The following is a 72,089-nucleotide window of genomic DNA, read 5'->3' on the forward strand; positions in this document are numbered from 1 at the left end:
GGAAATCGTCGCAGCACTCCAAAATGCTTGGCGCTACATGCACGTTTGTAACAATTGTCCTCCCCTTAATTCCACACGTCTGGTGAGGACCGACTATAAGGTTGATCACGCCTTGTAGTCGTTCCGCCAGCACCTTCATCAAAATCTTATAGTCCACATTCGACAGAGTAATCGGGCGGTACGCTCCAACCGAGCGTAGCTTAACTCGATCCTCGCTCTTGGGGATTAGAACAGTATGTGTAGACAAAAAGGACGGGGGTAAGACATTAAGTCGGAACGCCTCGGAAAACACACGGTGCAAAAAAGGTGCTACTCGATCTTTAAACACTTTATAAAATTCCGCTCCTAAACCATCGGGCCCAGGCGATTTCCCACCCTTTAAATCGTCTATTGCCTTTTCAATTTCACCTAACGTGATAGGCTGTTCTAGCCTTTCCTTAAGCTCGTCTGCCAGCTTCGGCATTAACGGTAAAAAAAAAGTTTGAAAATCGTCTCTCTTGGGTGTGCAATAACTAAAAAGGCCTTTGTAATGCTCTACAAACGCGTTTTCTATGCTTTCCTTGTCACTCGACAATGTACCCCGATAGAGAATTTCGCTTGTCTCGTTCTTGGCGGCATATCTTCGTTCAATGCCAACTGCTCTTTTGGTGGGAATCTCCCCATCCGATATGCGTTTCAGACGTGCTCGTACAACAGCCCCCTGATACTGATCAGTATCTAGCGCTTCCAGACGTTTCTTTAGACTGATAATGTCATCAGTGAAAAGCCCAGGCGATAAACATTCTTCGTGTACTAACTCTTTCAGCAGGCCATCTAGTTCCTGCTTTACCTTTTCCTGCTCGTGTTTCAAAATACTTGAGCGTTCAAGCGCTGTCATTTTTACATCCTGTTTAAATAGTTCCCACTTTACACCAAAATCGTTCCCCTCGGCCCTTGCCAACTCGTCTAGAGTTTGGCGAACTGAATTCACGAAGTAATCATCGCTAAAGAGCTTAGTATTACATTTCCAAAGATTCCAATCAAACGTTTTTGGATTCCAATTAAACTTTTTTGGCTTCTCCTTTGATGAACATAGCATAAAAGAAACGAGACAGTGGTCACTAAATGACACATGATCAGCAGTATACTTTTTACACACTCTCAGCAATTCAATAGAAACATACACTCTGTCAAGGCGAGCGTGACTTGCTCCTTGGAAGTGTGTAAAAAGCAGAACCCTTCCACCAGACACGCAGTTGGCAACGTCTTCTAGGCCGTAGCGTTCGACCATCCCCCTAAAAGTAAAGCACTTTCATCATGAAATCTTCGGCTGTTCGCCCGATCACGAGGAGCGCACACACAATTAAAGTCCCCTAGCAAAATGACACGCCGATCCGTCCGAACATACTTCTCAAAACTCTCAAAAAAAAAAAAAAAACCCACTCTTTCATCGATTCTGTTCGGTGCGTAAATGCAAAGAACACGGAAAAGGTTACAAGAAAAAAAGTGAAAGCCGTTTACAACTTCCTGTAACGCCGAATTGAAGCGCAGCTCTTGAGGAGGAGGAGTGGAGGGTATATTCCTCCTCCTCCCTCGTGATCATGCCTGCTAGTCCTCCTCCCCTCCTGCTCCCCCTCCCTCTCCTTTACCCCTCCCCCCGAGGTCACGTGACCCCCCGGACCATATTAGACAATGAGGGGAGGAGGAGGAGGGGAGGGGGGAGGAGGATGAGGGGGAGGGGCGACGCCGACGCCAACGCCGACGCCGCACAGGCTGGAAACGGGTCATGTGACCCCCTCCCCCCGAAGTCACGTGACCCGCCCGGACCATACTACACAATGAGGGGAGGAGGAGGGGGAGGAGGAGGAGAAGGGAAGGAGGAGAGGGAGGGGCGCGGTTACGCCGACGGCGACGGCGACGCCAACGGCGACGCCAACGGCGACGCCGACGCCGCTCAGGCTGGAAACGGGCCCCTAAGAGCTGCGCTCTAAAAGAAAAATCACAGAGGACAAAGCGTCCCGACTCATCGCTAATAACCTGCTCTACAGTAAACAAACCCTTCCGCAAAAACAAAAGACACCCGCCAGAGGTTCCAACAGCGTGGCTTACTCAAACATCGTACCGCGACTCAAACACCCGCACCATGCTCTCCGTCTGTCTTTCGCCTTCCATCTTTGACTCTTGAACCGCCACAATATCGAGGTCGTACTCAACAAAGAGGCGGCTCAGTTGACACTGCCGGCGCCGGGAACAAAGTCCCCGTACGTTTAAAGTGCCTACGCGTAAAGACTTTTCTAGCATGCTTAAATTCTAGGTAGGGCCAACCGGAAGGTGCGGCCTTTAGAAAAAGAAAACAGTGCGAAGAATCCTTTTACAACAGTAGTGAAGGCCTTGACCACTCACCTCAATTGCTCCTCCCTGCGCTGGCGAAACCTCGACCGTTCACGGTTAAGTCCCCTGTTGCCAACCCACTCGCGCTCGAGGCGTCGCAGTTTCCTGTCGGCGACCTTCGAGCTTACGCCTTCGTGTCGTCGCCTCGTCGCTCCGGTCTCTGCGTCCCTGAGCCTGCCGTCAACGCCACCTTCGCCCTCCTCGGGCTTGCCGCCGTCGTCACCCTTGACCTTGACTTCGTCATGAACTTTCGTCCCGACGTCTTCGTCGACACGGCTCTTGCCGTCATCGTTCCCCGGCACGGCGGTTGCCGCTGGGACGTCTGGAGAGTCCGTCACCTTTTCGGACCCGAGTTCTTCGACTACCTCGGGGGCCGCCTTGTCTTTTGATGCCCCGAACGAAGGTCTTGGTTTCGCCTCATCACAGACTCCGCCGTTCTCTGCGGGCCCGCCCTGGGTTTGCTGGTCTGTCGGCGTCGTCGCTGTTGCTGCTCTTTCGGCCTCGAACACGTCCATGCACTCTGTGTCGTCCGACGCCACGGCGATGTTGTTGCCAGTGACGCGGGCGTACGTCTTCACGCACGACGAGGCCTCGTGTCCGAAGGCCTGGCACCGGTTACACCGGGGCACCCTGCACTCTCGGCGTATGTGCCCCGCTCGGTGGCACCGGAGGCAGATCGGCGCACGACCAGGGACGACGACCAGGACATTCCCCCCGCAAATCCGCAGCTGGTGTGGGAGGCTTTCCAGGGAAACGCCCTCCTTCAGCACCATGCGCACTACCAGCGTGGTGGACTCAGCGTCGACAAAGCCTGGCACTTTTCACTTTTCTCGGATAATTTCTTTGACCGAGCCGAAGGGTTCGAAAGCACGACGCACCGTGTCCGCTGGGACGTCGAACGTGACCCAGTGCAGCTTGATGCGCAGCTCCCTCCGACTCGGGTCTACGAGAAGGCAAAAGCGGCCTTTTACTTGCAAGTTGCCGGCTTCCAGAAGCTTGGTCTTTGCTTCCAGCGAGTGCAGTTTCAGCAGCCAGACGTGGCTCATCTGGAAGGCCCCCAGACCAGCCACGCGCGGCAAAACTCCCACCTTGTCCAACGGTTCACGGAAGTCTTCAATCCGGTAAGGTCTTCCTTGAAGATCAGCGTGAAGAATCACGCTGAGCTAGCAGCATCTCCGGTGGGCAGAGCAGGCAAAAGTACACGGTAATCGTTTGGCAGAAAAGAAACATTCGTTTCACCGCGGCCGATAACGGCCGCCGCCTCTTTCGGGGAGCGATTCATTGCGCCGTCCGCTCTGGCTGGAAGCCGGAAGTGGAATCCCACGCACGCGCTTGCTCGCCAGCGCGCGTGGCAATATGCTTCTTGTATTTCGTGGAAAGTGACTACATTGAGTTCCACGGTGTCAAAAATGGAATCCCATACCATTTAGTTCAGCGACGTATCGTGCACCACAATTGTTTTTTTTTGATTGTTTTTTTTTGTGATAATTGTAAAAAAAAAAAATGTAAATATAGCAAAATGCTTGAAAAAAAAGTGGTGCACCCACACCAGGGATAGAACCAGCGCCCGATGCGTGTGAAGCGGACGTCTTTCCACTGAGCTACTGAAGGACCTCTTTCATGCGTAATATTGCAGCCAGTCGACTGTATGTCGGAAGTTTGTTGCCGATTTCCATTCAATACATGCTCACCCGGCTTGAAGTCGGGCAGCACCATTCATAGGCCACATTCGCACCTCTTGAAGAAACCGTACGCGTGCGTATTCAACTCAAAGTACGCACTTCGTGCTTGACGTTTGAGCAAGCGATGTCTTCAGCCACGAGAAGGACGACGGCTCGGCGACGTCTTTGTACAATCGGCTTCCTGGCCGGGCGTGTCGTACGGGATGAATATCAGTTCTTTTGATCGTTCCAAGATTTCGCTTTGGAAGGACGACAGAATTCGCCGGTACTGTGAAGGAAAATTCTGAAGTAGAAATCCAACGCCTGTGGTCCGCTGCCATCCGCTAGTCCCACGATATGCGAAACGACGCCATGGTGAGAATTGTGCAGTGAACCAAGTGAACGCACAGAATGCTTCCGTTTTTTTGTGCTACCATTTTTTTCAATCAACGTATTTGCAGCTTTTTGGAAGCCTCAAAAATGGGTTTTATATCTTTTATATTTTTAATATTGACTGTGCGTCTTCAATGACCCAAGACTTTGATAAAATTTGGTGGTTGCGTCAAAACCTTAGAAAATGGTCCGTGACCACAGAAAAGAGAGTGAGCGTGACTCAAACCGGTCAGTTCTCGATCGGCGGTTTTCGGGCGTAAGGAAACCCAATTTCGAGCGGCCAATTCTGTTGTAGGTAGTTGGACTCTCATATGTCACGTAGAACTAAAAACCTCGGCGAGCATAAATACCCCGTCAGTGTCCCTTTAAAACGTCGTAAGAGGCTTGAAAATCGGTCTTCTATCTCTCCGTCCTACTCAGTCTCAAGTGTGTGAACGGCGCTAAAGAGTTCAGGAAAAAACGCCCCCCACCTCTTTTCACTTCAGCTGAGTGATGGCAAGGAGGTGACCATCCTCTCCAGCGTTCGCTGTGCTGAAGGAAAAAGAGTTGGGAGGAGCTTCTCCTGCACGCCGTTTGAAACTGCAACGCCGAACAATAGTTACGAACGCACAATAGAGGGGTAAAACCTGACGAGACATGAAAGCTCTTTAAAAGGACGGGTTAATGGTTTTACAAACAGGATACTTCAGAACTAGTAAAGCAACACTTCTTCGCCATATGAGGTGGTAGTTGAAGTCCGGCCATCCGTCTTCTGTTTTTACACGAACTCATCTCTGTTACGTCGCGCCGTGGTGGTGTTGCGTCGGGCGCACTTCCGGTCCAGGCTGTGGGCGGAAGTCACTATGGGGGACGTGCATTCCTGTGTTACTTTGGAAGAAACCGGACAAAACCCTGCCTTGTCGTCTAATTTCCGCCACTGGGGCTGTACCAAACGAGTCGGGAAATGTTTGAAGGTCAGTCTTCATGCGTTTTCTGCCTGCTCGGTTCGTCCGAGAACGTGAATGGGGGTCGTGAAGAAGGAAACACAGACGCCGTCGGACCACGATTGCTTGGGCGGGAAGCACTTTGGATTGAATTGAAGGATACTTGTGGTCGTCAGATATATTTGTTTTGTTCCAACATGAACGCGGGAAAAACGCCTGTTGCACGGACCACCTGCGGACTACGTTCAGTGCGTCATCAAGTTCACACGGCCCCCCCATTGTTCGAGTTGTTGTCTACTTCCTCAAACGTTTCTGCCTGTCGTCTGCTCGTTCAAACGACAGTGGCCCGTAGACCAAACGTTGACTCGGTAATTGCGATAAGAAGTGCAGACCTTAAAAGACGTTTAAGTTTGAAGGGTGTTTTGCGTAAGTAGGCTCGGTGTAAACAGTAGATTTAAGGAGATGTTTACAATTGTTACCAGTGGCCATCACCGGCTTGTTATGCCTGATCCACTGGGTCCGATTCCGCTTGCGATTTTCAGCATCGACGTCGACATCTGAGCTACAGTTCCGGCGTTTGCAGCCTGAGCGACGCCATGACTGCAAATAGCGAGCAGAACCTCACCATGTGAATCAGGTTTTAGCGTACATTCTGCGGCATCCGCGCGGAGTGAATCGTCGCATGTTACGCCAAGCTTTGCGGTGTAACGAGCCTGCTTAATTTCGCTGAGGCTGCTCAAGTAGTCAGACATTGCCAGGAAGACGTCGAATCAACAATTTCAACGCGAAAAAGAGGAAGGGGGCTCACACCGACGCTGACAACATCCCATTACAATGGTTTGTTTATGGGTGGCGGCGAGCTTCCTGCCCACACCCCCATCGCGCATGCGCGGCGTCGGTGGCGTCCGCTAGGGGCGCTCCGGTTTGTTTGTAAACATGAGCTGGTGAGTACATACACCAAGAAAACATCACGGCTTTCCTCCTCGCCTCAACTCATCCGCTTTTCTGTGACGTCGGCGCCTGTCCATCTGTTTCTGCTGCACCCTCGTATCCTTCCCTTTCCTGCTTTTGGGATAAGACTTAACAGCAGCGGAGGCCTTGGGCGATTGACCGACTGTCAAGAGAGCCTGCCCGTGAATGTTCGAACCCACATGATGAGCATGCACTATGCCTCCGTCAAGGAGACACGCGGACAGTAGCGAAAACGAACTTTCATCTCGGCAAAAAAAAAAAAAACAAGCAAAGAGACGGATGGCGGAGAGGTGTCGTTTCGCGCGTCCTGGAAGTTTCGTGTTTGGGCAGTATTTGATACGCAAAGCAAACCCAAAAGTCGCAAGCGAGAACTAACTAAATTTAACGCATGGTTAATAAAACTAAGAGATTAATCATTATAAACCCGTAAGTCAGGTAAATATTCCCCTCGCAGTGTTTCATTGTCTAGTTTATAAAAAAAACAAATAAATAAAAAGGCGCACGATTATCTTGTTATGAAGGAATAAAAAGTTTTTTTTTATTGTTTAGATGTAATTTTTGTAGAACCCAGCATAATAAGATAGAAGATATTTCCTCCTGCAGCAGCTGGCAATCAACATGTGATTGAATCCGTTTGAAAATCTTAATATCATCAGGGAACTGAAGCAACTTTCAATGTTTTACACAAAGAGAGTGATTAATGGTAAAAATGTTAACAAGTAAAGGTCCGAAAATAGAACCCCGAGGAGCGCCAGATGATATATATGATCTCGATAACCCTTAAATATATGACTGAAACCACAATCCTACCGGCCAACGCGACCTTCCGATAGCTTGTGCACTGATAAGTCATGGGGCACCAGGTCAAATGCATTACTCAAGTCAAAATAAATGGCGTCAACCAGGCCACGATAGGCCACAATGGGGCCAGAAATGCTTTTAGTTTCAACAGCTTTACGCTCAAGAAAAGCGTGTTGTGATTATTTTAATATTTATATGAAATAACTAGAAAGGTACACTTCTACCACGCTCTCAGTCCGTTTTGAGAATGCGGTCAGTATGCATTATATTTTGATTTTAATTCGAACAGACTTATGTAAACCAAAAAAAAAAAGCGTGAAAAGTGCACTAAGGCTGTCTGTGAGGATGAGTTCTAAAACTATGGGGCTCATATTATAGTGGGCTAAACGTCACAAAAAGTCAGATAATCAACTAAAACTTGTTAGGTAGCTTTTTAGTAAGTGATTATGAAAGTATGTTTCAAATTAGAAACCTGCAGAGCTTCATCGAAAACTACTAAATTATGAAAATTTAGATGGACGTATTGCATAATTAAAGTGCGGGGGTTCGCCTGTGCAACAGGTGTAAGGCTGGCGGTACGAAGCGTGGGTGATTACCATCCGCGAAGCCCAGCAACAAACTGTATTATCCATTCTTTCACCTTGGCTTGTCGCAGAGCGAAAACTACTGCACCTTCGAACCAATCAGAGTGATGGTTGTGAAGATTGACAGCCCTTAAAGGCCGAGGTATCGCCTTAGTTTTCTGCAAGGAAATGGATCCTCTCAGCGTCATACTCTCGAAAACTGCGAGGGCTGCCATGTCTGGCATGTTGCATAAGGTAGACTGGATACGGGAAAGGAGGTAGCGATAACAAGTGGAAAGCGCGAAGTGCACGTCGGCCTTTAACAAAAACACGGGGGCGAGAGCGTAACCCAAGCAGATGAAGAAGAGAGGAAAGAGGAACTGCCTTCTTAAGCCGAACCCTCTTGTGTGTCCCAGACGTCAGTGTTGTTCGCCCTGGGAGATTAGCCCGTTACTCAAAATTTGTTCAAAAGCGGCTCTTGTCTCTCTCCTGCTCATGGCCTTGACAGCACTGCGTGCAACTAAAGACTAAGAACTAGTAAAGTCACGTGTCTAGCTTCGACGCGCTGATTATTTCACTCGGACCTTAGCCTACACCGTTTGTCAACGTGTGGTAAGACGATGTATAGTTGCAGATTTTTCGATCGCAGGGAGGCTACGATGGCGGAAGGTGTTTCTTCATGGAATAAATCTCCATGTTATCGCCTACACGGGATTTTCAGTTTTAGGTGTTTATTGGCAGAGGCGATGCATAAAACATCCATTTTTCTGCACAAGTGCCTACCTGTCATTATCAATCAAATGTAAATCATTCGGAGAGGCCTTTTTTACTTACGAGTCTCCAACTTAGCATCAAATTACGTTCAAATTACGTAGCACTGAAATTCTTATTGTATTAAAAATGACACACGATACTAGCAGCGTAAGACGTTTCATTGCAGTCCTCTGAATTTACCTTTTTGTCCAGATTAAACAAATGTTGATTGTGCACGACACTGGGCACTGTTTGGAACACTCCTTTTTAGTTGGAACAAAACTTTGGTGCCAAGAGTGCCCCTGTTTTCGTGGACGTACCAATGGATATAAGCCTTCGAGGCACCGACGATTACCAGCGAATTGAGAGCACGACCTCAGTGAACTGAACATGCTACATAACTTATGGTTTATCTTACACATATAGTTCGTGTCTACTTTGCAATATAAATAAAAGCAACGCCAAATAAATCTGTCGAAATACGCCTCTTATGCAGCATGTTTTATTCTAGATTCCTGTGTTAGGCTACTTTGATTGATCTGTATCTTCTTCCGCCATAAAGCAAACTGTACTGCTTTTCTTACCACTTAAAGTAGCGGAAAACAAAACAATGTCAATTAACCTTGATGAATTTTTAATGTCCTTACCTCCCAGGGCTGCGGGACTCCTGAGAATGTAACATTGCGGCTCGTTGTATACCACATACATGTCTATATACTGAGGATCTTCCTGAGAACGGAAGAGGCTGTCGAGGATACTTTCACTTAAATCAGATTCTGTTGTACTCGGCTGAGGCTCCGCAGCAACACCTGCGTGGGAAAATCATTTTTGCAATGAAACTGGTAAATACCACAAAAACAAAAATGCTCCACGTTTGTCGAGCATGAAACCTTAACATACCCGTATCAGGAAAGGAAATACCGCTGGAATAGTAGGTGGCGTTATCATACTGCATGTACGTGTAGCTTCCTGGGGGATCTGGAGTAGCACTTGGGAGTGTTCCTGGTTTTCGGGTACAAAAAAATTGTATCGCACTTTCAAAATAGTTTAGACGATTACGCAGCTAAAATCTTCAAGACTGCACACTAATACTGACCTGGCAGTGAAGCAAAGCCGCAAAGTAACTAATTACAACTATGTAGGTTACGGTAATTAGTAACATCTTTCTAAACTAAATAAGCTAGAATGAATTGTTCGTAACTGTAACGATAACTTAGTTATAACTTGTAACTTGGCATAGTTACGTTTAATTTCCGAATTTTCACTTTTGAGCAACATCGCCGAACACTTTAAGTCTGGAGAATCACCTGTTGGTGAGAATGCTTGACTTATTACTAAATTCATTTAATTTGGCCCTCGAATTTTGTTAATATTTAGTGATAAAATAAAGCCTGACTTGACTGAAAATGACAATACAATATTATTGCGGAGCCTCCTGGTCAGTACTTTTAATATTCAAGCAAACGGTAGCCACTTTCAGAAATTTGACTCATGCGACGATTGTTTGAAACAGGCTAAGATATAACCACAGTCTAGTAAATACAGCAAGTACGAAGATGTTGAGCGAAACCCGCTAAACCTTCTTCGCTGCAGCTGTTTTCCAGTGCAGAACAAAATGACAGAACATATTTAGATTCAAATAGAGCGAATCTGAACAAGTTTTAATTCAAGGATGCCAGCGAGCTGCTTAAGAGCTGCCATGTTTAACCCTAGAGAGTTTGGAACCAGAAAAACAGGACAACACGAATCTCCAAACACAGCTGAAGTTTATTTTACGAAACACAACCTTCAATTCACAACAAAGAGACAGGAAACCAAGCAGACCAAAGGAAGACATGGAGGATAGCGATGACGTCAGGCGTAACTAACCGGAATACACGTATCCAAAGAGGGCACACATCAGCCTCCAAACCAGATTCCGCAAGAAAGAGACAATAGATTGCACCGTGCGAGGAACAGAAACTGAGGACATAGTCGAAGTGAATAGCCCAATGATCACGAAGCAAGAGAAGGAATGAGGACAACCAACTACCAATGGAACCAGAATGAAACGGCTGTAATTAAGAGACGCTTTCATGTAGTTGTCTAGAGAAACGAACATGTCGCTAAAACAACAAGCGTGCCCACGAACCATCAACGAATATTTCACTGAACGCTTGTAGCAGTCCCTTTCCCTCTGGAGCACTTCAGTAATTTTCCAAACAACCACACAATTGCTTCGGAAGAAAGGTGATTCGCTAATTCATAACCTTCGGTTTTGTTTTTTACCGTTCGTTTGTGTTAAATTAAGTTGTGAATAAAACACTTAACCTTCTGACCCACATAGCAAGAACCACACTTCACGGGAATATTTTACATTACACCCAGATCACAATCCACCGTAGGGTCTCTGATTTTTTTTTTACAACCTGACTTCTGTGACGAAAAAAGTGCAAGCCGGTCGAGCCGCAAATCTGGTTTAAAAACAGCTGTGGCACAAAACGTCCGCGCTGTTGCTTTAGGTTATGGGAGACATGCAAATAAGACAAGCAACCCTAATTTTCTCTGCTGGGACGCATTTCGGCAAGTTAGAATTTGTGAGCAAACGATGGATGACCGAGGACACGAACTCCCTGCTGTAGTCAGCGAAGAACAATATTGTCACGAATGACGAGGTGACGAAACAAAGGATAACTGAGGAAACTTAAATGTTTAATGGGGCGAACTTGTGCCCAAAACAAAAAGGAAACACAACATAACAACAGAGCGTCGCGGGCGTCGAAGTCGGCGTAACAGTACACCAGGATCGAACGCATGTGGCGTGACTGACCGAGGCTTGCCACGCGGAGTCCCTTTTGTACGCGCGTGGGCTTCTGGAACAATCGCCGTAGATGGTTCGGCGCGTAGAACATTCTAACCTCGAATCATCAACATGGCTTCCAAATTTACCAGAACACCGCATTACAGTGTCAACACAGATGTGTCCAAGCGGCCAGGCATCGAAACATGACTTTTTGCGTGGAAGGCAAGCCCGATAACCGCTAGGCCACGAGCGACTTTTTTTTATTGCCGGTCTGGATATGTAAATTACAAAAGGATTACACTGATAAGTTCACTTTATGAATATCACTTATACGCAATTGTAAATATATAAAATTCTTTCAAGGTCTCCAGCACGTCGAAATTGACACCCAATCAGGCGCACAAACCAAAGTGGCGTATACAGATTACAGTGTGCAGATATATTCTATGAAATGCATACGTACGGGTCGGGCACCCTAGGCCACGAGCGCGCTGCCTACTTGGTCAGCTACTCGCGCGGCAATGTACGAAGCTGCTTTTTCAAACCGGCGCCCAAACGGTGAGTACAAGGAAACCTGAATGGGTCTGTTAGCACCAGACTTGACAACTCCCCGCCTTACTGAATGACAACCTAATCTAAAGTGTAATGGCTCCCCCTCCGTTCCCCCACTCTCCAGAGTTATGGTCACCTCTGAGTAGACACGTTTTTTGAGTACTAAACGGCGCGTCGGCCATCACAGCACTTTTGGCCGTACGTCATGGGATTGCTTACAAGAAACCGCAATGTAAAAAGGAGCCTCCGGTAAGCCTAAGCAGAGCGGCAACCGACGTTCTATTAGGGGCCTAGATTGTTCAGGGTCTCTTGGTTTCACATATGGTACCTGAAACGAGTCTCCGACTGGTCTCTCTAGCGTCCTTTCTAGCCCATACATACGAAGTGGTGCCGAAGTGGACACAAATGACGTCACAGAAGCCGGAGTGTCTTGCTGTCAGATGTCGCGACCCTCGCGGTTGACCGTAGAAAAGCTGGCAAAAAGCACGAGCGAACGCGAGCGCCGCTGTCGTCGCAACGTCCCAACTTCTGGCTACCGAAGCTTCCATTGGCTTCCACATTGGAGGGCGATCTGCAGTAGAACAGGCGACTGTCCCATCCGCCACCGCTGCTGGGACATTTTCAGGATCGCGGCCGGCGAAAGCACGACACTTGTGTGAGGTTATCAGGCGGAAATCGAGGGACCACTTTTTTGTACGTGGTAAACAAACCATTCTGAGACGGGTTCCAGACACCGTTGTTCACTGGATCTCCGAGTAAAACGGTGACTGCCGCTCTGCTTAGGCTTACCGGAGGCTCCATTTAAATTTTGTGCTAGCTTCGGACAAAAGTGCACTTCGGGTGTAACTGCGATGTAATTTGGTTAACAATAGCGAATTTACGGGTAGTTGGTTGTTGACCGACATGATAAACGAGAAGCAGAAAAAAGGCGAGACACAGAAGAAGCAAAGCACAAGACGATGTGGCGTTTTCGAGGTGACGATCTCAGGTGCGAAAACAGGATTCGGGGATGTGGCTCACTGAACGCATAGCCCCGAAGTAACAGACCTGGAGTGGGATTTCTGAATTATAACTTTTATGTACAGACTAAATATACAGATGGCATGGTCGACTGGTTAATCGGCGTCTTCAGGCTTCCTGAGGCCATGTGATATAGTCCTCCGAGGGCGGGAAGGCCCGCTGAGCGAGAGGAGCCTTCCCCAGAGTTCAAGTGTTCACGTTGTGTTCGAATTGCGGGGGTGGCTAATGCAATTGCCCTGTGTTCTTTCAACGAGGTACAGACGAAACATGCCGTAGCCGCTCTTGCCATGCTTCGGTGTCTGATCCAAGGTGTGGACGCTTTTGCCGTTCGAACTAAAACACAACACCGACAGACCCACACATACACATACAGACAAACACACGCACACCGGCGTTTCTCCTTGCAAGGGCTGGCGTTCACGATCCTCTCGTGGCTTCCGGAAGACTTTCTTTTTGTGTTTAAAGCCCTCAGAGAGGGCCACCACCGGCCCGGTGTCTCAAGGGCTGGTTTCGGGGATCTGAGCGTGATTCTGCCTAGCGTCGTTGGCCCACGCCAAGCCGAACGCGGTAAGAAGCTTTGCTGCCGTTGACAAGTGAAGGCCAACTCCAGGACAGAGCCAGGAAGGTAGTCGCAACAACGAGCGCTAACTTGCAACTAAAAGGCTCACTGAAAAATTGCCCCGAGCAAACGTATGGCACGGATGTCACAGCTAGCTTGAAGAGAAAAAACTACCCAGCGTCCATGCAAAAACCGACATACTTTCGTAATTAAAGGCGGAAATAGAAATAATGTCATGATTAATGCACGTGCACTGCAGAATAAACAGCATCATGACATAACGGGAAGGGTGCATAAAGTTCATGAAAAATAACCCGCCATATAGAAACATTTTTGGTTACCCTACGCAACCAAAATACACAGAAGGCTAAACCCGACCGATAAAATTGTACTTTTTTTATCAAATGAAAAGATGCGATTTAATACACAAGCCTTGTTCACAATGGTGTATCAGAGCCGCTACTAGCATCTCCTTTTCTACACCCGGTCACATACACGTCGTTGAAAAGAGGTCAACATCCACAAACTTTGCCATGAATTTGCAGCTCTGAACCAAAACCATTGGTAAGTGAGGCCGCGTGTTCTCGCAATCTGTCATTAAGAAAGCATTCGATTTGAGCTATATACACCCTACCACACCTGAAATGGATTTTATAAACTGCTTCAGTCGCACAGGGAAATGTTACTGGTTGGGACCCAAAACAGGGCTTTCGATTGGTCCTGCCCAGTGACGTGGTATTGTGTTATTTCCAGCAGTGCCCTTTTGACAGAATCTTACACTTCAAATCAGGCTGGTACTCTGCTGCCCTCCTTTAGCGTCGTTTGCCCCTTAGTTCTCGGCAGTTTATCTGTCGTGACTTGCGTGGTAGCAGAGATAGTGTGCTCACAAAAAACGAAAGCTGGTATTTATTGCCAAAGAGATAATGAAGTCTCAAAGAGGGAGGTGTTACCTATGCTCCAGATGAATTTTGCAGGCTTGGCATTTATAGAAAATAGAAAAACCTAAGGTTGAAACATCATATGCATTTCTTCTCTAATTTCCTTTTTGGCACAAAATTTTGGGCGAGAAAATGTATTTTTTAACGCTGAAATGTTTTTTTGTTATTTTGATGTGTAATTGTATTGTCTATAGAATTGCCTTTTTTCGATATCTAGCTTAACTTGCCCTATGGGCATTCGACTTCACATTAATACACAACATTTGTGGAAGGCAATTATAATATTTCTTTAAAACATTTTTTAATGAAATCACTTTTTTTAGAAACTTAGGTAACGCAGGATACTATAGAATTGGTCTATAAGGCTGAGGCTTTGTATTTATTCATTTCTAATGGGGGGCTTAAATCGCCTTAAAAATTGGAATCACCTTGGATGAAGGATTAAAAAGTTTACACTCCCAAGCCGTATCCCCTCTCCCCTTCCGAGTGTTACGTACCTTTCAAGTTTGCCCGTATAACGTTTTCAAGCGGGTAGTCAGTTTGACTTAGAGCTCTCACTTGTATTGTGGTATTCTCGCTGAAATGTAAAGAAAAAATAATTACGAGAAAATTAAATTTCAAAATGTATGTAGGGTCAGCGCCTCGTTTGAACGCACAAATTTCGGTCCCAGCCGGACGAGAACATTGGTTCTCTCCCTGTTCTAACGTCCCTCTCTTTCTCAGCCAGTGTTTCTTTGCAATACGAGCCAGATGACAATGCCTGTATCTTTCCCGACATACGTCATCACCAGTGGCCCCACGCAATGCCGCTTGCCTCGAGTGAGCATCACCTCCAGCGCCGCTTGCAGTATCTCACAACGAGCGCAACCCTAGCACGCGATGACGGCCTAAGATGGATTCATCTGGCGCCCTGCGGCGACTCGCTCGAGCGCCAGCGTATTTCCCGCCTAGGGAGGCTCGGGGGTCCACAGTGGCGTAGTGCGCCGGCGTTGTCTTCTTGTTCCATGTGGTATGGCTCTTTCGGCACGTCGAGCAAGCGCATACATATACTCAGCGCATTGCCGCTTCTCTTCGGCTATCTCCTCCTCGTGCAGCCTGCTCCTTCCTCTTGAGAGGCGTTGTGAAGACTGCGGCGCACTGAGTGGGCGCCTCCTAGTGCAACCCGCGGATGTGTGCGATAAGGAGACGAAGACAAGACGTGTACCTCGCTCTCCTACTCATGTTCACGTCCTTCCATTTTTTCGCCGCGATTTAGTGATGGGTGAATGAAAAAAAATTAAAGCCGTTTACAGCTCCCTGTAACACCGGCAGCACTTGAGGAGGAGGATGGAAGAGTACTGAGGGCACGGTATACCCCTCCTCCCTACTCCTCACCCCGTCATCCTGCCTGCTACTCCGCCACAAGGGACACGTGGCCTCACGTGGCCCACGTGACCCCCGTGAGGTCACGTGACCCCCCTGAGGTTAAGTGACCCCCTGGAGGTCACGCGGCCCCCGCGAGGTTACGTGACCTCAGGGCGGTCACGTGATCTCAGGGAGGGGGGGGGTCACGCGACCTCACGGTTACGCCGACGCCGCTCAAGCCAGAAACGGGCGCCTAAGAGCTGCGCTCTAATATACCTCGCTGTAGACGTTTGCAAGTACGGCCACTGGGCGCCGCCATCTTGCTGCTGGTGTGGGCAGATCGACTGATGGTCAAGCACTGCTGAGGCGTTTCCACGGTTTCCAGGCTGGTTGCCCAACAAGGTGTATGGATGAATGCTAACGGCTGTTCCCTTCATTTTGGGCGGTACCTTGCGCCATGCGCCACCTAGCCGAGAAGTTAAGAACCAAAAGCATGATTTCTACCCTTCGCCAATTTGCTTTGTTTCTGCAATTTCGTAACTCTCACCAGACGATGTGGCATATCAACAAGGCGTTTTCCATCCACCGTGGCGAGACTAACTTTCGAAGCATGGCCGGTTGCAAACGTCTATATCACGCGCTACTTGTTCGGCCGAATGAATTATTTCTGACTGCCTGACAAAAATATCATGTTTTTTGCTCTTAGGCGCCCCTTTCCGGCTTGAGCAGCGTTGCCGTCGCCGTCGGCGTAGCCAAGGTCACCCCAAGGTCACGTGACCCCCCAGGTCATGTGACCCCCAAGGTCACGTGATCCCGCCAAAAATGACGTGACCCCTCCCAAGGTCCCGTGACTCCCCCCTCTCCGATGTCACGTCACCCCCCGAAGTCCCGTGACACCCCTGAAGTCACGTGAGCCCCGAGGTCACATGAACCCCCAAGGTCACGTGACCCCCCGCCGAGGTCACGTGAGCCCCCGATGTCGTCATCGTCACTGATGACGTCACCGGCATCCACATCGTCATCGTCATCTTCACTGATGACGTCATCGTCACTGGTGACGTTACCGGCATCCGCATTTTCATCGTCACTGATGACGTCACCGGCATCCGCATCGTCATCGTCATCATCACTGATGACGTCACCGACATCTGCATTGTCATCGTCATCATCACTAATGACGTCATCAGTGACGTCACTGATGTCGTCACCGGCGTCCGCATCGTCATCATCACTGGTGACGTCATCAGTGACTTCACTAATGACGTCAGCGGTATCCACATCGTCATCGTCACTGATGACGTGATCAGTGACGTCACTGATGACATCATCGGCATTGTCATCGTCACGTGACCCCCCAAGGTCACGTGACCCCCCCCCCCAGTACCCTTCCCTCCTCCTCCTCAAGAACTGCGCTCTAATTCGGCGTTGCAGGGAGTTGTAAACGGTTTTCACTTTTTTAATTGAATCGTAATGTTTTCTTCTTTCTGCTCTCTGTACCTTACTAATTGTGACTCTGTTCAAGGGTCTGACGCCGCCACCTTGCACCAAACAATCTTTGTGTCTGGTAGAGCAATTTGCTCGCAAAATATACGCTTTAGCAATCATTAAAAAAAATTTTTTTTTCAAGTTTTTGCCGTTTCAAAACGATTCGTCGCCTCTCGGCGCACACTGCGGCCGCAACCATACTCTATGAGGATGCCGCCGTTTGTTGGCGCCCTCAGCGAGGCTCTTTTTGCGAACATTGCGGGAAGACAGACCAGCCACCGAGGGGCGAGCCAAATGCGGTGACGGTCGTCGCCTATGAGCGCGCAGGCGGGCTTTCGAAAGGGTCGCATCGGCTGTCGTCGGCATCCGTGTGAAACTCGTTTGAACAGCTTCACAGTGCGCTCCACGCCGTCCCTCTATCAGTCGAAGGCCTGCCTTCACCGCACTGCGGCGTCCGAAAGCACAAGCTATAGCGCGGGAACGCTGGGGACCACCATGCGGACGCCCTCCAGATGCAGACACCGGGGCCGCAGAGCTGGCTAATGAGCAGTGTTGTATGCGGTACCAATAAAAGAAGCAACAAAATAGGTTACTTGCAATGAAAAGAACGCGTTGCCGACCTACGTTACGTCAAAATAAAAATAACGCGTAAACTTTGCCGTGAATAGGGAGCTTCGTAGATGGTTTCCGCTGTACCGCAATCTTCTCCGCAAGCCGATACGAGATCCGGGATTCTGCAGGCAAGGCTAGCGCCGCGCATGCGCAGTAGTGGCGTCTTCGTTGCGGAGAGCGGAGCGGAGGTGAGAAAACGGTCTACGAAAACTTCCTTTTTATAAGAAGTAACGCACGTTAGTTGACCGTAACTTTTTTAATTATGAATTAACGCGTCTTACTCTTTTCACCTTACGTATGCATATGCATATGCGTCCGCAAGAAAAATTAGGTCAATCCCGAAATTCAATATAGTGACCCTATCTTTTTACGGTTGCACCTAAATTCTCCCAAAAAGAAATGCAAAAAACAAACGCCAAAGAGCAAACAAAATAACTTAGATGCTTTGGCGCTTAGAAACAATAAAATAGTCGTGTATAATTTTCCTTAAGTTTTCGAAGATATCTAACGTGTAAGGTAACTGTTACCCATTAGTCGGAATAAGTAACCTAAGTAGTTACGCGTAACCGTTTTGAATAAGTAACGAATATGATACGACGTTACCGATAAAAGTAGCGCATTACCGGAAACACCGTTACAAATAACGAGTTACCGCCAACAATGCTTGCGAGCAACTTTCGAACTGCCGTCAAGTGCGGCCTCCAAGGAGTATCCCACTCCCATGTTTTCTGAACACTTGTTGCTGTCCGCGACTCTTTGAGCGAAAAAGCACTGCGCCACGTTTTAATAAAAATAAAATAAGAAAACGAGGATTTATTTGCGTTTCGTTAATTGAGGATATTTTAGCTACCATCGTTGATGAAGATAGGTCTTGGGTGCGTTGTACGCGAGTTGCTAAAAGCTTTACATAGCTCGGCAAGTTTTGTGCTGCGAGGAACAAGGCCAATACCCTCATACACTTCGCTAAACGACTTTATTTTAAAAAAATTATCAGAAAGTCATTTTGTTATTTCACAAACTTGACCATTTGCCAAAGGTCTCACAGGCGACCACGGCTAGCGCTCAATTCATGACGTCATGTACAAGAATTTTGCCGACAATAGTAAGAAAACTGAAAAAGCTTAACGTTTTTTTTGTTTTTTTCTTTCTACTTTGTCAGACAAATATCACAGTGGCGATGTTCAGGAAGTAACCTTGAAATGTGCCAATTACCCTTCTGCTATCTTTAGGATCGGGATGAAGGTTTCCAGTCGGCTCTGTTTAGTATAAAGTGGACTATATCAATTAAAGCCGGTGGAAGTACCGTTAGTTTTCTCGAAAGAAAATTTGCGTCTTTAAACCATGTTTTTTTTTTTTTTATGCTTAATGGCTTTATAAGGGCACGTGAGCATACGAAAGAGTTGAAAGTGACATATTTTAAGGGCGGTATACTAACTTTGATGGAGAATTACAGCCCCTTATAAATATCGCCTGTCTTGGGGCACCTTTTGAAGAAGCAACCTATTTTCAGTGATGAATAGATTTTTGTACAACCACCCCATGATATCCGAATGGCAACACGGTTCTGTACCTGAGAAGGGTACGCTGCTGTTCTTAGTTGACGTCGAAGATTATTGTTTTTGGGCGTGTCAAATGCCTTTGATCCCGTTAATCACTCTATTCCGCTGCTTAAATTATAAGTTTGAGTTTTGGGGACCCTTTCATTCACTATGGTCAGATATGTTATCTGGACTATCACCGTGTGTGCAAGTGCGTCGGGAAGTGAATAACCTTTGTTTTCTGCGAGGGGGGGTTCCACGGTGTTCTCCGCCATCGCCCCTTTTATTTATGCTTCGTTTCAGCTTAAGTTCGGGCGCAGCCCACGCTATTCGCTAATGGGACCAAAAGAAGCCGCGTGGAAAGCTCAAGTCACTGGGCCTTTTTTGTTTGTGATTGGTTCAGCAATGATAGAACACGTAAAGAAACACGACGAACATCTTGATGCTATCTTTATAACGATGTCTGGGTGGTACCATCAGCTCGTAGCGTCGGCCGTGTATGAACATAAGGTAAAACGAAGCATAACATTTATGTCGACAATCTTGTTTCTGTCATTTCTGGATGTATGCGCTATCAAAACGCTAACAACACTTTCTTTTTGGCATATTAATTTTGACAGCGCCCTTAATAATTTGGAAACTAATGTCAATGAGGTTGAGCATACGAGAGCTATGTTGACGCACTTCCGTAATCCTCTAAAATTCGGTTTCCTAGACACGCCCTTTTTCTTGCTCGGTGTAGAATAGGTCCTGTATTTGTGATCGTATTCAATCGGTCGGTAGCACAATGTACGCAGGACTTATGTTTGAACACATACACTGGAATAGGCACATGGCCCACAACTGTCGTGCCTTCCGGTACGTATCTTTTCTGTTATATAATATTAGAGTTTTTGTTTCCTTCGGCGTCCCAACAATTCTAGTTCATGCCTTGGCCTACAGTGTACTCAGGTACGGGGCGACTGTGTTTGCTCACGGTGCAGGGCTGCGGCATAACGAGGTGAACAATATTCTCAAATGCATTTTGAAAAGCGTGGCATATAACTCAGTATTCTCTAACTGCACGATTATTCTCAGCGATATCGAAATGTCCAATTTTTATTGCTTATTCCGGAAAGCAGTCGTACTCCAGTATTTTTGAACCCAGAACTGTAGCTTCATATAAAACGTCTTGCTCTTTAATACAGGCCGCCCGTTTTAAGCGTCCTCGCTGTTTCACGAAGTATGGGATGGGAACTGGAGCTTATTATGTTCCGGGTATTTTCAATCACGTCTCAGCGTCTGCCGTCCTTTTAGATTCGAGGACAAAACTAAAAGAATGGCTCTGCTGCTCTATTTTAGACACAGTGTTTCTCCTCGTTTGATTTTCGGTTCTCAATCAGCCTTGAATTCAATGTTTTTCTTCATGTTGAATTTGTTTTTGAATCAGCCTTGGACTCAGCGTTTCTATAAATCGCTATTTAACGTGTGGTATTTGATCTGTACTGTTTTTACTGATGGCTTGTTTTTTGGTGACTTCCCGGGTGAGACCTACAAGCCAATATAGGATTTGCTGTAGCCGTCAGCCCTCCTTAAACACGACGCTTGCAATTAATATTATTATCATTATATTTTTTGTAATTATATAATTTTAATTTTATGTTTGTAATAATACTAATTATAGAAATTATTATTATAATTATAAACGGCAAATTCTCTTTGAGATATGGTGTCTCGTCCGGGGCCCTCAGAGGTCGTTGCTGAAACCTCTGTTTTTTTTTCTCAATTTTTGTCAATGTCGTGTCTAAGATTATCGCTAAGTTTCGCAATATGCAGATTATATTAAGATATTTTGTAAAATTCGCAATGCCAGTGATTGTAAGATGCTTCAGGAAGATGCCTGTTCATTCTATAATTGGTGCATGACTAAGAACCTCATCTTAAATAAGGCTAAAACTAAAGTAATGTCCTACACGAGAAGAACGCAAAACACATGTGTTCCCTACGGTATTCACTCAGAGATTGTAAGTCGTATTAGCGAAATCAGAGACCTTGCTGTGATATTTGTTTCTTCTCTCCGCTTTGACGCACATATAGATCACATGAAAATATCCGCCTTGCCTACTCTGGGTGTTGCCGGTAGGATGTCTATAGAGTATTTTCGAACCCGAAAACGTTCTTTGTCCTCTATTTCGCGTTGCCTTGATCCCATCTGGAATACACCTCGGTAATGTGGAGCAGCATCTGACCCAGCACTTCCTTCAGGCTAGAGCGAGTGCCAAATACATTCCTGTCAATCTACAGACGAAGGTACAGATGGCGACACTGTCAGCGCGAACACGACATCGGCGCATTCCGTTGCATGACTCCAAATAATACTTTCGTGGAAGTTTGTTGTTGATGCTGTTCCTTAATTCCGCTGAATATGAAGGTGTCGCTGTCTTTTTAGGCAGATATCTCTTCACTTATTGTATTGCCAATGTGCAACTTTACCTCACTATAAAAGTGTTTATGTCTTGTCCTATTTTTTATTGGATTACGCATTTAGCTCTTCATCTGTATTAGGTATAGAAAGTGTTTGGATGTGCTAGTACTGAAACCGAAAGCTCGTTCTTAGGCACCAAATAAAGCCTATTCTTGATACATGATGATTAATATTGTTATTATGATTACTAATATTATTATTATTATTATTACTATTATTATTATTATTATTATTATTTTCATACTTTTCGGGTGACTGAATTTGTCAGATCTCAAACTCTTGTATGAGTCTCGCTGAACCTGTCGTGATTGTGATGTTAATAAGGTATCTTCGTTCTTGTGGTAGTCTTCCTACTCTGCGTTCGGACCCTGTGTTCCGTTATTTTCTTGTTGTGTATATCGTATCTTTATGTCACCATGCATTACATGTATCATATTTTTTACTCTATGTTTTGAGTTTTAGAGCGCAGCTCTTAGTCGCACGTTTCCGGCTAGAGCGGCGTCGGCGTCGCCGTCGGCGTCACCGTCGCCGTCGGCGTAACTGCGCGGTGCATTATGGGTAAATTGCCCCGCTAAATCCAGCGAAAAAATTTCCCCGCTAAATTTGGCGGAAAACTTTCCCCGCTAAATCTAGCGGAAACATTTCCCCGCTAAATCTAGCGGAAAAATTTTCCCGCTAACTTTGGCGGGAAAATTTCCCCGCTAAATCTATCGGAAAAAATTCCCCGCTAAATGTAGCGTAAAATTTCCTGCTAAATTTAGCGGAAAAATTTCCTCGCTAAATCTAGAGGAAAAATTTCCCCGCTATATTTAGGGGGAAAATTGCCCCGCTAAATCTAGCGGAAAAATTTCTCTGGGGGGTCACGTGACCCCCCGAGGTCACGTGAACCCGAAGGTCACGTGACCCCCACGTGACCTTGGGGAGCGGGTCATGTGACCCCCCGAAGGTCAAGTGACCTACCTTTTTGTTGTGTGTAAGCTTCGGTGTGCCAGTACCAAGACCGCATGGTCGTTCCTGGACACCTAATAAAAATTATTCTTGATTCTTGATTCTTGATTATTATTATTAAGATTAGTAATGTACTTACTATATTTTTTTTTTTAGATTGTACAATCCGATTTTGTAAGTGGCGGTCTTGTTGGTTTTGTCTGTTATATTTGCTCTTGCGTTTAAACATTTCTTATGAGCGGAACCGCCGGTGCGAAACATCAGGAAGTACGTATCTTTCGATGTTTCTTCCAGGACCTGCAAACGACAAAACAGACCATGTCATTATTTCTCCCATTATTACAATAAGACGCATGGTAGCGCAAAAAAAGGCACTCACTCAGTTTTAAGCATTCGTATAGTGTCGACAGTAAAAAACAGGCATTGCTCCACTTTATATTACAGCGAAGTAACGCTTATGCACGAAGTAAGGAGCGAATCGAACACCTGTTTCTCTTACATTGGTTTCAACATGATTACAACGTGAATGTGGACGGGTCATTGCTGTAATGACAAGCGCGTATTTGTGTGGCAATAGAACATAAATATATGCTATAAGAAAAAATTCTGCACAGACGCAGCGAATCTTAAACATCCCCAGGACTCACAAAAAGGTACGATTTTTCCGTAGTACTAAATGTATAACCCAAAATTTAATTTGCGTTCGGCCATCCCATGTTTCTAGGCAATGACAGTTAATGAGTGTCTAGCGCTCCCTTAATTATGCTTACTCCTAGTCTAGACTTTTGTTGTTTGTTCCTTCTTTTTGGGTAAGAAAGCAATATGGTAGTTCAGAACATGATCGCGCGATAATGGAAGCTTTTTTTTATTTCGTGTTCGTTATTTTGCGTCTATTATGGTTGTCTGTGTCAATAATATGGGCGATCCTGTGTACAAGAAATGGTTATCGGTCTTGCATAAAACGGGGGGGGGGGGGGGGGGGGGGGGAGTGCAGCTTCCTCCGGTGACTGCTAAGCTGGTATCACCTGCAGCAAAGAATCTTGTCACTGCGGCAACATGGAACAGCCTGCTGAACGAAGCACACTGCTCGCACGTCTCGCGCCTGGTCTGGTCCGCGCATCCGCGATGCGAAGAACCACCCGCTTTTTCTTTTTCCTGGGTCTTAATTTATCTTAATTGCTTGAGCCTATATTGACCTTATGCATGCGGCCGTCTTTGCTTTGGATGGACTGGTTTGGACCGGACTGGACTGGCTCTTGAGGCCGATGCGCGACTCCCTCCCGCCCCCCTCAGGGCCGGGGGTGGACGGTGCTCTTTGTATCCCTTGGGCGCCGCCGGCCAGTGTTTGCCGTACCCTTTGGCTGCTGTTTCAGAAAGGGGGGGGGGGGGGGGCGGGGGGCAAAACACGTGCCTTGCCGCCCCCTTTCTGAGAACTGGGGGTTAGGTGTTAACCCCCCCCGGATGGCGCGTCCATGCAAAAAGTCGTCCCGCAGATTTCCAATTAGCCGCCGCTGTTGGCATGCACTCATCTTACGATGGCACCGGGACGTCACATAGTTTCCTTTCCTCGGTATGCACTACCTACGCGACAACGTAAAAGCCAGGGGCAGCGACGACACCGGTTGATCTAAACTGCCTGCTCCCGGGAGGAAAGATTGGCTCTTCGAAGACATCAGCATGCGAACCGTAGGCGGCGATCGACAGAAGCTGTGGCGGCTGCATCCGAAACCGCCGACGCCCGGAAGAACAGACTGGCTCCCTGAACACAGTAGTATTCGGACTGTTGTGAGATTGAAAATCCCATCCTTCTCTAAGTCGAAACCCTTGAGCAAGATGCTAAATCATGTTGTCGAAAATCAGCAGCGATTTCGACGTCATTTATTTTTGTTCTTTTCGTAATGATTGTTTTTATTTTTACTTTCAATCGCTATACATTTTTGGCGTTTTAAAAGAGCGTGCGAGCAGCTCCCGGCTTTCAAAGGTAGCCCATAGCGCTTGCATGACGCCCCACGCAACTATATTAGTTACCGCGAATGCCGCCAGTATAGCAGTAGTGCGAGAAAACTACACCCTCCCGCGTTATATACAAGCCTGATTAACGCTATACGTGTAATACACTTCACAAAATTCAATGCGTGTACTCTCCCGCTAAGCACTTGGTAAAGCCAAGCGGTGCATTCTAGAGAGGCGCTCGGCAAATGACGAGGAAGATATGTCTGGGCGCACAAAAACCGTCTACTTCATGACACTAAAACTTAATCGCACGATGTATCTTTTCATCGCGCCACGGTTTAGAGAAAACCAAGATTTCGCAAAATCGCGCTTTTTCGCATCTAAAGTTTGACGAGCTAAACCTGTGACGTATTGAATCACGAGAATTTCGCCCAACCTCGTAATCTACACCAGAAATATCAGGCGTTTCGCATCAAAGTGATATGAAGTAGGCACAGAGTGAAGAGGCAGTCGTCGTCAGATTCAGTTCACTGGGTGTCCTATATATCCTGCCAGACCCGGGAAAGAACGCGAACGTCAAAGAACAAGCCGATGATCTCGAAGCATTTTAAACATTTTTGAACGCCTAAAAGAAAGCTATCTCCAGCCATCCTGTTTAGATGCGGTGCTTGCACTCGTCGCGGCTGTTAATGAATCTGTACCACGCCACCAACCCGTATTGCTAAGTTCTAGCACATATCGCCCGTATACGCTGGAACGCACCGATCCTCTGCGTGTCGCTTGCCGTCATATTTGCTTGTCTCTTTTCGGCTTTGGCCCGGTCACGGAATGGGCCAAAGCTCAGACTCCTTCAAAATCTCGCTCTGCCTCGAAGGTCAAACGTCAGAGCGAAGCCGCATGGCCATTGGCAGCGTCCGCGTTTCTTTTCGGGTGATTGACAGGCCTTGGTGAGGTTTGAGGAAAATATTGCTCCCGAAGCGAGGTGCACACGCAACCTTTCTCGGAGGCGCGCAACCTTTCGGTAGGGTTAACACGATTCATCTGTTTCCCGAAACCTAGTTTCGCGAGACATGATTCGCCAACGAGATGCATCGAATGAATAGACCTTAAAACGGAAGCTACAGTGCGGATTTTTTTTTGTCAAGAAGTTTTGTAAGTTTTGACATTTGACATTCTTTTTCCGCATATTGCATCGACTTTCTCCACCAAGGGCTTTGCAGGAAAGCAGATGCACCAAATTCACGTGTGATATGTTTTCTGAAACCAAGCATTAGCTTTGCCACTTCATTTATTTCCACATCGCATAGGGGATATCATTGCATTGGGGTTTCGTAATACAATACAGTTTTTCAAACAAAGACAAAAATATTTTTTCTGAAAGGGCAGTTTTTTTTCGAAAGTATATTATAAATACAGGAATGTTGTAAGCGAGATGTAGGTAACAGGACATATTATAACTCCGGAGAAGTTAGAAAGCTAACAAAAAGGTAGATAACGCTGATTTTAAAGTTCCTCTGACGATGTATTCTGGTGGACTATTTTAGTCATGAATCGATCTTAGAAAGAAGTAGCTTATGTATAACGTATTGTATGCTGTTGTAAGTTAGCAAGCTGTCCAATTTTATGTTCCTTTTTGACGTTAAAGTTTGAAAAATAGTGTCGTTTAAGTATGAATAATTGTATCAACGGAATGTTTGAACACGTTCGTTCTGCACAGCTACTCTTAAACCTTTTTTGAGCGGTCTGGACTGCCAGATGTAAAGTGGGACGCAGTATGTCATTGTTTTTGTCCCTATCATATGCAGTGTACATAGCTGCTATTAACAGACTGGAAAACCCGAGAAACCCAGCGGATAACTTTCTCTACAAAAGGCACTAAATCGCCTGTCAATCTTTCAACTAAGCGGGACGACGTGATTCCTATGCAGGACTCAGGACTGGTGCGGTCTGGCTGTACCAGGCGTTACCAATAAACTTCAGATTCGGGGACATATAGCAGACAACAACACTGGCATCATCCATTCACTTCTTCTCAGGAAAGATCACCAGATGGGTTGTTTCGTGTGCTCAGTGTACTGGAAACAAGCTTATGGAGAACTATATGCCCGATGGGGTGGTTGTGTTGGAACAATCATCAAAATTACAAACGCGCTTTTGTCAAGCGCTTACTTACGCCTTGAAAAGAAAGTAGTTTGTGGTGTGGATGAATGACGTGCACCAGGGAAAAAGGTCTCTTTTTATGTCGAAGATGGAGCGAAAAACCACTCTTCAATAACACTGCCACAACATCTTGTCCAAAGTAAATTCCCCTTTGAGTCCTACCCTTACTATTTCCTGTGGAACTTGGCCGTCGAATCAGTTTAGCCGAGTGCTCTGAAGCTTCATATCGTGAACCTGCTGGTTATGAACACAGCTACTGGATGCAGTACTAGAGTAGTGTCTGTAACCTTTATGATATATCTTAATGATCTGGGAGAAGGTTATTGTTTTGGTGTATTTATATTTCTTCTTTTAACCCTATCTCTTTAATATGAAAGGTGCTCATGATTCACACTTCATTACAAAAAAGAAACTGCAAGTATTTTAAGATTTTAATTGATAAAACACGGCAGAACGTTAGGAACTTTTGTTGTTTCTGTGACGCAACCTAAACCATAAGTGGTGCGTGTATCAGGTCTTATGTTATTGTCCAGTTTCAGCCAGACGTAACGAGTAATCTGGCAACCTCAATAAACCAGTTTCTTTATAAGAAGAACTCAATACATGGTGTCAGAAGTGACTCGTTCCGCGAAAAGAGCTAGCGATAAACTAAGAATCAAGCTGAACCATGGACGTGCTAAAGACTCCCGAGGGCCCGAAATCGGCAGGAAACGTACCAGAGAAACGGCAACGGTTCAGACAACGTGTCGAACTGTACCTAAGGGTGACAGAGACCATCAAGCGAAGCAACAAACAAAAGGCAGCCATCTTGCTTCATGTGGCGGGACCCGATGCCATCAAACGCTACAACACTTTTACCTTCGCACTTCAAGAAAAAGAGGACTACCAGAGAGTACTGCAGAAGTTTGAAAAGAACTGCAAGCCCCAGAACGATAAAACATACGAGCGATACGTTTTTCGTTCACGAAAGCAAGAACGCGGTGAGCCGTTTGAACGGTAAGTGCGAGAGCTACAACTGAAAGTGAAATCGTGCAACTTCTCGACTTTGTCGGACTCCATGGTACGATATCAAATCGTACGTGGGGCAACGGACAAAAACTTGAATAGCGTTTGTTGCGTGAGGAAGATCTGACGTTGGAAAAGGCCATACAGCTCGGAAAGGCCTATGAAATTTTCCAGGTACAAAATGAAACTCTCGGCGGTCCCCGACGTGTCAACACAGTAGACAAAAAGAGGAGAGCGGACATGCTTCAGCGGAACGTCCAGCCAACGGGAAAACAATTGTCCTATGTGCGAGCGCAAGCACGACCCACGGAAGTGTCCGGCATACAAGACAAACTTCAACAAGTGCCATGATGAATCACTTTGCTGTGTGTTGCAAAACGAAGGCGTTGGTAGGTGACATAAGAAAACAGGACGACAGCGACTGCGGCGTTCTTCAAATCAGCATATGCAATATTCCAAACAGAGATAATGAGTGGCTGGTCAAGGCCCTTTCAGAAAACAAAGAAGTGGAACTCAAAGGAAACAGCGCTTACATTGAGTACTTTATCGTGAAAAAAGGACGCCAGTCCATAATGGGATTAGCAGCTACTGAACTTTTGGGGCTGGCCCAGCGAGTGCCCACGGCGGAAGAAAGTATGGCCCGAGAAGTAGAACACGTGTTTCCTAAGCTGTTTAAGAGACTGGGGTGCGTGGGACGGGAGTGTAAGGTTTCCTTAAAGAAGGAGCAGAGCCAGTGGTTCAGCCGACGAGAAGAAAAGTTCCACAAACTCCGAAAGAACCGCTCAAGAGAGAACTCCAGAGAATGGAAGAGACTGGAGTCATCGCCCATGTCAATGTACCAACTGATTGGGTAAGCCTAATTGTGATACTCATGAAGAAAGTAGGTGCTCTTAAAATCTGCATAGATCTAACATCCAAGGCAAGTGAATGAATCCATCAAACGGCAGCTCTACCAAATGCCACGCCATGAAGACATTGAAGCATAACAAGTTCTACTCAAGGATAGATGCAAATCGTGGGTACCAACATATACCACTATATTAGAAGGCCTCTCTAGTGTGCACGTTTTGTACGCCATTTCGACGTTACCGATTTCGTAGACTAACATTTGTCATCCCATCTTCATTGGAAGTATCAGTTCAACAGATCAGGATTGAGGTTTTTGATAGACTTGAAGGGCTAAGAGTGGCGTTGATGATGTACTCGTATGGGGTTCCTCCGTGGAAAAGCACGACAAGGAACCATTCGACAGCCTAAAGAGAACGCTGACTAACAAGCCAGTTTGAGCATTTTTTTAACCCGAAAAGAGGGCAAAAGTGACAGGTGTTGCATCACAGTATGGATTAGGAGCGGCAGTCCTACAGTTCAATGTGACACTCCTATAGCTGAATGATAGAGAGTGGCGTACAGTAGCATATGCGTCAGGAGTGATGACCGACTGTGAAGTGCGACATGCATAAATTGAAAAATAGACGCTCTCCATCAAGTTTGCCTGTGGGAAGTTCTATGACTTTATTTACGGTCGTAAATTCGCACTGGAAACCCACCATCGACCATTGATCTGGATAGCAAAGAAAAGTATTAGAACCATGCCACATGCCACCTCGGCTGCAGCAATTTTGTATTCGTCGGATGAAGTTAGAGTATGACCTGCGTTATCCACCTGAAAAGAACGTTGTGCTAGCCGGCACATTGTTTCGGGCACCAGCGAAAGAGGCGAAAACAAAAGTGGTAGAATTGGATGATGATGAAGTATACGCTGTCAACATAGTGTCCACATCACTGAGTCAAACGACACTTCCGAAAGTGCAACAGGCCACGGAGAATGATGACGAACTTGAAGTTACCGCACGCATCTACCAGGGTCAAGAACAAAAGGGAGACCTCAAGGGCTGTACATCAAAGTTGACTCTGGTCAGCGGTGTCCTGTTAAGGAGCTCAAAAGTAGTTGTTCCTAAAGCTTGTCGTGCAGAGAGACTGAGAAGACTGCACGAAGGACACTTTGCCATGAGCGAATTCTGGCCAAGAATGAATGCCGACATTAAGTCATACATATCAAAACGTGCAGCTTGTCAAACATTTGAATATCAGCAACCTGCTGAACCACTAATCATGAGAGATGTCCCTAGTGAAGCGTGGGAGAGGTTATTGGAGCTGATCTGGTGCCAACATGCGGAATCGTCGTACCTCGTGATATACGACGTCTACGCCAATTAACCTGAAATTGTGCAGGTAACATAATAGTGCTGCTGCAGTAATATACCATATGACAAGCGTTTTCGCCAGGCATGGAATCCCCGAAGATGTCTGCGCCGTCAATGGTACAGAACTTGCAAGCAGAAAATTTGCAGCGTTTGCAAAATGGTACCATTTCGAACATATCAACCCAAGCCCAAGGTTTACAAGAGCAAATGGACTGGCAGAAAAACGGGTCCAAGTAGACAAAATGAGTCTAAAGAAAACTCAGTATGCCAAAGAAGATTTTTGGTTAGGGTTGCTAAACTACAGGTGCACACCACTCGGGAATGGACGGTCACCTTGCGAGTTATCCATGGGACGACGATTGCGATCTCGATCGCTAGACTTCTCAGCAGCACAAGGACAAAAGGGGGAAAAACAGAAACAAAAAGTCAGTGCTGGTAGGCATTTGGAGCCACTCGGCACCAAACAGATTGTGCGTCTGCGACATGAGGAAACTGGAAAAGTCCAAGCACAAGTCAAAGAGCAAGTGGCGCCAAGATTTTATGTGGCGCAAGTTGAGAATGGCGCTGTGTAACGACGAAACAGGCAACATTTACTTGTATGCAAGGAAGCATTTGAAGAAACCATCTCTGAAACGAAATGGACGTTCAGCCACAAGTGCCCAACATGGACAATGTGCAGCACCAGGAAACTCATGATCATGAAAGTGAAATATTAGATGCTCCTACAGACCATCCAGCGCCGGTGCCTATGCAGCCTAGCAATAGAGTGTCATCAAAACCAAAGAAGAAGAAAGTGAAGGTTACTTATAATGAACAATTCAACCAGGCACGTTAGTCAAGCTGTGTTCCAAGTTTGTTTATTAGAATGGAAGATACATCATATTTGATGTTAATTTTCAGTTTCAGCCAGCTGTAAAGATCAGTCTGGCAACCTGATTAAGCCAGTTTTGTTACAAGACAAAATGAAAAGAGTACGGTTTAATGGGGTACGCAAATTCACAAGATATGCTAAATGTTCCTAACAGATCATGCCATAAAAACTTCAATTTATTACAGCTTGGGTATTTCCGTAGACAAGACTAACAATAAAACTATTAGCCTGATAGAGGATCCAGGTATTTCCAGCGATCCCTGTCCTTCAGCGACAGTTACTGTTGACATGGTTTTATCAGAAGTGTCCAATTTTTGTGAGCGAGGAATACCAGACATGTTTGCGGACGAATGGCACCCTATGGATGCTTGTTCCTCCCATACCACCCAGCTTTCAATGGGACAGCCGAGTATGCGGAACGTATGGTAGAGTAGAAGTCAAAGGTGGCTGCAATGGGTAACTTTCATTTACAAATAGCCTGAATGCTGCTGTCGTACAAAACATGCCACATGAGGTGGTGGGCTGTAGGCCTGCTGAACTTTGATTGGTCCTGAAGCTCAAGATAGCGCTGGGCTTTCAGCAGCCAAATGTTTTAACCACAGCGAGTCTAAAGCAGCTTCATCACAGCGTGTAGAGCAACGGAACGTCGACTTTCCAAAGCAGGCATATACTGCGTTTACCGATAAGCCGGTAGTGTGGTGAAACCCGCACGCTCCTTGAACCAGTCGTGCGTCTCTCTTTCACCATGTAATCGCGCTTCGGTCCACACACTCACGCAGATAGCACGTTCACATGACGAAAAATATATTTATGAGATGTCAAATACTTCCACTGAACAGTCTGCCTTAGGGGTGAACTGTGTAATGGCGATTATCCTCAGGTGTTTTTTTATCATACATTCACGGTTTTGTGTTTAGACCGCCAGGGGCTGTGAATATATTATTCGCTTGAGAAGGCTGGCAAACAAACCTGCCACCACAGCTTTCTGTTCCAGCCGTTAGGTGCCATTGATTTTGCCGGAGTCGCCAATTGTGTCGACGTTCCTGCAATGGATACTATTGAAGTCGCTGTTGACACTAAAGCTGCTAGAACTGCGGTTCAACTGCAGTTCAACAGCAGCTCCTGGTGCAGGAAACGATTCTACCGCATTCTAACTGCAAATGTCATGGGTACTGACCTCGCAGCCTGTGCAAAGCCGTTGGTACAGCAACCGACTACAGACCACCGAAGTAGCTGAATACAGAAGCCAGCTGTGCACATCTGTGCCTTTTGTTATTTTCAGAATTCTTTGTTTTGTTTTTTAGTCTTTTATAACTGACAACTGTTTCTTGTTAGGCGGTAACGAGCGTTGTGACCTCGCTACTGCCGCAGAATCTCCAGGTAACATCATCGGCGACTTTTAAATAAACATGCCATAGCCGTGGATCGGCTGTGAGCAAGTTTTTTGGGACTCGCGTATTTCTTCAGTATTCATTTTAATCATGCAATCATGACATTCGACTTCAGTTAGAATGAAAAAAAAATACCGTATTTCCCGGGCTATGGTCCGGGGCCTATACATGATTAAAAGTTGAAACATTAGGGTGTGCAGAATATCTACGCGTGCAGACTGTGCAAGACTTTTGTTTTTCAAGATCGTTCATTATGACCAGACGTGACAGATCTTCTAAATGAGAGAGTATGTTAGCTATTATTTATTTGTAATACAAGCTGTTCTGTCAGAAACCTCTAAAGGTGTGCCGCCTATCAGAAGATTTTCGTGTCCACTAAGCACCAAATGCGGACTATGCACGGCGTACGAGCTACGCACGGTGAGCGCACTATCTAAGCAAAAGCTTTCATTTCTGACCCAAGGTTTGCCCCTGCGTTTGCAGACTATAGCCCGGAAAATACTCTGCAATGGGGATGATGGACAACTCTGGACATCCGCAGTATGTCTGATATGAGCATTTTTTACATTCATCTGAAGTGTATCACTTTCTTAGTTTCAGTCTAGCGTGTTTGATGCTGAAGACGGAAGATATATGGTGCGACCGACACCGCGTTTACATGTGCCCCGAGGACGTTTCAAGAGGTCGTGTTTGCTATACGTGGCGAACACGCACATAATACACCGCACACCCTTTCTCTCCTTCATTCATGACGGCCCTGAATTGCAGAAGGTACTTGTAAGCTCACTCATGTCGTTGCTACTCGAAAAGAAATGCTCGTCGCCCTTCGTCCCTAGTTTGTATTCTTTCTGAGTCAATAAATTTTACCAACACGCTCTTCAGTTAATGGGAGGTTTCTCAGATTGCCTAAATATGGTGATAACTCACTTTGCTGGCTCGAAGCATCCTAAGAATTCCCAGATCATGACGACACTTGGCCGATTTCCCGATTAAAAAAAAAATTGCATTAGGCAGTTTAAGCTTCGCCTTCAAGAGTGGAACGCGATTGCTAAACATATAAAGTCGCGCTCGTTCCCAAGATGTGCAGCGCGTCGGCGTGGCCTAGCCGGTATCTTGTCTGGCGTCTTGTGACACCAGGTGTGACGTTTGACGTCACGTCTCACGTGACTGTGACGTCATGACCTTGTCGACCATAAGGATTTTCCGTCCCAGCGACACCGACGCTGACGCCGGCACCGGATTTTCTGCTACACGAGTTCCTAAACGCTGTCGCGTTAAAAAGTAATCAAAGATCGCATCACACCGAATTCATCTCCGACAATGGGAGGAGCATGTTCAGAAACGAGGACCACTGTCAGCCAATAGCAAGCGAAGGATCTTCGCGCCTACGACCGGCGGGACCGCGGAGTGATATCTCGAATGCGCGCTGCTCGCTGCCCATACCGCCCGGACTACGATTCAATCCAGCGAGCGCCTGCTCGAGCGCTAACAAGCAGAATCATCACTCGCAAAAAAGAAAAAAAGAAGAAAAAACAAAACATAACGCGCTGTTTTTGGGTTGGTTATTGCAGTATTATGTTCCCTCTCCTCCCAAAAGGGAACAATTTTATCCAGTCTTTTTTGCTTTTATCGTCTACAAACGCACACATGTTTTGTAATAACAGCCTTTGCAACCTCAACAAAACGTCGTGTTTTCATTGGTCACATGTCATCCTGGCTGCCGGAACAATGCTCCTCCCGTCGCCGGAGATGATCTCGTTGTGTTCATTGTTTTTTTCATAGGAAAATCGGTCGCTCATCGATCTGATCTATGGATTTCTAGGACGCGCATATCCCGCAGAGTAGGTTGTCGCCATATTTAGGCGATCTCAGAAACCTCCTGAAGGCACCTTTAAGGCCCTCACATGCAGCGAAGCGCTGATGCAGCAATGCTCACGTGATGTCAGCTACTTATTGTCTGCCATGAGCAACGGTTTTGACGGTGGGACGCAAAGCTGGTGAACGCTCAGCACACGCTTAGCGCGAGGTCAGCGCTAAATGTCGCTGTAGCACAGTCAGCGCCACGAGCGCGCGCAGGGACACGCTCTTTTACGCGCTTGAGAACAAAAAATAAAAATATGCTTTCGAAAAAAAATGGCCAGATGTCATCACCCCGAGCAAAGCACACATGAAGGTTCCCTAGTGTGAACAGGTCTTTAAGTGAAAATATTCTGTTTATTCTGGAGCCGCGGAGCTCGTGCCGATGAGTAGCTCTGTCGCGTTCGTTGGTGCCGAGCACCGCTCTCTAATGTAGTAGGCGGGATCGCGGTTCGGGAGCCCGTCGGTGCCGCCACCGGCGGCCATTGCATGACACCAGGCAATACACGCCCGCCTAACGGAGAAACCCACAAAAGTAAGAATACTGAAGCATGTACGCTGTGCTCGGAGGCGAGTATTTTATGGTGCGCTGCGTTTCTTAATTATATCGGGTATTTGGAAATCAAATTGGTATTTGCCAAATGTTCGAATGCTGATTAAAAAAATAAACGTACCGGAGCACCTACGGCTGAGCTGGCAAGCTTGCTCTCCTAGTCGAGTAAACAAAGGAACTTTCCGTCATGGAGACCGTCCTCGGGGCAGCCTAGAAGTTGATGTATGACCAAGAAGTTCCATCTCGACAGCGACTTTCGGGGAGTGAGCGAATTCCGCGTAGCAAAGCCTTCGAGTTTGTCGACTGCTAAACCCAACACAACGAAACCGCCGCCGACTCCGCGGTAACTCTAGGTCTGTCACTATTGAAACTCTCGCCTCATTGAGCTGCACTACAGCGGAGCCACTCTCCACCACAAAATATTTATTGATATAAGAACTGCAAGGGGCTGTCAGTTTTAATGGTTTACGCAAGCTATTTGACGGGCTTATCGAAAAGCAGCCAAAAGTTTCACTGCCGACACAAACTTAGAAACTGGAGAAACGGCATTTTTTCTCGTTCTTCCCATAGAGTCCCACGGATTGGCTGGTGTCAATCAATGGCCGCCGGTAGCGGCACTCGGCCCCAGCTGCCAAGGCCGCGGTCCGCGATCCAGCCTATTGCAAGAGAGATCAGTGGTGCCGAGTCAACACGTCTACACTAATGGGCGCCCGAGCTCTGCGGTGGCCATCTGCTCGAGCATGTTGTTACCGAAATCGCAAATCTCCCTTTTTTTTGTGGTTTTTAGTATGCTTACTAGGTGGCGCAAGCAGTAGTTCAGTTTTATTTTAGCGTTTTTTATACGTCCACTTACTGTGTAAAAAAACCATAACCACTATGGCTAGTAGGAAAGTAACCGCTCACTAAAATGGCGCTGCTAACACAGCCACTCAGTTCTTTCGCTGCCTCTTTCAAAGACCGATTCCTACGAGGAAAGCCGCGTTGCTTCCGTACACACGAAGTACTAATGGATACGCCGAAACCGCGCGTTCTCGTGTCTAACGCTGCTTCTTGCGTGAAGGAGGTGAGAGTTACAGTCCGGAACGACGGCCGGGTCGGTGTCGGAGCGATTTGTAGTGGTTCGAATTTTTAAGCCCATGGGCGATGACATATTTCTTTATTTGAATACTATCCGGTCTTGGTGAAAATGCGCCCGGAATGAGGTCCCGGAGGTCGGGGGAACCGATACGCCGATTGGAACTTGTGTACAGAGAAAGACGTGGCTTGATGCAGTCTCTTCCAGTGTCGCGTAATCGCCGTACTGTATATGGTGTCGGTGCTTCGGGGCGGGTGCCTGCGGCGGTTTAGCGCGCATGGAAGACTAAGGATGGCCGTGTGCAACCTAGGCTTTCACGCTGGCGAAAAGACGTTTAATACGCTGGGCCTTACTCCTAGCTCCCGCCTCACATCAAGCGGCCGCCATTTTATAAGGACGTCGCAAGAAGCAGCCGTATAGATGTGCGACCACGGAAGGAAGTACGCGTTCAAAGGAGTTTATTTCACATAAGACCTCGCGCATAAAAAATACACCAAGCCATACGTGCCCGCCCTGTCAAAACCGTTTACGCGTCCAGAGGTGCCGATTTTTTCTAACCGTGCAGTCTTTCTGCACGCGCAACAACCGCGCTCATGGCGCATTCACACTGGAAGCGGATCCGCGTTCGCGAAGCGGTCGCGGATGCGGTTCGCGAGCGACCTCGTTAAAGGGGTACTCCGCCGATTTTTGAGCTACCTCAACTAACTATATTTTCTGACTCCCAGGCCTTTACCCTTTCTGGAATGCTATTTAATATCGTGGAATTCATAATAGTTATTGCGAAATCGGCAAATGAAAATGATGCAAAAACAGACATTCAAATATACCCGCCCTTTTCAGGGCCGTGACGTCAGTGGAAGTTCAGCTTGCCAGTCGGGCGAGCAGTCTAAAAAATAGAATATGCCAATGATTTGTTCCGTGCTGGAGCGCGGGGACTGGAGCGAGCTTCCAAGGCATTCATTTGACACCATGAAACTGCTTCAAATCAGTTGGGAAAAAATTCTACAGTCCAAAGAGTGAACCCCTGCACTTCCAATGACGTCACTTTTTCATTGTTGCCAGTAGAGACTTTCAGTTTGAAAAACACGGTGAGGACCAAAATTGTAAATTCAATAACTTCGTGAAAAAAAATTATTTTGACCTAATATTTGGGATACTATTTTGGCGATGTTGTTTGGCGAGTTTAGCAAAATTTCAAGCAAATCGGGGACCATGAAGAAATCGGCGGAGTACCCCTTTCAGACACACCGAGAGTCGGTTGGCGGTTTCTCGGCGATCAGGCGTGATCTTTTGAGACTTGCGTTTGGCAACCCTGTTGTACAATCCAAAATCCACTTTAATTCAAGATCCAAAGCCAAAGTTTTGCTATTTTGGCACTCGGAATATTTTTCTCCGGGATGTTCGCGCGCATCACGAGTTCAGGCAGCGAAAAAAGAAGCATGGACCCGACAAACTCGCCTCTGATTCCCTCGACTTCACCCACAAGCAAAGCCAAGCTAGGCGCGCCTTGCTGACTCAGAACAGGATGCCCCCGACTAGGGAGCCTTCATGTGCGCTTTGCTAGGGTGATGCCACCCTTTGTAATACCACTCGCCGACAAACCAGCAGCCATTTTGTTCCTCGGCGATAATCCGTGGGGCTTATAACCCTCCCGGAAACAAGCACCTTATCTCAGAAGTTCGGAGCAGCGTTGTGGAACCCACGGAGGGAGGATTAGCATTTTCCCCCTCGGATGGGATTACCGATGTACACAAAGGCCACTTTCCGGCGCACGGGGAAACAACGAGAGAAACAAAATGGCGGTGGAAGAGGGTGTGGGAAAGGGAAACAGGCAGTTGGCATCTCTCTATGCGAGGCGCACATGAAGGCACTCTACCCCCGACCTTTTCTTCGAAGTGGACACTTCCCGCATGAATAGCTGACCTTGTTTTCGGGATAGAGGGCCAGTTTTCCCCCCCTCGGCCCTCGTTGTTGTGAGCGGTGGGGTGAACCGTGGTGCGGGGGAATGTGTTCGGTGCTAGCCGGTCGTTGCTTCGTTGGTGGCGGAATCTCCTCTTGTCATTCGCTCGTCGATCGAGTCTACTGTTTGCTTGACATTAAGCTCAATTAAAACGCCGTATGGATTACCTCTGCATTGTCTGGTACGTACGCTTTATTCCTTGACTAGGTTCCCCTTATTTATTTTATTAGTAACCGTTACAGCTCGAGCTAGCGCAGGTACCCTGCCACCTCCGCGGTAATGCGTTGGCTACTCAATCAAGCTCACGACGTCTCTATCGGCCTTCGTGGTGGTCATGGACGGTGTCGAAGGCTTTCAATAGTTTACGCGAATGTCCTAGTGGGTAGAAAAGCTGACATTTCGGTCGACCAGGGGCGGGCTCCGACGTTCTACAGGCAGAGATTAACAAGGCAGCCAGCTTGGGCTGTGGCACCCGGAATAATAAACAAACTCTTACCCGAACCAAAACACCAGTGCGAAGCCCGTTAAAATTACGAGTCAATTCTTTTCGCGGCGGATTCAAGTGACAGACGTGAACATCAAGTTTCTCCGTTGATTTGTCGAAAGCTAAGAGTACAGCGCTAGGAGGTGAGCGCCTTGGACGCCTCACCAGCGACAGGTGCCATCTTGTTATGAAAGTCACTGACGTCACGTCGCATTGCAATTGGTTGCCGCTTTGCGGTTCGTAAAAGCGGTTGGGAGAAATCGGTCCCGAAGCGGTTGGCAAAAACGCGCTCCAACCGCTCGATCCTAGCCGCTTTGCGGTTGAGAACGCGAGGATCCGCTTCGCGAACGCGGATCCGCTTCCAGTGTGAACGCACCATAAGAGTCTGTGCGAGCAGAGCACGAGGTGGCACTAGATGTCTCGTGAACTGGCGTCTGCCCTCTGTGAACTAAAGTCATGGCGGATCATGGCACTGGAAGCGGATCGGCAGCCGCAAACCGTATCCGCGCGTTCTCAACCGCAAAGCGGCTGGGATTGAGCGGTTGGGACGCGCATTTGCAGACCGCTTCGGGACCGATTTCTCCCGACCGCTTTCCCAAAGTGCGAAGCGGCAACAAATCTCAACTCGACGCTTACGTGACTTCGGTGACTTCTGGGACAAGATGGCATCTGTCACTGGGGGGGGGGGGGGGGGGGGGGGGGGGCGTTCAAGGTGCTGTAGTCCTAGCGTTGAAGCAGATAAAGAGACAAAGAAACGTGATGTTGACGTCCGTCGCTCTAATCCGCCGCGAAAAGAATAGACTCGTAATCTTAACGGTCTTCGCTCCGGTTTTTAAGTTCGGGTAAGAGTTTTTCTTTCTTAATTTTTTTTTATTCGCGGTGTTAAAGCCCGTCGCCCTCTGCATTGTTAGTCTTAGCCCGTAGAAGATCGGAATCCACTCCCGATCGATCGAAATGGCAGCTTTTGTGACCACTAAGACAGTCGCGTGAACTACTTAAAGCCTTCGGCACAGTGCGTGACCACCACGAAGGCCAAGAGAGACGTCGTGAGCCCATTAGCGTAGCCAACGCATAACCACGGATCTGGCAAGGCACCTGCGCTAGCTCGACCTGTAACGTTTACTACAACCAAAAGGAGTAGGGGGACCCACTCAAGAAATAAAATGTACTTGTATGACGATGTATAAGAAATCCATACGGCATATATTTGAACTTAATATCAGACAAGTAGTCTCGTTCAGCGTACGAGTGACAAGAGGAGAGTCCGCCACCAACGAAGCCACGACCGGCAAGCACCGAACACATTCCCCCGCCCTGCGGTCCACCAGTGCCGCTCATAACTCCGGAAATAGTAAGAGCGAACAATGCGGTGGAAAAAGTTTCCTTTTATACCCCCCTCCCCCCCCCCCTCCCCCCTCCCCCCCTTAAAAAAAAAAAAAAAAAAAAAAAAACATAAAAACAAAGTCTGCTATTCATGCGGGAAGGGCAACTTCGAATAAAGGGTCGGGAGCATTCTCTTTTGCGTCAGCAAAGGGCACCTACGCCTGGCTGGGCTTTGCTTGAATACGAAGTCGGGGAAATCGCCGGAGGGGTTTGTGGGTACACGTCTCGTTTTTCGCTGCCCGAAACTCGTAATGCGAGCGAACAACGAAAACTCGGAGAAAAATCTCTAGAGTGCCGAAATAGCTCTCTGGGGTCTCCGACCAGTCTGCGACAGCGTTGCGAAAAAATGTCGGTCGTCTCTTCTCTCCTCCCCTCTTTCTCTCGCTCCTTCGGCGCTCTCCTCCCTTTCATTTACTTTTTTCCTCTCCGGCACCTTCGTCGCCACACCCACTGGCCAAACTCTCCTAATACACGGCTCTGCCGCCAACGACCGGGCATACGGCGCCGAGAGCCGGCGTCTTAGCAGACGATCTTTGTGACTCAAAAGCGGCGCGCGTTCCGTAGGCGGCGACAGTCGCAGAAACAAAAACAGGCGCGGTAACAACAAGGAACTACAGTGGCTTAAATTGGGTAGTGTGGTTATCGCGTAGTTTCCAGCATGCATCGGGAACGGCCGCTCCTTAGGAGACGGTGTAGGTGGCGCTTCGATCCGCAGCTCCGTTGGGTGCCTCAATCGGCCGGCAGATAGAGGCATCCTAACACGCTTCATAACTAATATAAATACCTCAAAAACAATTATTTGTTTCCAGCGAACTTCCAACGACATGATTTGTGTTTGAAGGAGAATAAAACTGTGAAACTAGCAAACGACAGTGTAGTCGACACCTGCGAATCGGCCGGAGCTGGCCGGAGCCAAGCTGACCAAGAGGCCAAGCCGGAGTCGTAGACGGAACGACGGTGCTGCAAGCGCCAGCGCCACCCGCGGCCGTCTTCCAACGCTGTTCCGCTTCTCCGGTTTCGTTCGTTACACTACCCTCTTTAAGCCACTGGAAAGGAGCTGCAGTTCTTTGTCTGCTAAAGACGCCGGCTCTCGGCGTCGTATGCTCGTTCGTTTGCGGCAGCTGGCGTCGCAACCGCTTGCGCCATCTCTTGTCTCCCGTGCGAAACGGTGCCGTGTTGTTTGCAGACCGGTGGAGTCGCGGCGTTTCCATACGAGCTAAGCCTTTTTCTTTCTTTACTCTTTCCTCAGGTAAGTTCGCTCTTAACAAATTTTACAAAAAAAAAAGCATCATCTGTGGGCAACGCCGCACAAAGTCGTAGCGCCATAGGTTAAGAGGGCATAGTACCTCCAAGCGCCATAGAGAATACATTAAGATTTTCGACGTTTTCAAAACATTCCTACATGAGAACCGCTCTTTGTATTTGCTTGAAACATCTACGATAAAGAGATTGATACTTAATTGTTGCCTTGGCGCAGATCATATTTCTCAGTATTTAGCACAAATATATATTTTTAAATCGTGAAATCGACTCAAAACGGCAGTTTTGACACTTTTGGGTTTAATAACGTTTTACATAATCTACCAATTTTTAGAAAACAGTTGTGTTCGCGCAAGTGCCTCTAAAATTTAATACGGAATCGATTGGTATCAAAATAATTAGTGTAGGTTAATCCGTTTAGGAACTACGACGGTATTTCCGAAAACGAGTTTTTTTTTCGGAAAAGAAAACAAAATAACTTTTCGTGTGTTTTGCATTTTGTTCTCCTCACGCTAGATGGCGGTCTCTGTCCGTAGTTTGAGTTCGGTGCACACATTTTTTGTTTGTATTCATACGCGATCTTCTTTCGTTCGAGCGACAGCGAACGCGGTTCAGTTCAACGCCGCGGCGCTTGGCGCTTGGTGCGTTCGAATATTTGCCGTTCGGAAGTGTTGCGTTCGCCTCTGGCGTCATGGGTCGAAAGCAGGCTTCCTACGGCAAGCGAAAGCTAAAGAAGTGCCTGATTGAGAATACTCGTAAGCGACAGCGTGTGGAAGCTTCGCACGTTGAGGTTCCTGGTGAGATCGAGCCATCGTGTTCCAGCCCGGATGGTTTTGTTAGCGAGAGGAGCGAAGGTGGTCCTCAAGCCGCGGCCGTGCGAGGCTCGCCGTTCTGCGGGCGTATTCCGCGCCCGTATCCTGTTTCATTGTGCACGCCGAGGCGTCAGCATGCGTGTCTCGCTTTCCTGGTTCTCGGTGGATAGGTCTCCGTGTTTTCCCACGTGGCAAGTTCACCTTGGAGCTATGGGTCGAAGACAACCGTCCTATGGCAAGCGGACCGCGAGGTGTTCCACAACCTCGTGATCCATGAATGCGTTTTGCTTGTTTGTACTTTTTTTTTCTGACGCAAAGTTTTATTTTATCGTTATCTTTCACACAAACGTCCTTCCGCCTTGGGGTCGTGGAAGTCGTGGATGAAACGCGCACAGAGTAGATCGTTCTTTTCCTCCTTTATATTTTTCACGGACGTTCTGTGAGCTCCGTACGGTTCGTGGTCACCGCAATCTGACGCGGGGAAAACCGGGTCGCCTGCTCTGTAGTCAGGGTATTCTTAGGGGAGGGTGATAACTCGCTGTTCTTCTGGAAATTCACAAATATCCCAAAATGGTGACATGGGTAATAATTAAAGTATGTTTTTTTTCGGTGTTTATTTTTGAGCAAAAAGTCGGTGCATGTTTTTCGGTGCTTATTTTTTTAAACACCAGTTTATTATGATTGAACGTCTAGTGATGATGCTAAAAAGCGTTGATGACAGAGGAAGACAAATGCGACTGGACAAGAACATTTTCAATTCTATTCACATATCTCATACGCTCTTCTCGTGGGAGCATCTATCCCGACCAAAAATGCCTGTGAACGTATAATCAGTGTACAATATTTTGGCCTAGAGAGCTATTGCACACGCTCGAACGCGCTTCACACCCCAGTAGACGAAGTTGGTGGCACCCAGAAGGCGAGTTTTTGAATGGTCTGTAGTAGGCAAAAGAAACAAATAACAATCAACGCATCTCAGTTCCCCAAGCGAAGAGGCGCGTTTCTAAGGTCAATGGTTCCGGACGACACTAATGTTGTTGACGTTGTCTTCCAAGAACCACACCGACCACTGAATAGGCACTGGAAGGATGGAGGATTGAGGAGATAAAATGTTTCACAAACTTCTACAGAGGAGGCGTTTCGAAGAAACTAGCCGTCGCTAGGGCGGGAACAGTCACCGACTGGAGTGTTTTGGTTTTACCCAGGCCGAATAGAATATTTCGAATCACCTAAGTTTTTCGGTTGTAACCAATTTAGTATTTTTGTCACCGGCGGATGTCTATTAACACAGAATAATAAAGTTTGTCCTAAAATTATGTGTTTTTTGTTTCTTGGTGAATAGAGGTGATTTGTTGAGTTCAAAACTTCGCATTATCAAAATAACAAACATCGAAACGCTGAACACCGGATAATGAAGTTGCTAAAAGGCCAAAGCGCCGGAAGGCAACCCTGAACTGCAACAATATTTATTTACTTCGACTTCGAAACGTATTTTTGCAAGGCGAACTGGATGAGGGCAAGAAAGAAGGGCAAATGAAAGAGCCGGGAAGAGAAAGGTAGTTCGGAAGAATAGAGTGAGGAGAATAAGGAGTTTCAGAAGATCGTTTCCGCAACCCGCTAAGCGCCAGTTTAGCTTTGCGTCATCCGCCACGATACCTTGAACAATGCAGAAAAGACTGGAGGCGTGCATGCTCAGTTGCGACGCGTTCTTTGAGGATACCGATACAGAGGAGAAAAACGGCCTGCTGAATCTCGCTATCTCCAAAGCTGACTGGTAACGCCACGCAGAGGAAACGGCGGCCAAACGTTCCGGGCGTTGAAAATCAACCTCTTTTCGAGATATGCTCATGAAGGTGGTGCATTTGTTATGTTTGCAGCGACGCATAGCAAACGCCTCAACAATCGCGATTCCTTTCAAACTCTGGCCCACGCAAATGATAATCTACAAGGCGGTCAAAAGCGATGTCTTGGGCACCCCGATAAGTCGTTTTTGTTCGCACTGCGGATTATCGGTTTCCCGAAGTTAGCACAAAGAAGTTCAAAGTGGGGAGTTTCTGTGTGCCTAACAGAAAATTAAGCACCCTCAACATTCCATAGCTTCGCTTAGTGAAGTGGCCTACTAATCCTTGGGGTCTTGTGCCTATACTTCGTTTCAGCTTCGGTCCGAGCGCGGCCGATGTTATGAGCCGAAGGGCCAATCAGAGAGCGCAAAAAGCGCAGCGTCATGGCGTGCTCTCTGCTCTTGATAGGACTATCCGGCGGAGGAGCGCGCACAGATACACGGCGAATACCGGCTGGTCCTATCAACTGCAGAGAGCACGCCATGACGTTTCGCTTTCTGCGCTGTTTGATTGGCCGTTCTGCTCGAAACATCGGCCGCGCTCGGACCGAAGCTGAAACGAAGTATAGTTGTTCTGAAAACAGAGAGAGAAAAAAAAAAGAAAGAAAGAGGGAACTCTCGAACGTTTTTGTTTAGACTTGAGTGACACACCCAACCTCTTTCGTAACAAGAGTCGTAAGAACATTTCAACCTCTCTCCAATATATGTGGCCTCGTAGGACCGCCGAGCTCGTCAAATAACCCCAGCGAAGCACAAGGAACCGCTCCCTTGCGGCATGCAACACAAAAATATTCTATAATATAATTTGTACACTCGTTACTTTCACAACACCATGGGACCTCGTATTTTATCCTTTCCTCGCTCATATTTCTTTCTGCGTGTTATGGTTGTTATGGCGACAGGTGCGACTTCACTCTCGATTTTGAACGTTAGCTGAAAGAAGGGACGCAAAAATTGGGGTGGGTAATGACTCAGGATATTGCAGTGCGTTCCGAGATTTATGTTTTTATATAGTAAATAGATTTGTTCTGTGGAGTTAGCAACCCACCGCGGTTCTCCAGCCGTGATGTATTTGGAAGGCTGCCATGCAGTGAGGGAAAAATGTGACTTCAGTTACCACGTCTAGCTTGAGGTCAGCGGGGCAGACAGCAGCGGAGAGAGGGGGGATTCAATGCGGACTCTGACATCGTCGGTCCCGAGATACAGAACGAGGCGAAGCGCGCTCGCTTTGCATCTACGCTTTGCCTTCGTTCAACTGTTCGTCAGCGTGATTTGTTTCTGATACAATGACTTTCGCCGGTAGTTTCTGCGGAAATAAAGCAAAAGGACACTAAATATTGTCATTGCAAATGTTGTTTTACCAGCTTTTGCGTTTATGACATCAAAGCATAAAAAAAGATGCTGGGCCTTTTCCTCGATATTATTATATGATCTCTACGTTCGATGTAGACCATCGCGATGCTCGTAAGAGCCATCAATGCAAAGCCTACTTTTCTCTCCCGCCCGGCTCTGTAAAACCACCGAGCTCGTCAAATACCACAAACAAAGTAGGAGCGGAGCACCAGTTCTTCTGAAAAAGCTCCTTCAATAGATGTAGAAGCCTTGTCTATGTTATACTATTTTCAACCGGATATAAACGCGACGTTCAACTTGTAAAACCTCCAATAAGTGAAAGTGTACGATAGCATCCGTCGTGTATTCATTACTTCCATAACATCGTGGCCCCTCGTATCCTAATCTTTCCTCGTTCAAATGTTTCTTTTTTTTTTTCTCGCATTACAGTTGTTACATCGTCAAATAAAAAAAGACGCAACAGTTATTTAATTACATGCACGAAGCAAGTAACCTAAAGACCGTACATTCTGTGGTTTCAGTCTACCTAAGCTTATGAGTCCACCATGTCATGTGTTGAAACAAGTAAAAGTCATTGCCAAAATGATTAGAATAGAAAGTGAGTCTAACGCGGGTATCTTCCAGCAAACGTTCGCGCGCCTTCAATACGATTTCTCAATAAATCGCCACTGTGTCCCTTGGACACACTTTGGGGACCAACGCATGTTTACGTCCTTGAGTCAGCGTGTAGTGCTGCACCGCAATAAAATGCAAAACGAACTCTATACACTCCGTGCGGGAACTATAGGGGGCGCTTTGAAAAACGCGCGCAGCGCCGCTAGCGGAGGAGCTGGCGTTCGACCGTGAGGCGCGTTCAGCAGCCCGCGGCGCCTTTTTGCATGCCAAGCTGTGGCGGCGGAAGCGCGCACGGACGAAACTTTTGCTTTTTGAGCCAATACGTTGAGGGTGACGTTGCATGAGTGCTGGGGCAGATTTAAGAAGGGCATTTAGCTGTTGTCCACTTCTTATATATTGAGTTTGAGTCGTTATTAGGGGTAATTTCTCTAGTTGCGGCCAAAAAAGGAGTTGGAGCGATTTTCCCAAAAGCAAGACGGCCGCCACGATAATTGGTCTGAGTGGGAAATTTATTTCGCCCGTCGCTGTAAACGTAGGACTGCTGGAACGAGGATATTGGAGGCGAGTGAGATGTTCACTAAGTTTGTGCACGAAGTGTGCCAAGTTTCATTTAGACAGCAGGTGTGAAAGTTATGTTTCTAACGAATAAAGAAATAAAGCTGTACGGTATATCCAATATTGGACCCAAAATGTTGTGTTATAGCGGGCTGTGCAAAGTGCAGATTTGGGCACACAGGTGCTTGGACTTGACAGTAACATGACACATGACACAGCACTTATTATACAAAAAAAAAGGTGCCATATGGAAACCAGGTGAAAATTTGGTTTGGGCGGCGTAACTCAATGGGAACCGGTTTTGACCATGAAAAGGCTGTCAAGAGAATACCACTGGTCGGGGGAGGTGGAGACTTTAGAGGTAGGAAGGGACTAGTAGGCTGTACATCCAGTTGAAACAACTTTACGAAAGGTGGTTCCAAAGCCGAGAAAACAAAGTTGTCGGCCAACACACGGTTTAGCCGCCAAGGGCTTTTGCGGTCAGCTGTTGTGTAATAACCTGTTGTGCGAGGTGCTGATTTTCGGCTCACAGGTACTTTGACATGACCGTCACGTGGCACAACACTTATTATAACAAAAATAGTTGGCATAGCGAAACCAGGTGGAAATTTAGTTTGGGCGGCGTAACTGAATGGGAACTGGCTTTGACCGTCAAAATCTGTCAGATAATACCACTCATCGTGGGAGGTGCACACTTTGCAGGTAGGAAGGGACCAGTGGACGGTATTTCCAGTTCGAACCCCTTTGCGATAGGTGGCTCTAAAGCCGAGAAAAAATAATGTCTACAGAACTCGGGGTTTCAGCGTTTCCACATCCAGAAGGAGGCTGATCAAGAAAGAAAGTACACCATATAAACTTCCATACTCAAACGCCGATTCTCCAGTGACTCCGAGTTTCACTGTTGTTTTCTTTAGATTTAGATTTATCACTTTTTTTACCGTTCCGATCTTTCTTCATGAAGTACAGATTGCGTGCCATACTTGTCCGCAAATATCATCGACACGTACGATGGGGACGAAACTGCTTTGGAGGGCATTCCTCCAACGAAATTGGCACTGCATAGCCGCGAGTTTCAGTTCGTCCCATCGGCGCTGACACATGTAGGCGTTACTGGTACGAAAACAAACGCAGAGCGCAAAGCGGCAGTGTAAGATATGTCAGCCGTGCCGACACAGTGGCAGACATGATCGGGACACCAAATTTCTCGCGTCGTACGGCATGGCTCCATCGTTGTCGCTGTCCCACAAAACATCGGCGAGGTGAAAAACTGTGAAACTTTGTCTCCACGAGATACGACGCATAAGTATTGAAGCACTTAATGACGCAGCACAGGCAGCACTTCATGCTGTGAACCCAGCGCAACTGCACCACTCCGACTTCAATGCGTACCAACGTACGCGGCGTGGTTTCGGTTTCGTTTTCTCTGGGGTTCTCACTGCCTACCTTCGGTACCGGCCGCACGGCGGCGCGCCAGTCGCGTCGCACGGAGTGTATAGGCTGGTTCACACTGTTTGTTTTCGCTAGCTTAGGAGGGGGTCATATACCCTATATTCTTATCTTCCTCCAGGACAGACGTACAGAGTCATACCGCAACACGCATATGTGGAACACACAGAGCTATCGCTCTCCTGTTGGCGGTACAGTAGCATACGACACGACATAGCTCCGTGGTCTATCAAGGGCATGGCTTTTTGCCCTCGCCCACGCACCTCCGTAGGCGAGGGCAGGGGCGTGGGCGTGCAGCCGCGGCCGTTGAAGACTAGGGAAATTGTCTCAAAGAACCGAGAAATGGTATCTTGGGGGGGGGTTTATAATAATCACGTGCCGTTAGTATACTCTAGTTGCTAAGCCAAATAAATATTTGCAGCTTGTGAGAATATGTTTGCGTGACGATTTACCGTTCGCACTACTGACGGATGTTAGCGAATCCTTCATGTTCGTGGCTCGCAGTTATCGGTACCCCTTCAGATGGACTTCACCATATATCTATATATATATATCTATATGTATATCTATATATATATTGCTTCCAGGGTGTTGTAACAATCACAAACACGCGAGAAAAAAAATCTTATTGAGTACGCGTGATTTTGGGCGTCGCAGCTCTAAAGATGCCCGATAAATGTCGTCCAGCTTGGGGAAAAACCAATCCTTTTTGTTGTAAGTTTGACTAGCGTATGCTCGCAGCTTGTTTCCTGTCTGTTTTGTCTATACTCCGTTTCACCGTAATTTGGCAAACCTCAGTTAGAGCTGCTGTGAGGGAATCACAGTCGCGGAGCAAAGCACGTGACAGCTACTTTTAGGAGCAGTTCTATGGCACCTGGAGCGCGTTTCCGACTGGTGTGTTTAACGTCCTATCCCGCCCACACATTAAAAGTGGTCCCGCCATGGTAAAAATGACGTCACAGAAGCCAGAGTGTCATGCTGTTGTCTGTCGCGGTCCTGGCGATTCATTGGAGAAATGCTGGCGAAAAGCACAAGCGAACGCAAGTGTCGCTGTCGCCATGGCGACAGCAACACTTGCGTTCGCCATGGCGAAAAACAATTATGCAATTTTGACGTTTTTGTAATTCGGTAATTTAAATAACCGTATGTATTTTTAAGGAAGTGAAGACATCATAATTAAATAGGAACTTACATGCTAACACATGCAGTGCGAAGGGAAGCCAACTACTTTTTTGATGTCCAAAAAAAGAGGCTATGCAGCATCGTTCGTACAGTTTTTTCTCGCACATTATGTGATGTTTTCTAACGCGAAAGTACCGACGTAGAAACGCTGTAAAGACGACATGAAAAAAAAAATTTGAAGTGAACCCAGTTTTGTAGTGAAACGAAAAAAACAACAACAAATATTTAACAATTTTTTTATGGTAAACGCTTCACCTCTAAGTAGAACTTCAACCAAGTGGCGGTTACGCCCTTTCATGCCCATTTCAACGAAGTTGGGAGAACGATGTATCGCGTCTTGTGAATACACATGTGGAGCAGCATGTTTATGTTAGAGGCATTGTGTGTAATCGCTGCGCAGTACCTACCAAAAGAAGATATTATTCGGGCACAGTCTCCGTTTCCGTCTACGTGTGCTACGAATACAGCAACTCTGTTCGCAGAAGAAGTGATGAGGAAATGGCGCCCTTGATGATACGATTGTGATTATAAAATACAATTTATAATGAACCAATAATTGCGACCTGTCCGGTCGCCTGTAACCCCGAAAACTACTATCGTTCTCTGGAAAGTTCATTAGCTAAACCTACACCAGTTCCCGAATCCAACACAACACTTTTGAATTTTAGCGCTGTAGATAGCTCTGCAAATAGTGTATACTCGTGTGCAAATATTCGTCTGACAGTTTTGCAACGTTGGAAAGCATCAGAATGATTCAGAATCACTGCGGAGTTGCTACTCGGGAAGATAAGACTGGTATTTGGGAGAAACGGACCGTGGGCATTTGAAAATTGAGACAGGGGAACTGCCGCGGGACAAACGTGCTACAATCGCACACCCTTCCAAGGTCGTCGCTTGGGCGACCGCGTGCGCCCAAGAAACCTTTCTTTTCTTCTCTTTAGGGGGGGGGGGAGTGGTGACGCGCTGATAATCTTCCTCCTTTGTGGCTTTTGACAGACGCACAACGGGACTGGCAGAACAAGCGCATAATTCATTTCTTTCGATGGAGGCGTTCTGTCTGTGTATGCGAACATGATTTTTTTTCCCTTTTAGCAGTTAGTGTTTCTTGCCTTGACTCGGGTCCCAGGGGGTGCGTGGTCATTGTATGCCCAATATTTTTTTTTTTTTTTTTTTAGTTTATGGTAGTTTTTGCGCTGATCAAGGTAGACGAAAAAAAAGAAAGAAATTGTGCCTTGACAAAAAGAAAAAAAAAGAAACAAAAAACGTTTTTGCGGTCAGGAGCGTTTTCAAAGCCCGGAGCCCCTCGCCTTCGTTACCGTGACCATGTCGCTCGCTTTCGCGTAGCACCCCTCAGTTCTGAAGGCCACGGTATTTTTTCAGGGAAGGAGGCGATTTTAGGTGCGCGCAGTGCTACCAAAGGTGCAGGAATGAAAGCGTAACCTAGAGTGCCTTCATGTGCGCTTCGCATAGAGTGATGCCAACTGCCTGCTTCCCTTTCTCACACCCTCTTCCACCGCCATTTTGTTTCCCTCATTGTTTCCCCGTGCGCCGGAAAGTGGCCTTTGTGTCCATCGGTAATCCCATCCGAGGGGGAAAATGCTAATCCTCCCTCCGTGGGTTCCACAACGCTGCTCCGAACTTCTGAGATAAGGTGCTTGTTTCCGGGAGGGTTATAAGCCCCACGGACTATCGCCGAGGAACAAAATGGCTGCTGGTTTGTCGGCGAGTGGTATTACAAAGGGTGGCATCACCCTAGCAAAACGCACATGAAGGCTCCCTAGCGTAACCCAAGCACTTGAAGAGAAGGGAAGACGGAGCTCTCTTTTTGTCGGGACTCTCTTTTGTGGGTCTCCACGTCGCATTGTCCTACAATATCAACTTTCATTTATTTCTCGCTCGTGGCTTCCAAGTACTGCGCGCAACTTTTGAGATTGGGTATAGTCATAGCTGATTAACACGGTGCATATTCTAACACACAATAGTTTTGCGAAATCAAGGTTTCGCTGAAATGGATAACTCGCACGTACAGTTCGACGCGCAATACCTTTCACGTATTGACTCGCGAGAGATGCTCCCAACACGGCTGAGTCTGGTGGTGTTCCAGACCTGACATCTACATTTTGTTGCCTTACCTGTTACTATTTCGTGCGAAATTTGCGCCATATCGAAATGAAAGCGCATGATGAAAGTGACGCTTGTTTTCCGAAATTTCACGCCAGCTCGTTGTCTTCGCTGGTACCTTGAGCGTTTCCCAGCGATGCAGACCGTTCAACAAGAAAAAAAGCGTACGATGGCATCATTCGATCGTACACTCATTACGTCTATAATACCGAGCCGTCTCGTATCCTTCTGTTTTTCTTTCATGGTACTAATATATTTCTGCGCATTACGGCTGTTTCGACGCTAAGTCTGGCTGCACCCTCGAATTTGAACTTAGCTTAGATCAGGGACAGACCAGTGTAAATCAGGAAAATATAATTAACACCGTAGCAAAGTAAATCCATCATATCGATCGGAAATACGATTTGACACATCCATTTGAACACATACTGTGCACAGCGAATGCAGTAGAGAGTCAGCGTGCAAAACGCCACCACACTAGGCTACCATAACATCTAAGCGATTTTTGCATAGCACCGAGCACGGAAAAGAGAAAACAGATATTCATTCACATAAACGAAGCAAATTTTTTTTAAAGCCCGGACACTCCGTACGTCCAACCTAGCTAAGGTTATTAATAGACTCGACCATGTCATTTGTCGAAACAGATAAAAGACGTTGGCAAAAATGATTAGACTGAATTAGTGAATCTAACGCACGTATTTTCCCAACCGACGGTCGCGCGCCTTCAATACTATTTCCAGTTGTCACTGCGCACCTTGGACACACTTTGGGAAGCAATACATAATTACATCGCCACCCGAGGTCTGCATTGAATGTGTAGTGCTGACCAAAATAAAATGCTAACCTGACTCTCAATCGCTCGCCGCAAAGGACGATTTTGAAGAGGCGGTACTCTAGGTCACTTGAGATTAAAAAAAAAACAAGAAAAAAAAAAAAAAAAAACCCAATTTTTAGAAACGAGCGTCGTAAAAAAGGGGACCGACATTTTTATTCCTACCTCCGAACAGAAACGAGCGCCACCCACTGCATCACACAGCGCAGAGGCCGGAGTCGGCCACCGCGCGTATTATCACTGACGTCCGATGCTATGCACTCTAAGCTGACTGACCACAGACATACCAAGCGCGCGCGAGGGAGGAGAAACTTCCTCCGCCGGGAGAACACCACACATTTTGGGGATCTATTTCACGTAGCGGATAACGCGGGCCTTTTCACACTTCGATACTGGCGCCATCTAGAAGTTGCTCGTTCAACCACGTTACGATCCGCGCGCCATCTGGTGGCTGAAACGGACGAATAAATAGAGGTACCGCTGCAGCCGTTTTGAAGAGCCTGGCGTCTTCTTGAATCACCCTGTAATATTTACTCATTTAGTGGTTTTCGTCGTTCGATGACATTCAGAGAGTGTCTTATTGGAATCATATATTTATCTTCAATCATAAAAAGGTCATCAACATATTTTTGTTAATTGACTGATTGATCCTGATAATTATCGACCTATAATATGTCCCCCCGGCCGTAAAACTCACATGTACAGTCCGCATTGGTGTAGCTTTCATGTCTTTTTTTAACATATGTGTAAGGCCTTAAAGAAACCAGCCTGTATTTCTTAATCACATACCTGCCATGCATCTTGCAGGGGCCCAAATTCTGCGTTGTTGAAAGTAGGGCGGTTATCTGGGTTTTTTATGGTCATATTTTTCGTCCAGTGAAAGCTTGGCGTCCAGTTCTCCATCGTAGGCCACACCATAGTTGCGATGACACACGCGAACAGCACAGCGTAATGCAAGCCCATTGCAGAGGAGGCTTTTCACATTCGCTACAGCTTCGAGATCGACTGAACAGTGCTTAAGTAATATAAGAAGTTCGTGTTGTTTTTTTTTAATTTTTTTTTTCATTTTAAAGTACAGCTGTATCGGATATAGCTGACATGTTTGACAAGACTCCGTCGAGAGCTAAGCATTCTTCAGAGAGCGCCGTTGGTTACGTCAGGAGCGACTTCACAAAATCGATGAAACAGGTGTTCGCCATAAACAGCAGAATACAAAAAAAAAAAAAAAAAATTCCAGAAGTAGTTTTGTAAAGCAATTATGAATTTCGTTTTTACCGACGCCGTCGTTGCTTTGGTGTCTGTGGTTGCGGCAGACACAAACGCCTGTAACAGCATTAAAGGGACATACACGACATTCACATTTCGCCGTACACGTGTGAATAAACCCAAAAATTAACTGACGCGATGAAGCAAAAAACTAATTGTGCGGCGGATGGGCGTATTCCAGATCAAGACAATCACCCAAAGTTTTTATCCCACCCCGGCTCGCACCGGCGTGGGACGTTTATGATCAGGAACAAGGAAACGAGATACGACGTGGCTAACTATGGACATGAAGTCCTATGCAACACAATGCTTGGCGGAACCCAATAGCCTTATTACCGCTCATGAAACCGATTACATTTCGGCATTTTCTGATATCAACGCCCACGAACAAATCACAACACGAGTACAGTGAGCGTAGTAAGTCGCACGCCTGGCATTTCTTAAGCCGTCAGTAACTACATATAGTGTGTCCCAAGTCACCAGGCTCGAGCTAAAATAGACCGTAAAAATCGACGCCTGCATGTAGCAATCTAATTTCCTTCTCTTCGAGTTCACAATGTTTCAGTGAATACTGAAATCTAGTTTGGTCTAAATGAAGAAGACCATGCCACACAAATTGTAGTATCAAAGTAACAGTAGTACCCAATTACTATGCTCCAAGTCATGAAAAATATTTAAAAATCGGATGATGTCGCATGTGATACACCGACAAAATTCAGACTTCACTCATAACACCATATATTTAAAAGAAATACTAAAGTAAAAATTGGAAGCCAAGGAAGGAAATTCATCCGAAAGTAATATTTAGCTTGTTACTTAGACCTGATATTTTAACTCGCAAATGACACCAGTAATAGACGAAGTCAAGGGAAGTTTATACTTCACACATGATTTGCTGATGTATGCGTATGGCCCGCCGTCTTGGAAGTAACCATCTTGATACCGCAGTCTACATCGTCTCTGACAAACACAAAACAACTCGGCGTTTGCGAATGCGCACGCTCGCGACCAAGTGCACATATTCAACATGGTCAACCCTGTGTTGGCTTTTTGCACCGAAGCTGCATTTAGGCCCAGGTTAGTATGTGTGAATCATGCATCCGCGGCCCGTCGAGGCCGTCACAAAACATGAATGTCACGGTCCTCTAACCAACGATGCTAGATTCGTTTCCAAAGAAGCTTAGCAAACATCCACGAGGTGCGACTTTCTAAGAATTTATTGGTTGGAAGATTAGTTTTCCAGCGCTTAACAAGAAAATAGCGATGCTTCTGGGGTGCTGATATAGCAGAGGCCACCTCTGAGCAATAAAGTTAGAGTTAATACTGTAGTAAATGTTGGTTCGTTCGTTGTTGGTACTTTGGTCCTGCCAAGTTTTGCAGGCCGATGGTCTTTGAAGTTCTCAGGAGGCGATGGAGACTTTGCGAGTTCTTTGGCGAACCAATTTATTTTACAAACTATGTACATCTGTACAAAGTAGGGGAAGTTGGCATACTCCGGATCGAACAGGTCTAACAGATCTCCAAATCAGTCCAAAATCGACCTCCCTCGCCCCGTCCAGGGCTTTTGAAGGCACTCACTCCCTCACCCCCAGGGGAGTCTTAACCAATGGTTTCAAACTTTTTCGAAGTCACGGGGCGTCAGCCCTCCAATGGTCAGCTGGGGGCCGACCCGGCCGTTCATCAAGTTTTCAACGGCCACGGCTGACAGCTCCGTAACATTGGCACAGCCTTGGGTTCCAGACAGAGTGGCGCCGCACCAGAGCTCCTGGCCCGAAACTCGATCGTCGACAGCGTACCCTGTGGGACGCTGGAGCACACAAGAAAACACGCGCACACACAAAACAAAACGTCCCCTTCGCGGAAGAGACAACGTCTTCGCCGCGGGGTGCCTGCTCGAGAGGACCGCGGTCACCCGTCGAAAGTAAAGAAAACAACGACAGCCAGGGTGCGTCCGCTTCCCCTCTTCCCCACACCCCCGCGCGGCCGTAATGAGGACCACCCGGTGAGGGGGTCCCTCGCCTCTCCTTTACAACTGTAAAACTTTTAAAGTTCGCGACTCCTTCATTTTCATGAATTTCGCGAATGAAAAAATCCTTGAAATTTAAGAGCACGCAAAAATTTCGGTCCTAAAGAGTTTTACGGCAGGCGTCTGGAATTCGCGAAATTTAGTTGCGCGATTATGTCCTCTGTGACACCTCTAAGGACGCCTCCAACGATCTTTCGACTGGTTAAAAACTTGAATTGAGACTGACCTCAGACAAAATATTAAAACAGAGAAACAGTCACGTTGGCCAAATTCGCATGATTTTGTAAGTTATACGCAAATTGTAACCACGAAACCCACGATGTGCATGGCACCACCGTTGGCAGGCGCGAAGCGAACTGCGCTCTCTCCGAAGACCCACCATATTGTCTCTATACAATAGTGACTCTAACTTTGACAGGCCTTCCTCATATTGAAGAAGGTGTGGGAGATGATAGCCGAACTCGTTTTGGAAAGGTCACCGCAGTAAATGGAACTCGGCTCCGCTGGGTGGTGGGCTTAATGAGGTGTTGTTTATTTTGTTTCCACATATTTCGAACTCAATTTTTTTAAGTTAATAACTCTCAAAGATCTATATGAACTACTTTTATAAAGAATTAAGATGGTTAACACAATTATACTTATTATTTTACTTTCAGAAGGAGGTACGATAATGCCATCAGCCGCGCGCGTTTAACACCACACAGCGCCACCATAAATCTAAGTGTTATGTACCCCATCGTATTAAAATGTGATACACTACTATTTCGTGTTTGGTCTTTGTTCCCTCAGTCTCCCAAGCCACTAAGAAGGCGAATAAAAAAAAAGGCTAAGAAATCACTGCAGGTGATTTCTTAGCCTCTGAATTAAAATCTGGAAATAGAGTTGCGTTTTTAACTACTTTCTTTTGAAAATGCTCCAAATTGTTACTGATTAATATTTTTTACCTCATTAGGACAGAAACGCCACAACACCATGCTTCACTGCTTTCTGTTTACCCGGGCAGTGTTTTTTCTGGTTTCAAAATATCTTAAATAGCCACGAATAAGGGCAGCCATTTTAGCCTAGAGTGTAGAAGCTTATATAAGAGACTCTGGTATTTATCACGGCATTTTCAGCGCGGCCATTTGACGGCTGAGAAAGGCCTCGTGGTTGCAACAGGGATGCTTTATTCGGTGTAAAAATGGTCGTATTCTTCGTTTGTTTTTGTCTGCTTGGTTGTGAGGAAGAATGCGAGAGCGGCAGAAGCTTGTATTCAAAGCGCAAAAAGCCGTTTGTGAGAGGTCAGTTACTTGCATAGTCTCGCATTTTGCTTTCGCTTTTCACTTTTTTGGTAGAGAACAATAATTGTCTGTCGCAACTTAGATGCCAGCATTAAAGCTGTCCCGAAGAGGTTTCTGAGATCCTCCAAATATGGCAATAACTCACTCTGCTGGCTCTAAGCATCCTAGAAAGCCTCTAAATCATGACGATACGCGCCCGATTTCCCTGTTTCAAAAGCGATCAAAGCTCGCAACACACCGAGGTCATTTCCGACGATGGGAGGAGCATGTTCCGAAACCAGAACCACTGTCAGTCACAAGGCGTGTTTCACTTACACTCGTCCCCAGCCACCTGGTAGGAATACCCGGAAAGGGCGACAAAAAATTGTGAAACATTTGAACCTGCAAATGGTAAAAAATAGAAGGCAGACGAAACTCGGATGAGTGATGGCTATGCTTCTATCCTAAATCCATCATATTGGCGTGGCGACGGCAAAACAAAGTTTTCGCCAATACTACAAGTGACGATATTTGAAGATGACGGCGCCTTTGTGATATAGGCCTGTAGCAAGCGAAGGATGTTCGCGCCCCCAACCGGTGGAACCTCAAAGTATATCTCGAATGCGCGCGGCTCGTTGCTGATACAGCCCGGACTACGATTCAACCCAGGGAGCGCGCGCTCGAGAGCTGGCGAACGGACACATCACTCCCGCGGAAGACAAAAAAAACAAAAAAAAAAAAAAAAACAGAGTTCATTGTTTTTGAGACGATTGTTGCAGTATCATGTTCGCTCTCCTTGAAAAATGAAATGTTTCGACTGCGCTTATTTCCTTTTATCATCTACAAAATCATACGTGTTTTGTAATAACAACGTTTGCAATCTCAACGAAATGTCCTGTTTTGATTGGTCACATACCGTCCTGGCTGCCGGAACAATGATCCTCTCATCGCCAGAAATGACCTCGGTGTGTTCGATTTTTGACTGCTAATTTTTTAAAAAATCGGCCACGCATCGCTATGATTTAAAGATTTCTAGGATGCTTAGTGCCCGCAGAGCAGACTCGTGCCAATCTCAAATACTCTACTCAAGATACTGTATTTCAAACACACTTTCAAGCATCTTGGTATCCCAAATTACCTTTGTTGGAGAGTATTTGATACTCTATTTTAATTAATATTCCAAGTATCTAGTACTAATTTTCTCAAATACATTTTTCACATTCCGCCATTTTCCGAGTTTTTCCGCATCAAGTGGCATGGGCGTGGCGAGCAAAAGTAAACATTCTTTTGAGCAACCAAATCCTCTTGCTAGCTCCGATAAGCTACGATGACTTAAAATGAGCTCGTGCAAACATCGCTATTGTTCCAATTGTTACTCATACTTCACAGCAAAGTTCGTACAATGAAGGTTTCCCCCTCACCTTCCCAAAGGCGGGTTTCGTTTCCATAGAGTTTCCCCCCAAAAAATCCTCAAAGTAAACGTGTGGTTTTACGGAAGTAAATATTCCACCCTGAGTCGCATCGCAGACCGGGAATCGACCTACGACAACCATGCAGACCTGAGTTTCAAGAAAATAACGAATAAGAAAAAAGAGAAGTGAACAACAAAAAATAATTTTTGTTTTGTTTTTGTATATTTAACCCGCTAGGGGCAAACGGTAAGGTTTTCTTTAGTTTCTTTTCTTTTTCTCTTCACTCTGTCAACTACTGCTCTCGCGAACACTGTCGGTAAGCAAACACTGATAAGTAGAGAACAACACAGGAAACGCATTAAAAGCTGGATGACCTCTCAAAATGAAAACAAACCGTCTCGCAACGCTCAGTGCCTTTCTGAACTCAACCTAATAGAAAAAGGTGCGACCACTGCTGTGGCTACTATGTGGCTTTTCTTTGTTATCCATTCACTCATATCTGTTTCCCAAGTTCGTTGATAGTGAACTCCCCATAAAAGCAATATAGATTGTAGTTAAAGGATGCGTCTAAGGTGCGCCCATTACGTGATATTAAGGGATGTCACTATTGGCGAGGCGCTCTGACCCGTTTGTCACCCTCACACATCGATTTCTATCCAACACAAGGACTGTGCACAAGCCCGCAGGCCTTGTGGGCACGTTCATGTCATTTTTTTTTTTTAAATAGAGCGCGGGGCACAGAGTAATGTAAAAATACCAACAATTAGAGAAGTGCAAAAATACTCCAACAGCCGGGAGACGTCATAATTAAAATAACAGCACCACCTTGACATAAAAATTTAATAACAACATTTTTTTTTCTGTTATGTCAAATCGGTGCTTTTATTTTAATTATAATTAGTGAAGTGATGTTAAGTGCCGGATCTCTGCCGAAAGCAGTCGTCAGAGGATGCGAGCTTGTCCCAAATGGGCTTTTGTGCTGAGCTGGGCACCGTGCATGTTGCATTGTTCATGTAGGCTGGAGTGGCAACCAAAAAAAATGACCACATCTCCACGCGGTAAATGATGCTGATTGGGGGGAAGCTCTGGTGGTGCTGATGATACTGATTTTATTGTTCGCAGGTAGTGCTAATGGTGCTGATTTTTTTATTGCTCATAGGCAGTGCTGAGTTCCGGGTTGCGTTTCGACTTCATTATTACGCCTTTATGGACGGTGAAATCCAGAGACAGTGGTTCTAGCGGATCAACTCGGATCCGCTAGAAGCCGTGGGAACGCATCTCCACTCCTTAAGTCAGCGGTCCATGTCAGAAAGAGATTGTGTGGTATGAAACCTGGTTATATACGCATTTGAGCATTTGACCGCAGCGCCCTCTTGTCTATAAACGTTGAGCCAATGCATGCAAAGTTTAACGCGATTATATACGCATTTGACCGCAGCGCCCTCTACTGTATAGACGTTGAGCGGCTCCATGCAACGTGTCATCTATGACAGAAACCCCAGCTCTTCAGTTACTATCACATCTACTCGTCGCGCAGTCGTGGCCGAGTGGTTAAGGCGATGGACTAGAAATCCATTGGGGTCTCCCAGCAAAGGTTTCAATCCTGTCGACTGCGCAGACATTTTTTTCTTTTTATGTAAGCACGGACGCCGGCCGGACGGATGGACTGACGGACGGACAAGGCTAGACCCTAAAAAGCTTCGCCCCTAAAAAGCCCCTCCTCTCCCTCACAGGGGAACACAAACTCCAGCCGAACGCTGACACCGCGTTTGATGAAGTCAGCCGAGCCCTGAGTCATTGTATTTGTTGTCCCCATCCACGTAACTCTAAAGTTAACCGCTTGAGGCGCCATGGTCTGATTTCGTCCCCAGTAGCTAGAGCAACCTCATTCTTTTTGTCCCAGAAATGTTTTGTAACGTCTCTCAGTGATATTGCCACGCGCGTTGCCTAGCGAGCGCGTGGCCGAATGATCACTGCGCTTGGCTGTCGCGCGGAGGTTCTCGGGCGGAGGCTCCGGTTAGGATACCAGAGAGCGGACTCCTCTTTTACTAATTCTTTCAAGTTGACATTCTCGTAAGTTCGAGAACCTTGACGTGTGATCGAGTTACGAATGTTCTATGCGCGGAAATTTCTACACCGAATGTTTCAGAAACACACACGGTAAGGATGGTCGCCGTCAAAATGGTCCCGGCCAAAATGGTCCCGGACAAAATAGTCCCGGACAAAATGGTCCCGAACAAAATGGTCCCAAGTGCCAACCCGAACAAAATGGTCCCAGGCGAATTTATCAATACTTCGAGAGCTCTGAATAGGACAAAATAGTTTGGTACTTTGAAATTGATTTCGTCACACCTTCAAGGATAATATCAACGGTTGCATTATAATCATTTGAAACAAATTTTTAAACTCTTCTATCTATACCATGTAGCTCCATTTCTCAAAGGTTCTTGATTTCTACCGATACATTCCACGTGTGTAATAAATATTTTTCTATCGCCAGAACCTGTTCTTTCAAACGGGCCTTGAGGGGGAGGGTGTGAGAGCCGAGGGTGATATACGAGACAGAGGGCACGTGACAGGCGGTCGGCGGAGAAGTCACGAGCTGGCGCGAGAGAGTGCGTGCTGAGCGAGGCTGGACCTGGGCAGGAACGACGGGGCCGGGCTGCCTGGCCTGGCCCATGGCGAACCCCGGAGCGGTCCACCAGCGAGGTTCCAAGTCCGGACCGGTGGAAACGGCGAGCCCTGGCCATACCGACCTGAGCTATGACGATCCAGGGGTGGTTCCGCAGTGATACTCGCGCTGTGATATCCCTGGACAGTTAACCTATGCAGCGCTGGAGTGGGAAGGACGATCCGCAGGCCTGGACACGGACTCCGACTGCGAGCTTTGAACGACGGGCGACAACAAGGGTCGCCGTGTCTGGACTGCCTGCTCTCGACGACGAGCAACCGGGAGGTACAGTAAACCCATTCGCTGTCTTCTCATTGAGTTATGTCACTCCCTGGGTGAAGAGTGAAACGCATACCGATTGGGCGGCGAATATTAGGAGAGGGACTTCCAAAAAGAACCCCCCAACCTTTATGAGAGAGAATTTTGACCAGGATATGATATACAATATTTTCCTCTCCACTTTAGTTTCAAAGCTATCTTAAGATTTTTTCGGCACCTGTACATATTGCAGATCTTTAAGTACCCAGTTTTTTTCTTTTGGCAACACATCTTTTTTTCTGTATCATAATTTAATGAAACCGAGCATTTTTTGTGTTCTGCATGCTCAGTCAAAGCTTAGAAACCACTAAATTGTTAGGATGGAAATTGTTACGATGCCCGACACTCCTCAAAAAATGTCTGAACTAATTTCATGTAGTGAGCACAGATCACATGAAAATAAACACCATGACTGGTGAGGTAAATGGAGTAACCGCAACTGCTGTCTTCATTGAAGAGCAATCGCACTTGCCGAAATTTGTTTTCTCAGGCATGTCAAATAAGTCCCACATTCTTCTTAGGCTTTTAATATATTTTTTGTAATCAGTTTTCCTTTTTCCCGACAGAAAAATATGCAATCCTGTGATGCATTACAATTATTTTTAACCAGACAATCCCATTTTGCAAACAGAGGCGTCGCTCGGCGTCTAGAACACAGAGTTTTTCTCTTTGCATGATTTGTAATAGACGTTGCACTCTGGTCCAAATCACCACCACTCTGTATTTTTCTTCACAGAATTTGACACCGAAGAGAGTCCCTTGACTCTTCGCCACAGCTAGCATCCACAGAATGATGCCTCGCTTCACACTCAACAAAATCAAGCAGAAATAGTCACACCACCACTCCCAAGTCAGCCTCTCTAAACTCCACCCAACCGGCCTTCTGGCCCTGCTGTGCCTGGCAGCACCACCTCAGGCCCCTGCGGCAGAATTGGGTTGCACAAAACCCAGCTCCTTTGGAGAGGCCAACCCGGTCGGCCCACCTTCCAGTTCTAGTACACCTTACCAGGGATCATGGGTGAAATCTCCACTACTGCGCGTTTCACTCCGGATCAGTTTCGTATCAAGGTGCGGTCCTGTATCACTACAGCTTCATGCAAGTTAAAAACTCTAGGCTAGAAGTCGTACTGCGCTGCCTACATTTATCACCTACATTGGCTACCAATGTCGCCATATTGTTTCAAATTTAAACACATGCTCTCTAAACGATTAATTCGCTTTAATGTTTTTCCGCATTTAAATGTATTCACATGCTGCAGCTGTATTATTTAACTATTCATTTATTTATTTTTATTTAGAGTGCTGACTCTTGTACAAGACTGTTGTCTAGGTGGTTTCAAAAATAACAATGCACAGCAAGTCTAACATATCATTAAGGTGTAACAAAACATATAGAAAATATTAAAAAAAAATGTTTAATTTCAGTGAACCTTAAAAGTCCGTGTTTTTTTTATAAGAATACCACACACAAACCAAGAAAAAAAGGACGACGACGAACAAGAGAAAAGATTTTAACTGGCGACAAACTTGTAACGAAGGGGCGCGCCAGAAATGCGCAATAGACATTTAAATGCCTGCGGGTTCTAAATCTGTATTTTTTCCGTCATTGCCTTTTCTTTATGTCTGCACTAATTAAAATGACGAATTGGTGACGTAGCCTACACTGGCGACACAATAAAATCTGCATATTTTTTGTTTTACTTTAGGCTCTGCAACATTTGATTATTTCTTCCAGCTGACCTGAATGAAGAGCTTATTTTGCGCCACGTTCTGCCGAAATGTCATTTATGCTGGAAGCATGTTACGCCTGAAAAAACTACTGGGCAGAAGCATTCAAAGAGGTCATTATTTAACTTTTGAGAAGATTGGAGCTTCAATTTTCGATCAAGTAACTGCCAGCATTGAAACATTGATGGCCTATAGGTCAGAAACTGAGAAGATGGCAATATATAAACAAGGTACTCAGTGCACAAACACGTTGTTTTTTTTCTTCTCCGCTGTCGTCATTTATAACTCTCGTTTTCCTCTTGCCTTTAATTTTTCCGCATTCAAATTTGCATACGTACGATAGAGGCATTGCCAACCCCTTCGGGTGCTTACAAATGTTTCGTTGGATGTCGCTATCTTTTCAACATTTGTTGACTCATAAGGAATCTGTAAACACAATGGCTTTCACGAAATCCGTCTCGTTTCTTGGAACCTCTGGGTGCTGTCAATTCTGGTATGCAACTAACTTCTCAACGTTCTGAAAACAAAGCGAGCAAAAATACCAGAGGCACGTCGCACCTTCCTGGAATTCGAGGGTGGGGAAGCGAAACGCTAGGCTTCAGATAAATTAACCGCACGATCGTGCAACAATGGCAGTACATCTGTACCCACGCATCATTTCGTTTTTGTTACGAATTTTGTTGAAAACGTATTAAGTAGAAAAACGACAACATTGTGTTGGATTGTCGCTGCTCAATATTATCTTACGCGCGCACATGTGCTGCCTTTTAAGAAAAGTGTATTGAGTGTGTTTGTTTGTTTTTTCTATTTTTTGCGCGCATTATTGAACAATGATACTTCTTTTAGTGCACAGCGCTTGTTTGCGAATTATATTCCAGAAACCACAGTATTGGATAATTGCTGTCTATTAAAAGTGAATTCAAGAATTAAAAAAAAAACGAGAACAAATATTAAGAACTCTATGTTAATTTCGCACTTTTTTATTCTTTTTAGGCCGCCTGACTTTGAAAACAAATAGGCGGTATTCTCCTCGCGTCGTATAGCATGCTGAAAAATGGCGTCATCTACTGGGCTGCATGACAGCGCACGACACGAGAGCGCCGACATTAGAGCGCCCACAGTAGACTGCCACGACGTCAGCGAGCGCGACTCGAGAGCGCTGCGGCGTTAGCACGCTTGTCATTGGAGCCTTCACAAGAACGCACAACCAGCCCGGCGCGAGTGGCCCGATCTGACCTACCACTTCTTCGGACATCCCGTGATTTATGTGAAATTGGCAGGAATTTACGCCGTGGCATTCAGAAAAAAAAAAAAGCTGATTTACGAATTCTACAATCAATTCTTTAAATTTACTACCCGGGACAGTATCCTCAGGTAGGTTTTCGGTGTCTATTTCTGTCTCAAAGTTTTACCTTCGAACTTTTATTCGTGTTTGTGCTGCGGTTTTCTCTTGGTTGGTATTAATATATATCTGAATCGAAGCACCCTCGTTTGACCCCAGAAGATTGAACTACTTTCTAAAAACAAAGGTGGAGAAGCTATACGGTTCTGTAGAATGCAAAGAACGGACAAAGTGATGGACAAGTTGTTTTTTTTTTCCTTTGCAGACTCCTTTCTTAGACATGCAGAACGGGTATCGCCTTGATGTTGCGTTCTATCATCAAGAGAAGGTGACGTCGTTACCGTACCCGACGCGTGAACGAATTAAGATTTTGGAAAACAAACCTCAAATATATTTCCCAAATTTACAGGTGAAGTTTTCCTCTATCGACAAATGGTGAAGCTCTGCATCCGATAAAATTGGGCTGAGCTTTCCTTCGATGAGTTTTTACTGAAAGTTTTATACTTAGCGGTGAGCCTTCCTCGTTACGGTCGTGGACGTCACAAAAATTGAGGAACGTCTAAATAGCCAGCAAATATTTCGGAGCCCAAATGCCTGTCAAGAATAGACCCAATATAGCAGGAAGTAACACATTGATAGTATATCCGAGAGGCGCACGGGGGAATCGGTGGCCGACAATAAAGCAAAAAAAAAAAAAAAAGGATCGGTGGCCGAGTGGTTTAGCGCACACCAGCTCGGAGCACGTGGAGCGAAAGCTCGCGCTGCACAACCCAGGATCCTGGGTTCAATCACGCCCCTGCCCATTTTGATCTGGATGAGCATCGTACCGGCGTGCGGTCGTGTTCCACTACTGCCTGATGCACGTTAAAGACCCCAGGTTTGCGGTGGTACCGCACTGGCTAAATTGGTCATCTACACCTGAGACACCAGACGCCCACTAAGGCAGACTAACTTCCGGTTGTATATACATGCGCACAACAATTTGACTTGAGAGGCGCACCGCAGCACCGTGAAGAAATCTTATGGCGAATTCCACTGGTCGTTTTGGAGCGCGCCGGGATCGACTTTTCTGGAGCGAGCCTATTTCACTGGGCGATCGGGATTGAGACCGACATGTTTCACTGGTCGTTTTGGATTAGCTTCCGCTCCAGATCTCGATCTGGATCCGATGGCGAATTCCACTGGGTGTTTTGGAGCGCGCCGGGATCAGTTGACAGATCCGGAATGGAGCTCACAATCCGAACGAGGTCGCGCCGGCGATGGATCCCCATGGAACATGACCACTGCTCCGGGATCGGCATTTGCCTTCATGTCATTCAACTGCCAGGGAATCCCCTTTCCGCGGCCGCCGCGGTCGTTTCGAAGACGTTTTCGCAATCGCGGTGCTAAGACGTGTTCGACGCACGAGCGGCAGGAATGGCTCAGGAGCTTCTACCAAAGATTGCGGGAATGCCCGTAGCGCGGCCCCCAAAACCTTCTATTTTCCTTCCTGGAAAACGAACCGGCTGTCGAGCCAAGGGGTAAAGGCCCTGTCACACTGAGGGGACAGTTGGACAACTCTATCCGGCAACACGGGGAAGTCGTGTTGCCGGCGACCCTGTCACATCGCGGCAACAACAACAGTCGGGCAACATGATGCTGCCGCCCGGCAACAGTGTTGCCCGATTTGTTGTCTGACGACCCTGGCACACCGCGCTGACGGCGAGGGCAACACGGGGAACACTCCGCCATCTTGATTGTTTACCTTCGTTCGTGTGCGGCGCGGAATCGCTGGAAATGTGGCTCTACAAAGTGCTAGTGCGTTCGAAGGGCCGGGAATTACCACGGTACTACATCAACCAGTGGCTGTAATTAGAAAACTTGACACGGGAGTATTTTCCGCTCCTTATTTTATCGAGATGTTCTTCATTCGCTGACAAAGCAGATAGCCCTAACCGAGGAAAGTGACATCGCTGATTATTTTCGGCATTTACGCCACCGTATGAAGTGTTTCTGTCCAGTTCTTTCATGCAATTCCTATTTCTACTGTGAAATTGCGTTAGCACCGGCAGTACCCCAAACCGTCTTTTGTAACGTGGTGTTGAGCTGAACTGACAGTGCTTCAAAACTGCGACACCGACACCATCGGCCTTCATAACAATGGGTGGAATAAATATTTTTCAACGCTGTCTACTTGTCTACCGCCTGCTATGTGATCGATTCATTGCCCTTAAACGTCCTGGGTATTTTTGAAACAAATCAGGTGTCCGGTAGCGGCTGGTTCCAAGTTCCAAGCATCAACGTTTTCACAATCGCGGCGCTAACACGTGTTCGACGCACCAGCGGCGGAATGGCTCAGGAGCGTCTAGCAAAGATTGACGGAATGCCCGTAGCGCGGCAAAACCCTTCTCTTCTCTTCTCCTTCCTGGAAAACGAACCGGCTGTCGAGCCAAGGGGTAAGCAAGCGGCCATTACCATTTCTTCTGGGGCGAGATCAGGCGAGATGCCCGCGAGAAAGGAAGTCACGTGTGTGCGCCGAGGGCTGGCCCGGCTGGCTTCCGGTTGAATCCGCCGAAATCGGGGGAGCGACTTTTCACGGATCCAGATCGAGATCTGGAGCGGGAGCTAATCCAAAACGACCAGTGGAACACGTTCGTCTCCATCCCGATCGCCCAGTGAAATAGGCTCGCTCCGGAAAAGTGGATCCCGGCCCGCTCCAAAACGACCCGTGGAATTCGCCACGAGAAAAGTCACAGTGCTGGGACAATAAAGTTGTATTCTTCTTCTTCTCCCACGATTTTGGCAGGTTTAACCGGAAGCCAGCCGGGCCAGCCCTCGGCGCACACACGTGACTTCTTTTCTCGTGGGGCATCTCGTCTCAGAAGAAGAAGAAGCACGTCGCGGGCTGGGCTCCTAGATTTTCTCGACATCAGAAGAATTTGTAATGGCCGCTTGCTTGCCCATTGGCTCGACAGCCGGTTCGTTTTCCAGGAAGGAGAAGAGAAGGTATTTGCCGCGCAACGGGCATTCCGGCAATCTTTGCTAGAAGCGCCTGAGCCATTCCTGCCACTCGTGCGTCGAACACGTGTTAGCGCCGCGTAGCGAAAACGTCTTCGAAATGACCGCGGCGGCCGCGAAAAGGGGATTCCCGGGCAGTTGAATGACAGGAAGGCATCCGCCGATCCCGGAGCAGTGGTCATGTTCCACTGGGGATCCGTAGGCGGCGCGATCCCGTTCGGATCTTGTGCTCCAATCCGGATCTGGTCGACTGATCCCGGCGCGCTCCAAAACGCCCAGTGGAATTCGCCATTAGTCTCGCTGCACCACCCAACTGGAGACATACCCGGCACCTATATGGCCACACTCCCCTGCCCCCTTTTTTAAACGGTGTCAGTAAACAATTGATTAAAAATGGTCGTACCCATTTTATGTTTATTTTTTATTAAATGGATATTCAATCAATCAAATATCACCAATGCTCCGATCCGATGAGTCGCCCATTTTTGTTCTGTCTGTGGAGCACGGTTGTAAGATAATACTCTTCAGGTGAGGACAGCGCGCTCCTCGCGCAGTGCACATAAAATTCGCTTTTTACTCTCTCTCTTTTTGCCTCTCACTATGGTTTCAAGCAGCGCCGGCAGATGACTCGTCGACCCTTGGGCACTAGAGTTCCTGTATAGGGAGTATTCACTGGCGGCCATAGCTGTGTGCGCGAATGCTGAGCGCGTGCTGATGGCGAGCTTCCACAGTTCTTTTGCAACGTGCATTCCGCACTATCAAGAGTGGCGGTCTTAGCAGCCTATTGATGCGAGCTCATTCTGAGCATGCTCTCTAAACAGTACCCACAAATACGGCGCCCAGTGAATACTCCCTATAGGCTCCCTACGGGAGCCAGATTTGCGCGTTTGATTCCACGTGCCGCGTGCCTCCCTCGCCGCTATTCGCCGAGATCCGATCACGTGAGGAGCCGTATCAAGTGTCTTGCAGCAAAGTAGACGTTGCATGCGCCCCGGCGTACGTTCCCCGGCTTTTGAGCGCGCCGCTCGCCTCGAACGCGCGGCGCTGCTATTCGCCGAATTCAGTCACGTGAGGAGCTGTATCCACGTGCCATGCATGACGGCACAACTCTGGCTCCCACAGGGAGCCTATACAGGAACTCTAGTGGGCACGGCACAAGACGGCTCCTGCCGCCCCATGCTCCACACGCGCAGAGCTCCAGCGAGGTTGTCGCTCGTGCAGAATGACCACGGCGTACCGGGGTGTCATGGCAACGAGATAACTTTTTTTTTTGCTCTCACACAGTTTCGCCGTTTGGCCGCCGGCGACACTGTCAGCCGCGGGCACGGTGGCCGCAGAATAATGCAGTCTTTCGGATGCCCGTCGAACAAACACTATCTGATTCCTCGAGCCTCGCGTTCAGCCCCGCTGTGTCCTCATCTAAAGAGTGTATCTTACATCGTGCTGTGGAGCCGCGGGTGCATCACACATTTTGCGGTGCTCGCTCAAATGAGGTGCGCTCTCGCGTCGCGCGCTCAACTGGTCATGCGCTCTCGTGACACGCGCTCTAGTGTCTAGCGCGCTACTGTCGCAGCACCCTCGTGTCGCGCGATCTAATGTCGGCGCTCTAGTGTCGCCCGCTCTAAAGGCGGTCCCCCCATCTACACATATTACCGGCGAGCTAACACAAACAGACACATATGTTGCGGATTTCCCATGCGGATTTTCACGGCGACATTTGTGTACGTTATGGAACATGTAGTGTTTGATAAACGTTCAGAATGAACCTATGACTCTGCGAAGTCGGCGTTACTTGAATTCCCCATGTTCGCTGGAGGTCGAGGAATCCTATAACCTCCGTTACAAGTAACAATATTACTGGTAATACCTACATTTATCAACATTTTAGTAACGAATGATTACTTGTTCACTTGAGTAATTTTAAAATAGTTTTCTTACATATTTGCATTACGGATTCGTTGTAAAACCTTGAATTTTTATTTTTTATTCCCTGCACATCCTCCCCCACCTCCCCTTACCCCGAAAGGGTGTTCATTTTGGTAAAGTCCATTCAGTGGCGCGGTCAGGAGCACTAACCAGCACAAAAGGAGGTTCGTCACTCTGCGTTCGACAAATCCTTTCTTTATGCAGCCTTACCCCTGAACCTTTCTTCTTGTTATTTTTTCTCTGCAGACCATATCGAAGTAAAAAAATACAATAAATATAAAAAAAAAGTGAAAGCCGTTTACAACTCCCTGTAACACCGAATTAGAGCGCAGCTCTTGAGGAGGAGGAGGGAAGGGTACTGCGGGGGGTCAACTGACCGGAGGCGGGGGGTCACATGACGATGACAATGCCGATGATGTCATCAGTGACGTCACTGATGACGTCATCAGTGATGATGGCGATGCGGTTACCGATAACGTCATTAGTGACGTCACTAATGACGTCATCAGTGATGATGACGATGACAATGCGGATGCCGGTGACGTCATTAGGACGATGACGTCATCAGTGATGATGACGATGCGGATGCCACTGACGTCATCAGTGATGATGACGTCATCGGGGAGTCACGTGACCTCACGTGACCTCGGGGGGGTCACATGACCTCGGGGAGGGGGGTCACGTGACCTCTGTGGGAGTCACGTGACCTCCGGGGGGTCACGTGACGTCGGGGTGTCAGGTGGCCTTGGGGGGTTTCGTGACCTTGGGGGTCAGATGACCTTGGGGGTCACGTGACCTTGGGGTGACCTTGGTTACTCCGACGGCGACGACGACGCCGCTCAAGCCGGAAACGGGCGCCGAAGAGCTGCGCTCTGAAAGTGAAAGCCGTTTACAACTCCCTGTAACGCCGAATTGGAGCGCAGCTCTTGAGGAGGAGGAGGGAAGGGTACTGAGGGGAGAGTAGACCCCTCCTCGTCCTCCTCCTTCTCCTCCTCCCCTCATTCTTTAATATTGTGACGGTTGTAAGAAGAGGAAGCAGACCTCACGTCGGGGACAAGCAGGGAAGACATTGGGGCAAAGGACACGCTTAAATAAAAGCTATACACTGGTGTCAGAAGAGGGATCTTCAGTCAAGACGCCTTCTGTCGGTACGCATGGACCTTCCTCGACAGCCTGAGGATGAAATCCCGCGAACGGGAGAAGCCATCGCGCCCCGGCCGGTTCCCGACTCCATTGACCCTAACATTCGAACTGAGACTTCATCGGCCATTGAAGCCCTGCTGGATGCCCACCACCAACGGACTGCCCAGGAGCTCAGGCACAGAGACGCGGCCCTTTTCGAGGTTCTGGCAAATTTATTCGAACGAATATCGGTCGGACTTCTTGATGGCCTGCGAGCGCTGGTCCAGCCAGGACTTTCACAGGCAAGTCCAAGTTATCTGCCGCCAACATCAGTGACGACAAACGTCGCGTCGACTATACCTCTATCTACTCCACGCCTTAAGCTGCGGCCATTCCAGTTTGACGGCACAGGCACATGGTCCGCTTACGTAACACAGTTCGAAATTCTTGCTAAAGCCAATCGCTGGACCGAAGAGCAGCAGGCACAAGTACTTGCAGTCAACCTCAGCGGTTCAGCGTTGGAAGTGCTCCTCCACATGCCGCCTGAATCCCGTGGTTCGTACACCTTGCTGGTCCAGGCGTTAAAAGAACGTTTCGGCGATGGGCCTCAACGTCACCTTCACCATGCTGAGCTATGTCATCGGCGACAAGCATCGGGTGAGACGTTGTCCCAGCTCGCTGACGACATCGAGCGTCTTGCGCGCTTGTCGTTTGTCGGGTCTTCCAAGACACCGTGGATGCTGTCAGCACTGTGGCGTTCACTGATGCTATTGCATCTGAAGATATCCAAGAGGCGGTGCGTCTTTTCCACCACCGCACATTTCGGGCCGCTCACACCTATGCATTAAAGTGGAGGCCACTCGCAAGGCCTCACGGTGGACAACCATGCATCAGTCGGCAACCACCCTTCCGACAATGACTTGCTCGAGTTCACAAGAAGAAGGCCACAGCTGAACAGACTGTATTGTTGCAAGTGAAGATGCTCAACCAACAGTCGCTTTTTGCAAGGAAACTACACCTGCTACCTCGCTAGGCTTGTGTTCAGTTGACCTCGGCGCTCACTTTATTCCGCTATACGAGACTACTGTTTCTCGACTTCAACAAGATGACGCTGTCCTCCTAAAAAGCTTTCTATCTCGTTTTCGACGGTATTCAGCAGTAGCAACACCGATTTGAGAGAAACAAATCTGACCCCACACCGCATCATAACCGGTGATGCTGCGCCCATTCGACAGCCACCTCGCAGGGCGCCGCTGGCTAGGCGCTCGCACGTAAATTACCTCGTTCAAGAAATGCTCACACAAGGTGTCATTGAGCCAGCCTATGGACCCTGGTCTTCGCCGAATACCCTGGTAAAAAAAAGGATGGATCGATTCGATTTTGCGTGGATTATAGAAAGCTGAATGACGTTACAAAAAAGTGAAAGCCGTTTACAACTTCCTGTAACGCCGAATTGGAGCCCAGCTCTTGAGGAGGAGGAGTGGAGGGTATATTCCTCCTCCTCCCTCGTGACCATGCCTGCTAGTCCTCCTCCCCTCCTGCTCCCCCTCCCTCTCCTTTACCACCTCCTCGTCCTTCAAGCTCCTCCCCTCCCCTCGCCTCCGCCTCCTCGTCTCTCCTCCCCCCTCCTCCACCTTCGTACTGCTTTCCTCCTCGCCGCTGAAGTCATGTGACCCCCTCCCCCCGAGGTCACGTGACCCCCCCGAACCAGACAATGAGGGGAGGAGGAGGAGGGCAGAGGTCCGGGGGGTCACGTGACCTCGAGGGGACGGGATCACATGACCTTGAGCGGGCCGTCACGTGACCGGCGGGGGGAGGGGAGTCACCCCCCGGGCTCACGTGACCTGGGCGGGGAAGGAGGGGGAGGAGGAGGAGCGGGGGGAGGAGGAGGGGGAGGGGCGACGCCGACGCCGCCAACGCCGACGCCAACGCCGACGCCGATGCCGCACAGGCTGGAAACGGGTCATGTGATCCCCTCCCCCTGAGGTCACGTGACCCGCCCGGACCATACTACACAATGAGGGGAGGAGGAGAAGGAGGGGGAGGAGGGGAGGAGGAGGGGGAGGAGGAGGGGAGGGAGGGGCGCGGTTACGCCGACGCCGACGCCGACGCCGACGCCGACGGCGACGCCAACGGCGACGCCGACGCCGCTCAGGCTGGAAACGGGCCCCTAAGAGCTGCGCTCTAAAAAGTGAAAGCTGCTTACAACTCCCTGTAACGCCGAATTAGAGCGCAGCTCTTGAGGAGGAGGAGGGAAGGGCACTGGGGGGGGGGGGGTTAAACTAACCAGGGGGGGTCACGTGACCTTGGGGGGTCACGTGACCCCCAATGCCGATGATGTCATCACTGACGTCACTGATGACGTCATCAGTGACGATGACGATGCGGGTACCGATGACGTCATTAGTGACGTCACTGATGACTTCACC

The 72,089-nt window shown here is 47.3% G+C and overlaps 1 protein-coding gene and 1 pseudogene across 1 annotated transcript; both read right to left on the reverse strand.

The window, feature by feature from the left end:
* Positions 1-2,378: 2,378 nt before the first annotated feature.
* On the reverse strand, positions 2,379-7,752 carry LOC121838206. The gene is made up of 2 exons (XM_042294300.1): positions 7,741-7,752; positions 2,379-3,131 (listed from the first exon to the last, which is right to left on the reverse strand). Exons 1-2 carry the CDS (start codon positions 7,750-7,752, stop codon positions 2,379-2,381), a joined length of 765 nt encoding a protein of 254 aa, XP_042150234.1.
* A 710-nt stretch (positions 7,753-8,462) lies between these two features.
* On the reverse strand, positions 8,463-52,659 carry LOC120843294 (annotated as a pseudogene).
* Between the last annotated feature and the right edge of the window lie 19,430 nt (positions 52,660-72,089).

The sequence above is a fragment of the Ixodes scapularis genome, unplaced genomic scaffold, assembly GCF_016920785.2.
Source record: "Ixodes scapularis isolate PalLabHiFi unplaced genomic scaffold, ASM1692078v2 PGA_scaffold5__190_contigs__length_132052651, whole genome shotgun sequence".
In the NCBI taxonomy this organism is placed as follows: Eukaryota; Metazoa; Arthropoda; class Arachnida; order Ixodida; family Ixodidae; genus Ixodes; species Ixodes scapularis.